This window comes from Eleutherodactylus coqui, chromosome 5 (assembly GCF_035609145.1).
Source record: "Eleutherodactylus coqui strain aEleCoq1 chromosome 5, aEleCoq1.hap1, whole genome shotgun sequence".
In the NCBI taxonomy this organism is placed as follows: Eukaryota; Metazoa; Chordata; class Amphibia; order Anura; family Eleutherodactylidae; genus Eleutherodactylus; species Eleutherodactylus coqui.
The window spans coordinates 163022715-163094569 of NC_089841.1; the positions used below are offsets into that span (position 1 = coordinate 163022715).

A 71855-nucleotide genomic window follows, 5' to 3' on the forward strand; every position below is an offset into this window, starting at 1 on the left:
TACAGTATTAAAAAAAAGGTTTTAAATACATTTCTCAGTGGTGGAACTTTTTTTCTGCATCAACGACATGTGATTATACACAAGTCATCCATTACAGCAGAGTTCAGAGACTGAAAGACAGTCACATGTGGATGGGTGCCTCCCGACTTTCCCCCAACTAAGGGATTTTACAACACTGCGATATCACTGCGCTTTTTTTCAATGGGACTTTCTAATGTTAAAAAAAAACACGCATTAAAAATAAAAAATTAATAAATCACAAAGTATTCATTTTAACATTAGGAATTCCCATTAAAAAAAAAAACAAAACAAAAAAACACAGCAATATTGCAGCGGGGAAAAAAAAACCCGCTAGTGGGTAAAAGCTCTAAAAGAGGTCACACTGAATATTAACGCCCCTCCTTTTGTCCCCACTGATGAACAGCAGTCACCAGGGCTGTCTGGCTGAGAATTTCTCTGACGCCAGTAATGCACATGAATGCTCGGCCAACCCCAGTGAGTTGGGGGAAATAGCAGTTAGCCCCACAACAGGTCATAAAGGCATATGGGCACCTTTATGGTACGTTTTTTGGGTCTGTTTCAAAACCAATTTTTTTTTTGCTCAAAATGGGGTTGCTCTCAGTAGACGTAAAGCTTGTTTGGAGAGTTTTACTTTGATGGAATACATTCCACCTTTTTGGGCAAAAATGGGGTCACAAATGCGGCTGTAAATCTACAGCTCTAAGGCCGCCTGCACACAAACGGGTCAGATTCCACATGCGGGAGCCCACAGCAGAATCAGACCCTGTGCCTGGACGGCGTCCGCATGCACCTGTATTGTGGAAGGATAATCTGTATTATGGAATGACCTGGCGTCTCGCCGTCGGACATGCACAGTAGATTTTTTTTTTTTACTTTTTAAAAATTTTTCCCTGTGCAGTCGCTAAGCGATGACACAGAATCCACAATTGTTTTGCCATGTCAATTGTGGAAGGGCTGCGGGACGGACGGCTTTCATTGACTTCAATGTGTGGAATCTACACGAAAATGGAGCATGTTGCGATTTTGCCACCGCTCACAGAATTTGCAATTCGATTCCGCAAGTGTGCAGGAAGAATCACTTTTACATAGCATGTAATGAATGGCACTTGCTGCAGATCCTCGATGCGGACGGCGTCTGCAGATTTCACAATGCAAATACGTTCGTGTGCAGCCGGCCTAATTTGTACAGATTTTGGTAATTGATTATACAATAATCTGAAACTAAAATGACAGCAGAAAAGGACCAAACGGTCGGTCTATTTAGTTTGCTCACAGAGCTCCTGGAGCGTAACCTCTTTCCACTGCAGCCCTTTGTCTTTTTTTCCCCGTATCCGACTTTCAACAAAAAAAAAAAAAGGGAGGACAGAGCCCTTTATTTTTCCAGTTATGTAGCTACAGGAGGGCTTTTTTTTTCCAATACCACCATTTAGTGTACCATGTAATCTGCTGGAAAGCAAAAAACCTAAATTAAGTTGGAAGATATTGAAAAGAAAAACGCACAAGAAAACCACACAACTTTGCTGTCGCCATCTTTTGCTCCATGAGCATTTTTGCTGAATGGTTTGTGTGAAAGCCCTTTTTTCCCTTTTTCTTGCACAGTGACCGGAAGCTTTTATTAATGCCATTTCAAAGTACATATGGCTTCTTAACAAAATACCGCAATTCTGGCATTGCGTTTTTTCTGATAATTTTTTGTAATGTGCCATTTTAATTATTTGGACTTTTGCGAACACACCGATACCACTTTTTTTTTTTGTTTTTTTTAACGCTGCTTTTTATTTTCTTTAATTAAAACTTACAACATTTTTATACTGTCCCATACGGGCGGTCCATCAAGATGTGCCACAGGCATATCTTGATAGGCAATCATTCAGGGCAGTCCTGGACCCAGGCGCTCACTGACTGAGGCGGTTGAAAGGTTGACAGCTGCAATTGTTGCACACTGGTAGAAGCTGATGTCAGCTTACAAATATGACTGCCACTCACTGTGTATGTAGTTGGCTCACCTCCTGATCCATACAGACACCAGACATATGCCATACATGTACAGCGCACATTGGGAAGCGGTTGCAGCTTTTTAGATGGAACTTACCTTGGGCTTTGAGAATAGCCGCTTTCCCCCTTCCAGCGCCCGAGCCCTGGTTTTTATTCTTCATACTCTTTAACATTGGAGCATTTTTCAACATATCAGGAAGGATGAGAAAACGTATTTTGCTTCCTCTAATGTAGACCTGCTCAAGCTGTGCCACTCTGCCATCTCTGTACGTTACAGTAATGTTTGACATCTGAAATAAACACGAGTAGAGTCAGTTTTAAAGCATTACATACAATCTGAACATGAAAATGTTACACATCAAAACTTATAGGATGCAGGAAAAAAAAAAAAAAAAGGTCAGTTGCTTCCTCTAGCAAAATGAAAAAGTGTTACCCTTCGAATGTAGTAGTCCGAAAGGTATGGTCACATCTAGCAGGTTTTCAATAGCAAGTACGGAACTACATCAAAATCTGCAAGTAGAGCACAGATTGCACCCGCTTATTTAAAGAGGTGAAGTTTACACCATAAATAGATAGGCAGCAGATTTAAGAGCCAAACGGCAGGTCACTTTACGCTGCAGGTTTTTTCAGCTACATTGAACAGGATTTCTACTGCAGTATGCTGTGAGCATTTTGCAGCCGATCCGCAGCCTATCGGCCATGTGTGAACAGACCGCTTTTATCTTTACACTTAGTCTACCCAAAAAAAGTTTATTTATTGACAGGAGAACATGTGAGGCTCATAACGTAAAACTGGAACCAATACCAGCGCTGCAAGTTTTTTCCTTCAGCATTTAAAGGGGTTGTCCCGCGAAACAAAGTGGGTCTATACACTTTATGGCACTGTACTTTGTAATGTACATTGTGCATTAATTATGAGCCATACAGAAGTTATCAAAAGTTTTATACTTACCTGCTCCGTTGCTGGCGTCCTCGTCTCCATGGTGCCGACTAATTTTCGGCCTCTAATGGCCAAATTAGCCGCGCTTGCGCAGTCCGGGTCTTCTGCTGTCTTCAATGGGGCCGCTCGCGCAGAATGCCGGCTCCGTGTAGCTCCGCCCCGTGCTGATTCCAGCCAATCAGGAGGCTGGAATCGGCAATGGACCGCACAGAAGCCCTGCGGTCCACAGAGAGAGAGGATCCCGGCGGCCATCTTCAGCAGGTGAGTATGAAGACGCCGGACCGCCGGGATTCGGGTAAGTACTACCCGGTTTGTTTTTTTAACCCGTGCATCGGGGTTGTCTCGCGCCGAACGGGGGGGTGGTTAAAAAAAAAAAAAAAAAAAATGGTTCGGCGCGGGACAACCCCTTTAAGTAATATCAGCAAGAGAACTTTTTCATGCTAGGTTTTAAAATTGTTTTCTCAGTTAATATTTTCCCCAGAATTGAATTTTCTAATTCTCCCATGTCAGGGCTCTAGACAAAAGAAAGAAAAAAAAATATAAGACTACCTTGGCTAGCAAGATTACCAATAGCTCCTAATCTGAAAAAAATTCAGGAACCAGGTAAAATGTTGCGAAATTTGAAGGCAAAAAAATAAATACAGAAGAAACTGAAAATTATACATACATCTCATAATCAGACCCGGGGTTTATTCATACGGAGCCGATTTGCTGCACATTTTCCAAAGGTGGAAACAATCTACAGCAAATCTGCCCCAGATGGTGCAGGATTCTCAGCGAATTTCACTCCCTCAAAATAAGTTTGGCTGAAGGGGTGAATTCTGCAGAAAGTCTACACCAAAATCTAATCTCACACCCAAATGGTGCAGATTTTACCCAGATTCTGGTCATCTCTGGTGCGGAAAATCCACAGCAACTCAGCTATGCTAATACACACCCTGCTGCTACTGTCTCCTCTCAGAAGCCCCCCATAGTAAGTGCCTCCACTAAATAAGTGCCCCCATTAGTACAAGTGTGCCTTGCCCTCCCCTCCAAACCTCTAGCAAGGCAGCAAGGTTTAACAAGATCTCTCACTCCCAGTAATTGGAACCAGTGAGAAGTTGCTGGGTGGCGCTGTATCCTGACTCCTCCTGCATGTACTACACCCTGGAGAGGGGAGGGGAGCAGTCAGGATTTCCTCTGCTTGCAGCATTGCCCAGCCTCCAGAACCTCAGACTACTAATTACAGGGCAAGCACAAAAACAGTCCTTTACATTTTATATATTTAGGAAATCAAGGACCGTTTTATACTAGGTGTGAGACATCTGTGTATGGGAGGCGGGGCCGCATCAGGGCTAGTCGCAATTGGCAACAAGAGCATAAAGTCTTGTTGCCAGCTGTAAGTTATAGGTCACATTGGCGACCATTTTTAGTTCAGTCTGGAGCCCTTCATGCTTAGCAATAGTACTATAATGCCCGGGAAAACCCCCCACTATTTTAGTCTTTGTTGCATCTCCCTCTCGATAGGCAGGGGCGATTATTAACGAGATACTTCCACTGTGCTACAGCGGAAGTACAGCGTGACGGCCGGCTTCTATTGACTACAATGGAAGCCGGCCGCACGTATTCCTACTGCAAATAAAGCATGCTGTGTTTTCTTTCATGCTGCAGAATTCCATGGTGAACATTGAGCTGTTCAATAGAACCTAATAGCTGCAGATGTCTGCCGCATAAAGCACAACAGAAATCCGGCCATGGGCATTAGCCCTTAAGCGACCTTCCAGGTTTTGAAGAGATACAAATAACTGCACAGTGTGTATTAGAGTTCATCATGAGTCTACGATGCTACATCTGCTTTGACTGACCAGCACTAACCATATGAGCATTGCTGACCAGTCAGATCACCCATTTACACGCAAAGATAATCTTTCAAACAACTAAGACACTGCGATCCATTTGCATAAAGTGTTAATGGACATTAACACTATCTTCATTTGCATGTAAAAGGGCCTCCATGAGCTGTTTGCAGAGCCGAGCATGTGATTAGTCACCAGACCAACTGTGCACACAGCTGCATTGTTCTCTTCTTGGCAGATTATAATGTTATCCACCGCCTCCCGTGGAGAGAACAGTCTTCAGTCAAGTGAGACACTCATTAGCTGAACAATAGATTTTAAGTTCACCTAAAAATCATCATTCAAGCAAAAACTGCATGATGCCCATGTTTACGTGTAATGATCACCACTCATTTTCGGTCATTTGAATCAATTTTGAGAGGTAATCATTATGTGCAAAAGGGGCCTTTAGACTATTGATACCTACTACGCACAGTATGTGTCAGGTAGTCAGAGAAGTGATTCAGCTATCCTGGTTTCTCCAGGAGTGGAGAGTCACTTTAACCCCATAATTACGGGCGCTAGACGAGAGGAGCATCCACCTTCGGCCCAGAGGAGCTCCCCTGACAGCGGCCCGCAGACCCCTGATGCCGGCTGCACATCTGTGGCCAGAGTCCATCACAGGTCCGGCCGCAAATACTGGAATAAAAGGCTCTGCATGCGGTGCTTTTTCTTCCAACCCAAAAATCAAGCAGCTGGGCAGAAAGCGGGGGACCCCATCACCGTCAAAGGGGTCTGTCCAGCACAGTTCGGTTCCATCCGGAGACGTTTGGCCGCAGGGATTCCCCTTTCCCGGCCCCAAATAGAGCAGGAAAGCGGAGCCCCCAGCAGAGGTGTGAAAGCAGCCCAACTCACCGCTCACTGCCTGGAGGTACAGAACATCCCTAAGAGGGGTCTACCCCACACTTCTGCCAGACCCGGTCTACACAGCCCTACTGATGCCTGCAGTATCCCGCAGAGCCGGCTGAGGGCGCAGCAGGCTTTCCTCCTGGCCCTCCTACAGCCGGGCAGCACACATCACCTGGCAGTTCATGTTGTCCTCCGCCTCGATCAGCTTCCCCCGGTACACCTCGCCGGTGTTGGTCTCGCATGTGACGATGTGTCCTTCTGCTTCGTGCAGCACTTTGATGGGCACTCCGATAGACATGGCGCGTTATCTGGGCTCAGACCTGGAATAAAGCGCAGTCAGTAAGCCGCGGCACAACCCTACCATACAGCAATACCCAGCGCCGCCCGACACCGCTCCCGGCCGCTGTACTGCCCTGTCCCGCCCGACACCGCTCCCGGCCGCCGTACTCACTCGTGTAGCTGCTGCTCTGCGATCTAATGGCGTCCCGCCTGCCCCACAATGCACAGCGAACAGGACGCTCAAGGTACGACAGCACGCCTGACGTCCGTGCAAACTGAGGAAGCGCCGGCAGAAACAAAGCTCGGCTGAAAGGTTCCGGCCAATTGTGCTGCGCAAAGACCATTCCCGCCCTTCTGCGCATGCTCGTGACAGACACGTGCGTTCTGCCCCAGCATCTGAGTACGTGCTATGCCACAATCCGCAAGCTGTTTTAATAGTGACATAATATTAGCAGAATAAATTTTTTCCAGTGTAGTGCAAATATGAAGTGGAGCAAGCAGTAATTACATGTGCTGGGAACATGCATTGGTATATTACATGCAAGCTACTGGTACGGTACTGAACTCGTCAGGTATTAGTGTACCTTGACGCCACCAGGAAGCTAGGGGTTTGACAGGGCTTGGATGCAGGAACGCCCCTGTCACACCCCTAGCTCCCCATGGGTTGCTTGTCAAGGTCCCAGCAGCACAGTATGTATTGGTGTTTGCCTTGGCAGGACACGTAGGGATTTTTGTAGCTGTTAGGTTTAGATTATGTTCTCAAAATGATTGCCTGTTGCAGAGTTCATAATCTAAGCCTAACCCCGAAACATCCCTAACCATCCTGGCAAGGCAAGTATCAATACACTGTTACGGCCGGGTACAGGGTGCTTCTGTATGTGGGGGACTCACATTGCTGCAGCCCCGCTGATCACACATGGTTCCACCAGCGGTTTTCAGCTATTCCATGTGCCCACTGCCAGCTCTCCGCTTCTTCCTTGCCGCTCAAAGTGATGGGAAGGGAGGTGGGCGAACAGAGGCGGCACGGAGAGTGAGAGCGTGGCCACAGCACACGGGAGTGACAGCGGCTTGTTAACTAAAGGCCATAGTGAGTGCACCGGTAGTGGGGGCAGGGCGCCGGGGACACCAGCACAGGCGTATGACAGCGGGCCGTGAACTTACTGCACTGTCAGTGCACCAATGCTGGGGGGAGGGCACCGCCGACACTCACAGCATGGTACCGGTATAGTGCAATGAGCTGACTCCACTGCAAAGTGCAAAAACCTGCTGAGAGCCACATAACCAGCTGTCAATCAGGAACAGAGGGCGTGATCCCCCTGTCAAACTGCAAGTATCTTGTCACCACCCACACTTCTGGTGACGTCAAGATACACTAATACCCGTCACGTCTGCGATATCAAGATGGCAACAAATCCAACCGTGTTGGAATTTTTTTATTGAAAATAATTGACCGTCCTTCGCCCCTTATTATATGTCAGGTAGCGTGTTATGTCCCGTGTGATATGTTATGGAGCGACACGCCAGGCTGGATAGTTTCAGACGTGCGTATTGTAATACACATTAGGCTGTGTTCACATCTGCGATAGGTTCCTCCATTCGTTCCATCGCTGATCTGGCATAAAATGTCAGAAGAAAAAGTCCTGCATGGAGATAAAACGCCGGCCAGCCGAACGGATGCCATTATAGTCAACGCCGTTTATTTGTCGCTGTTCGGTTCTGCCATAATTTGGATCCATTCAAGCAGGGGATTCCCCTTTCCTGCTCCTATAATGGAGTAGGAAAACAGAACCCGGACGCAGATGTGAACATCACCCAACATGGCAACTCTTATCAATACTGGCTTTTATTTGCATCTTCGGTTTTATTTTATAAACGCGGTTGTGAAATATACGGCCATGTGAATACATAGGTTTATATCAGCCCAGGATCACAGTCCGTAAAATACCCAAATATGGAGTAAAAATACGCTCGTTTCAAAGTGGCCTTAGGCTAATTCCACACAGGAGGGTCCGATATCGGTCGGTGAATCACGGCCCAATATCGCGCTCGCCAACGTGCGTTGTCCCTGCAGATGTGAGGCGTTTTGTGTCAAAAATGCCTCCCATCACGTCTGGCAAGTAGCGATTCTCCAGCACGGCTGCAATGAGCAGCAAGCATCTGCCAATTTTTTTCAATGGTAAACCTCGCACCGCGCTCACGTGCTCGCTGTGTTTTCTGGCCCCATTGCAAAAAATGGCCAAGACGTTCCAAGCGAACGCCCCAAGATAGGACATGCCGCGATGCAGGAGAAAAATCACTCATGTATACGACCCCATTCAAAAGAATAGAGTTCATATTCTTGCGTCTTGCATTGAACAAGTCTTGCGCGATTTTATGACCGTATGAAAGCGCCTCACGCTGGAATCAGTCATGTAGTTTTTCATGCAGTTTCTTGAGCCAAAGCCAGAAGCGTCTCCAGCAGGAGGACAAGTCCCTCCTTTATAGTTCCCGCATCTTAGGAATCCATTTCTGGTTTTGACACAAAAAAAAGAATGAAAAATTGCCACAAAAACGGAAGCATTAACGCTGCTTTTATTTCTGTGTTTTCACATTTTTTTATTTAAAATCTATTCGCTGTAAGGACATATAGAATACACCGCAAACAGGGGGTCTTCTCTAGCATTTTTCTTCACTCTTTGGGTCCGTGACTGTTTCCTCAGACTGCGGCACGGGCTCGGGACAGCGTGGAGTTTTTCCATCCATCGTTGTTTCATTAGGAAATAAAAATATACATGTCAAAAATATGTGAATTAGGCCGGGCTCACACAGCCGAAAGCAACCCCCCCCCGCCTCCTCCGCACCGTTTAACAGCTCTGGAGCCGGCCGCGACCCTGCGTACTGCCGCCAAGTTGTATCGCGCAGACAGCGTACTCACGCTCGCGGTCATGCGCAGTACACCTGGGTTTGTTTATATTTATAATTGCGTATGGGCGCGCGGATATACGTGACCATAAAGAACAATAGGCTACATGTCTCGTATATAAAGAAGAGCTTGCTGCGTTTTATTTTCCGCTCTTGGATTACACAATTCCAACGCATTAATGTGATTGAAACTACATAAGGGCTCCTGCACACAGGCGGATTGGATTAGCAGAATCTGGAGCCGGCAGCTGCCCCCAGATTCCGCAGCAAATACCGCCCATAGCCTCCTGTAGAGACCCGCTGCTTCCTGCATTCCGCTCGTGGCAGAAAAATCGCAACATGCTCCATTCTGTGCGATTTTCCGCACTAATGACTTCCATTGAAGTCAATGGAAACCGTCTAGCCCGCGGCCATTCCGCAGTGAGCATTGCAGAAGGGTCATGGGATCCGCATTATTGCCTAGCAACAGAGCGGCTTTATCTGTACTACGCACGCGAGTCGTCCGGCGCTACCGCAGTACAGAGAAGGAAGAATCTGGAAAGGTGAGCGGGGTCACCGGCCAGGCACGGGGTCGCATGCCGGATCTGACCCCATCGTGTGCAGGCGGCCTAAGTGAATGCATTTAATTACCCGATTACTGAATCCGCTATTCAAATTTGGTGGTGTGAGACCGGCCCTAATCATACTAGAATCACACTCCATTGTAGTACAGAACCCTACAAAAGCTACAGAACCCTTTCACATTATGGGCAAGGTAGGCAGGAGGAGACCACCTGACCTCAAAGGCAGTATGTCCCCTACAGGAGCGGAAAAAATGTTAAGAAAAGTAAAAAAAAAAACGCCTAAAAGAAAAACTTTATTAAACAATTGTGCACTTTTCCCTCTGTAAAAAATTTAAAAAAAATTAAAATGTGTTTGGCATCATAGTATCCGTCACAGCCTGTACAATACTGTACATTTATCCTGCACGGCATCAAATGCTTACTTTGGTCATTTTGCATCCCCCCAAAAATGCAATAAAAATGATCAAAAAAGCCGTATCTATCCCAAAATGGTACCCATAAAACTATGACTCATCACGCAAAAAATATGCCTTCACAGAGTCCGTCCATGGGAAGAAAAAACATTATGGGACTTTGAATGCAATGATGGAAAAAAATCATTTAAAAAAAAATTTTTTTAGTGTGCAAGAGGAAAATCCTAAAAGTAAATATAATTTTGGTATCGTCATAATCGTACCGACCCGCATAAAAACCGTATTATGTAACTTATGATGCATGATGAATGCTGTAAAAAACAATGGCAGAATTCATGGATTTTCTCTCCTCCAAAAAAACAATAAAAGCTTTTACAATATATTATATGTGCCCAAAAATGGCACCAATAAAAACTACCGTTTGCCCCGCAAAAAAACAAGCCCTTGGTACGCCATGGCGACGGAAAAATAAAAAACTAAGGCTTTTGTAAGGTGGAGATAAAAATCCCCCCCCAAATCACTGCGTCTTTATGGCCAAAATGGACCATGTCCTTAAGGGGTTAATCACGTCGAAGACTCTACGAGGCGGCCGCCATCTACTGTATATTATCGCCTCTGATTCTATTAACTGCCCGCAAGTCGCGATAACCGCCGACATCACCGCCCTGATGACACACGATGCTTCAGTCAGGCCCCGCCCGCGGTCTCTGACGCATGCGGCAGGGGGCGCTGTGACACATCCGGCCGGGGATTCCTCTCTGCTGTGCAGCTCCGCCCCGGATACTTGGGGGAGACGCCGCTGTTAGTCCGGTATGAGGGACTCCGAGGCTCCCGGATAACCGCATACCGTCATGAAGAGTCCAGGAACCAACGATACGGAAGCCGACAAGGCCGCCCTGCAGTCCCCGGGCTCCAGGCACGCCGACAACCGTCAGTACTGCTTCCTGCACAGCCCCTTATGGCCTCCTGTAACTATGGTGACTGTAGTCCTAAAGTAGGACAACGACCAGTGCTGTACCGCCACATCTGTACCCCCTCACCGGGTCACCACGCCGTTACGTCTGTACCCCCCTCCTCCGCTCACTGCACCGTCACGCCGGAATCCCCCCTCCGTTGTGGCGCCAGTATCCCCCTCCACCGGGTCGCGGCGGTGCCGCCTCGTCCGTACCGGCAGTGCCACCTTGTCCGTACCGCCGCCCACCGCGCCGCCTCGTCCGTACCGCCGCTCACTGCCCCAGTCACCTCACCAATCGTGTCTGTAGCCCCAATCATTGCGCCGTCGCGTCTGTAGTCCCCTCTCTCCTCAGGTCACCGCGCCGTCGCGTCTGTAGTCCCCTATGTCCCCCACTGACTACACCGTTATATCCGTACCCCCATTTCTGCTGACTGTACTGTCACATCCGTAACGTCCCCTCCTTCCCGCACGACATTGTCTCATCTGTAACACTCCTCCCCGTGTCTCTTGCTGCCTGCATTTCCACATCTGCACCCCCATATTCAAGTGACAGCGCCGTCATGGCTGTGACCCGCGCGCCGCAGTGACCGCGCCGTCATGGCTGTGACCCGCGCGCCGCAGTGACCGCGCCGTCATGGCTGTGACCCGCGCGCCGCAGTGACCGCGCCGTCATGGCTGTGACCCGCGCGCCGCAGTGACCGCGCCGTCATGGCTGTGACCCGCGCGCCGCAGTGACCGCGCCGTCATGGCTGTGACCCGCGCGCCGCAGTGACCGCGCCGTCATGGCTGTACCCGCGGTCATGGCTGGATTTGCTACAGAATACAGGGTTGGACACCATCTCCGGGTTCTGCAATGCAAATCCGCCCGTGTGCAGGCGGCCTACGTTGTGCCACAAGCAGGGCATAATGGGCAGAAATACGTGGCAGCACAAGGCTGCCATGACACCTGACTGGCATCCTGCAATCTCGTCGCAGGCAAGCTGTTCCGATGACAGGAAGCTGCGCCTTCTTTCAGAATTGATAGTGGCATCTAAATGGCTAACGGGGGCGATCAGTTATCTTCAATTGCGGCTGCTGTAGTCGGCTGTCAGACGGCCAACACCCACCATGTGTGGAGGTTGCCTGCAGCATACACCCCCTGCCACTGGAAGACAGGTGCGTACTCCCTCTTGTGCTAAGGGGTGACAGTGTCAGTGAGCGGCAGTACGACCGCAGTACACAGTGTATTATTGCAGATCGCTTCCTTTAGTGTTGGCGGAGTATTTAACGTATCCTTTTGTATTTTAGGAGATCACGTCCAGCTGAAGGTGCCCCTCATCCAGCAGTCCTACCACTGGGATTGTGGCTTGGCGTGTGCCCGCATGGTATTGCAGTAAGTAAACTGCCACAAAAACTACATGTGTGATTCCTGCCACATTTACTTTAACTCCTTCCCTTATGGGTGAAGCCGTACATCGCTGCATGCCCACATGGCTGTCCTGTTTAACCCATGTAGCACAATGTTGGGTAGTAGCTGGCGTCTTCTAAAGGGAGGAGGCTCCTTTTGCCTCCAGCAAAATGCCAACAGCAATCTGTGTTTGAATGTACAGCTAGACACAGATGTAGCAAGCGGGACAATCTGCTGGGCAACAGATGCTTTTAGACAGGAAGGCGTATCACTGACTTAAAGGGGTTGTCCCGCGCCGAAACGTTTTTTTTGTTTTATTTTCAACCCCCCCCCCGTTCGGCGCGAGACAAACCCGATGCAGGGACTTAAAAAAAAAAAACGCACAGCGCTTACCTGAATCCCCGCGCTCCAGTGACTTCTTACCTACCGGTTGAAGATGGCCGCCGGATTCTTCTCCCTCGGTGGACCGCAGGGCTTCTGTGCAGTCCATTGCCGATTCCAGCCTCCTGATTGGCTGGAATCGGCACGTGACAGGGCGGAGCTACACGGAGCCGGCATCCTGCACGAGCGGCCCATTGAGAAAAGAAGAAGACCCGGACTGCGCAAGCGCGGCTAATTTGGCCATTAGACGCCGAAAATTAGTCGGCTCCATGGAAACGAGGATGCCAGCAACGGAGCAGGTAAGTATAAAACTTCTTATAACTTCTGTATGGCTCATAATTAATGCACAATGTACATTACAAAGTGCATTAATATGGCCATACAGAAGTGTATAGACCCACTTGCTGCCGCGGGACAACCCCTTTAATGGCGGCGCGGTAGTGAATGGAGGCGGAGCGGGCCGGGGATTGTTCATGAATGACTGCCTGTTTACACAGAACGATACGTCATTCAGTCTTTTACATGCAAAAACTGAACAGTGAATGAGGAGTGAATGACTCATAGATTGTCGTTCGGTTGCTGCGTGCATTCACACTAAATGATGGTCGTTCAGATTCTCGCTGGATCGCAGGAATCCAAATGATAATTGTACCGTATAAAAGCCGCTTAGCATAGTATGTAAGGCTGGAAAAAAACACATGTCCATCCAGTTCAACCCCTTACCACCAATGTTGTGCAGAGGAAGGCAAAAAAAAAAAAACCAGTAAGGTGGAAGCTAATTTTTAGGGGGAAAAAACTCCTTCCTGACTCCAATCAGAATAGTCCCTGCATCAACAACCGTTCTGGAGCAATCAGGGGTTTGGCCAGGGAATGTAATATATCTTAAATTAAGCTATACTAACCTCCCTAAATGGAGCCCCTATTCCCACTGCTGATCCTGGTATGTGCCATTCAGTCTGCGATTGGCTGAGTGGTCACGTGCGCAATGCCTGCTGCAGCTTCTTTCAGGGTTGGCGTGCTGGGCATCGGGCCTCCTGCACTGGGCTTGGGGGAACAGTTTAAGGAGGTGAGTAAGGCTTATTCTATTTTTTCAGTCCTGGCAAACCTGTTTAAACGCCATTACTAATTAGGATGTACGGTATTTGTTCAAAAAAAAAAAAAGGATATTACAGTTCTTAACTAAAAAAAAAAAAACTCTAACAACCTCTTTAAGGCTAAAATTAATTGTCACTAAGAGGTTAAAATATACCTTTAGTGACAGTTATGTACCAAATATATCTAAATAAGACAAATGCAAAATCTCCAATTTAAATAGTCAGACCCCTAACAATCACAGTAAAATAAAGAGTCAATGTTCCTGGAGGTTCTCCCAGAGTTTGCAGCATCTGTGTAGTAACGTTTCCTACATCGGCATGAGTCTTTGGCTGCTGGAGCGCAGTGCCTATAAAATGTTCTCCTGCCACCCAACGTATTAGTGGATTTCCACTGACGAGTTCTTATTACCAACGGACAAAATAATTAATACTAAATGGTAAATAAGCTTTAAAAATGTCTTCATGTTATAACCTCTACAGAGCTGCTAGATGTAGCAAAATGGGATTAGTTTGGTGTAAATCCTTCTCTACTTCCAGCCTTCGCTATTCCTTACTTTGTAGGTACCTCAATCTCCTGAATGAAGACGAGTTCCAGAATGCAATGCAGGAGCTCCAGCTGACTAAAAGTATTTGGACTATTGACCTGGCTTATCTAATGCACCACTTCAGGGTACAGCACCAGTTCTGCACTCAGACCTTGGGGGTAGACAAAGGATACAAGAACCAAGTATGACACTTATGTTTCGCCTATTATTATGAAATGATTTACATTTTGGGGGTTATGAAGTCCTCCGTAAGGACAGTTTCTCATGAGCGTCATATGGGCACATTTATGTGCCTGTGATATGGATGAGTGTCCTGACTCGACCGCAGGTCTACAGAGCTGAACTGTAAACCAATGGATATACCCAACACTGCAGATCAGTCAGTAAACCTACAAAGTAGGAAGTGTCCTTCCTGTCGTGTACTGGGTTATTACAAATGAGCTTGCAGATTTGAAACGCTCATAATTCTCATTTAATGACACTCAGATACATGAATTTGACATTGATGGAAGCAGAAACTCACTGTTTTGTTGTACAACATCAAAAATGGTTTCCACATCAGAGGTGATCAACCTGAGCCCCCTCTGTCACTTAGCACACATGGAGCCTGTAGACAAGTTCCTATTATATACGTTGTAGCGCCTCACATTTAATGCAATGGCTTCTGTGATGTGTACTCACAGATCATGTATGGTGGTAAGGGGGGCATGTAGTCCTGCTGTAAGATGAAACCAGATACTTCCTGTTCCAGCAGTATCCATATCTGTGGCGCTTCTCTGGTCCTGTTCGCCTGGCTCCATACAGCGCTTTTTGGGATTCCCCTTAATATTTGGGACCTTTTACATGCTTGGTTCTCCAACTGTCTGTATATTTAAACCAGCTAAACTGATGAAGCGGTGTGACCCTGAAACGCGTTTTCCCATTCTGCCTACGCACGCCATTTAATTTTTTTCTCCAGCTTTGCATTTCATACCTGTAGCGTCCATGTACAAAAGCCCTGTGATTGTTTTTTCATGGCAAAAGAAGGGGCCGTACACTGTCCTACAGGTTATAGCGCAAAACACACTCACTTTGGGGCAGTTGCACATACGCTCCATGTAGACATGTGAGTTTCCCTCCCTAGATTCTGCTGTTACGTGCCTGAAAGGAAGAAGGCGGCTTCATCATTAAAGACTCCATGACACCATCGGTTTCCATTACAGTTGGCATACTCTCGCAGAAAGACCGTCGCTTCGCTTTGTCGTCCGGTTTCAGGGCAGGTAACAATTACAATCGGTAGGAATAACATCACAAACGTTTACGCCGAATCTTCCACACAGTCGTCTGCAGGACGTCCAAATCTCTGCTTGCTCTGCTGGTGGTTTTCTGAGGACTTCAGGTGAAACTTGCACGGACGCGCTTCACTGTTTCCACGCTTACTGGAGGACGGCCGGATGATTTTTACTTACAGATGCAACCTTTATTCTTAAGATCAGAGTCCCACTTACGAATTGTGTGCCCATTGGGGGATCTTCATCAACTTTGCTCAAAAATGATGTTGCACACTATTTACAGACTGGTGAATCTGAAATTCATGGGCGTAAAACTCTCTCCTGCCTTCATTGGCATCCATTGTGTCTCATATTCCCTTACCGATGGCTACAGTAGAATAAAACTCTTTGGTCCTGATTTGGCAAAACTATCTAAAAGTAAGACTATTCTTGTTTCCCATAGCAACCAATCACAGCGCAGCTTTCATTTCTCAAGCTGCTGAGGTAAAACGCACTGTGATTGGTTGCCGTGGACAGGGACTTTTTACTGGTAGACAGTTTTGCTAAACGAAAATTCTTGAGTTAGGTTCCATTGATAACAAATATCGGAGTGTCACTAAATGTGAGTTCTTAGTGTTTCAAATCGGGAAGATTATTTGCAGTAATGCCGTATATTTGTAAGCCGCAGACGGGATTCCTTGTCCAAAAATGTATCCCCATTTAGGCTCTTTATTTCGATTTGTGAATCTAAAGACAATAGTGATAAAAGTAAGAAATAAATGCTTCTGAAACTTCTCAGAGCCGTGTTTGGGAATTTACTTGATTAGTGATGAAAAGTTTCAGTCCTGGTACTTGGCAAAGTCATTCCCGTGACATTGCCTTGATGCCCTGCAGCCTGGCACCGCTGCACTGATGCGCACAGCACATAGACTGTTTGTCATCTCTAGTTTTGTTGGAGTGTTCAGCTTCCATATATACATTTCTAAGGCCTCCCTCACACGTGTTGTGGTGAGCGCCGCAATTTAAATCACAGCGATTTGCTGCGTCTTACATTAGTTTTCATCTACAGCGACGCTGCGGTCGACGATGGTTTGTACAACTCCTCATCAAAAATAGAACAGACAGCGCTTGAAAATGACGGTGCTGAAAAGCACTGCGATCGAGTGGCTGTCTGAGCGGCTCCCATTGAAAACAGTGGGAGTGTTATAACGCAATTAGCGCGATGCTTAAAAAGCACCTGTTTGAGGCCTTAGTTTTAGATAACTTACTGTTAAATAAATGATCTTGTGATGGTCTGTGTAGCATAAAGTTTGATGCGGAGTAATGGGTGGATGTTTGTTTCTGCATAGTCTTTCTACAGGAAACATTTTGATGCAGAGGAGAACAGGGTAAACCAATTATTTGCCCAAGCCAAAGCTCACGGTGTTAATGTAGAGAAAAGGTATGGGACTTTTTTTTCTTACTTTTCCATGATTATATACACATGTCATGATTCCAGGAAATGCAAGCATATTGTAAGCCTAAAAATGAAAACTTGAATATACTCTAGAATCCTTGTGTGCATTAAATGGGTTTTCAAGCATACTGCAACTCGCTGCTCATCAGCCTTCCCCGCACCAGACTCTCCCCTCTCCAATCCACACTAAATGCGGCAGCCAGACTCCTCTTCCTATCCAGCTGCTTCTCATACGCCTCTGCACTATGCCAGTCCCTGCACTGGCTGCCCATCTACTACAGAACTCAATTCAAACTTCTCACCCCCAACCACGATGGTCTCCACGGCGCCGCGCCACCGTACATCGCTTCCCTTCTGTTCAAAGAAGCATACCTCCTGATGTAGACTCCCACAATACGCCTCCTGCCCCTCCCTATGGCTTCCCACTTTTGCCTATGATGTACCCTTCCTGCCCCATACCTCCTGTACTACCCTCACCCTGTTTGTGTCCTAAAAACTGTATATCACGTTATCGCATTGCTGGTTCCCCCTTGTTCTGCCGCCTGCCCCTCTCCCTTCTGTATCACCCCACCCCCTTTGTTTCCAAATATTTGAATACCACATCTAACTTTTGTACTTTGTGTAATTTTCGTATTGTTTTTGTTCCCCATGTGCCTCAAAACCGCTACGGTATAAGTTGGCACTATATGAATAAAGATTATTATATACAGAAAAGGCAAACTGTGTTACGGTAACAAAACATGATTTACTTACCTGCCAAATCCGCTACTCGTCCCACCCCAAAACGTGACTGCATCAACCAATCTGTGGCTGCCACAGTGACGTCAGTAAGGATAACGTTTCCGCAGGAGCAGCAGGGAATTTGAAAGGCGAATGTCGTGTTTGTTATTTTAACACACATGCAAACTATTTGACATATTTTCACAAACCTGGAAAACCCCTTTGAACCGAGCAAGTCAGGTGATTCCTGCTTCCCGCTCTGATGGAGGGAACTGAGCCCTGTAATATATAGTATTGGTGATTGGAAGCAGGATTTGTGAGTAAAAGGCAACGTTAACCCCTGAGACTCCTGATTCCTCACCCACACAGAATGATTGCCAACATTTCCTGCAGGTACATCGTTACACAGTATGACAGTCAGACACATAGCTGCTGGTAGAGCTGTCGGGCACTTACCTCCCTTGCGCTTTACACAGGAGCAGTAGTCATTCAAGTGAATGGAGGCGGAGCGGGATCATTCCAGCCCACCACCATTCGTTACAAACGGGCTATTTCTCAAAAACTCAGTGACTCCTGTTTACATTCAGAAGCTGCTCAGCAGTCTTTCCTTTTTCAGTGAGCTGAAACTGAGTTCTTGCTCAGTGCCCTATCGGGGGACCGTGTGGTCACTGGCTGACAGTCGCCCGAAATCACTCAAGGAACACGTGGAATAGTAGTCCATAGTAAAAGAGCCTCTAAAAATGGGGGCTGGTTGCTGGAGGCAAAAACACTTTACTTTTGTTCCATGGTGTATTTAACAATCATCCTATACCCTCTACAGAAGGTACAGAAATCTCAATGCTAAAATGTAGAATTTATTACAAAATTCTGATATGTGTTCTATGTTTGCAGAAGCGTAACAATACAAGAACTACAAGACCACCTTTCCCAGGGACACGTGGCCATTGTACTGGTAAATGCTGTTCTGCTCCTATGTGACCTCTGTCCTAGCCGCGTTAAATACTGCTGTTTTCTTCCGATTGGGCAAAAGTGTTTCTGCAAGAGCAGCGAATATCAGGGCCACTTTATTGTGCTTTGCGGCTACAACAAATCCTCTGGAAGCCTTTTCTACAATAATCCTGGATATGCAGATAGTGAGTACCTTTACTTTTAACTCTCGTTAAATGATTAACATTCAGCTCGTTACCATAACAGTATCTTTTAATCTAGGATTGTGTCGGACAAGCATCACCAACTTTGAAGAAGCCCGTAGTAGTTATGGTACAGATGAGGATATCCTCTTTATCTATGTGGACAGCTGACCTGTAGCTTGTCAAGAAACAGATAGATTCTTCCTGAAGCTCCTTCTATGCAGAGCAACCTCTGCAGCCTGTGCACTACAGAGACACTTCTATATATAAAGTTTACAGTCAAAAGAAAGTGGATGATGGGTGGATTCACTGGCCACCTAGAGACGAGTCAGTCGATCCACTAACAGAGGGAGTTTATAGTCTATTAAGTTACGCAGTGAATATGGTAAGTGAGATGTTGGCCTCATTACAATCAGGGGAGGACATGGTTGGAAAGGTACACTACATGGTCAAAGGAATGTGCAGAACACGGGTGGTCATGGTTTTTGTCCCAGAACGACTACAACAAGATGGGAGACTGGGTTCAGTGCAGGCAGAACAAGTGCTTCCACATCAGATTTGGCACATAGTTTTATAAGGGTCTTGCTTTAATATTGAAACAAAAAAGAACTTAAAGGGAACCTGTCTGCTTCCAACAGCATCATAAACTAAGTTGTGGTGCTGCTCGGGGAGGCCGGGAGACTTTTTTTTTTTTCTCACGGAATCCCATTTTTGTGGTGTTCCCTGGAGAAGTCTGCGCATAGTGTGAAACTACAGTGCACAGGCTCTCCCACAGACTTGTAATGGGACAGTGCACCCATGTCAGTGAGAAGACAGATTTTTGTGCTGTGCATGGATTTTATCGGGAAACTCCACGGAGCGGGTGCGTTTAAAAAAAATACATCACCTGGTTCCCTATTACCTCCCTGAACAGCACCATAACTTAGTTTAAGGTTATGACAGGTTCTCTTTAACTCAGTTGATGCTACTTATCTGCTGAATCTAGATTAATCCATTAGACTGCCAATGATTGAGCAGGTTTCCATCATTTCTCATCACTAGCCTACAGATGGGGGGGTCTCAGGTTTTTGTGTAATTGATTTCCCAAGGTTATGCGATCTGTGACACTCCTAACAGCGAATATCACTTGAATTGGTAAGGGGATAGGGATTTTTATGCACATTGCACTATAGTCTTCTGCGCTCCCATGATGTGAGCTTGCTTGTTCTATAACGGTAAGGCTCGCCTGTTATTGTCGCTACACCTTTCCCCTTCCAGAGCAGATGGACATTCTGCACTATATGTATCCCCTTGATAAGCCTACCGTGTTTCTGACGAGCGCATGGGCGCCACTAATGTCTTAATCTGCCATACAGATGTTCAGTGAATGGCATGACTTCAGCTAGGTTGTATAAATAGGAGTAATGTGTACATTTCTAGATGACCATTGAGGTACGGTATGGAGTGAAAGACATTTACTTTCCACTCTTTATTTTAAATGCAGTGACTATAAGGGCATCATACATGTAAATAAAAGCTTTTCTACATAGTTGTGTGGTTTCTCATATACTTCGCTGGTCTAATGTTATCTGCCATGTACTTGAAAGGCTGCCTGTCCACGGGCGTTGCGGTAGCTTGCGGCGGATCTTTGCCTCGGGAGCCGGCAGACGGATCTCCACTGTCAGCCTATCTGACAGGCTGACCGTGGAGAATCATGGTAATTCGCAGCATGCTGCGAATAGGTGCCTGCGAGTGAATTATCGCTATGATTCTCTGCTCGTGGACGGGGGGGGGGGGAGGGGGAAGCGCTTTCCATAGCAACACTATGGAAAGCTTTCAGTGCATTCTGATACACAATGAAAATATGCCCGTGCACATGCAGCCTAAATCCATAAATGTGATCTGGCTGTGTCACATATATACCATTACCATCGCTTCATGTTATTTTGTGACTGCAGCAGTCCATGACACCTCTGCATCCTTTATGAACCTGGAGTTAATCTCCGGTGCCATTTTAGTGTTTGTACCCTAAAATGCGGTGTCTGATGTCTATTTGAGTTTTTCATACAATCAGCTGGAAATAAATCTAGTTTTAAAAATTTCTGGTAATCATCTTAATATGTAAGCGAACATCATTGGGATCACGTAGGTCCAAAAGTTATGATTTTCTCCATTGTGATGTTTTGTAAGTGCGGTTTCTCTTTTTTCTGCATAACCTCATTCTGTTTTATAAAGCTTCCATCTTCTCCTTCAAGCTGATCTGTTGTTAACATTGATGGCCTGTCCTTAGGATTCACTTGTATGGGAATGAGCTGTAGTAGCAGATACGACTGCAGCAGTATGGACACAACTTTGGTAGTTTACAGTAAGCTTTAATTGAACTTCAGCAAAAAATGGTGCGTATTTTTTTTTTTTTTTGTAACAATTCATGCTCCACTGAAGTATTTAATTGATTATGTAGGATTATTAACCAAAGAGGTTCACAGGGAAATGTCCTTAACAAGCACAAATGAAGTTTAAATACCCTCACTTAGACCTCATGTCCACGGGCATAATTGAACTGTCACTGGGCATCTGCAGGTATTTAAATACCTGCGGATGTCAGGGGGAAAAAAAGCAGCATATTCCATTTTCCTGCCGTTCCCGCATGGACAGCTTCCATTGAAGGCAATGGAAGCCGGCCGATCCGTGGCACGCCTGCAGCTGACACTGAAAGCAGGATTTAAAAAGGTAAATAAGGCACGGTGTCGGCAGGCCGAGCGCATCCGCAGTACAGAAGAAAGATGATCGGCCCACGACGGAGGAGACCCGCGCTGCGTCCAGACAGGTGAGTAATGTATTTTTGTCCTCATGGATTCCGGCCATACCCGCAGACGCTGTGGGATATACACTCAGAATCCATGAGTGCCCGTGGACATAAAGCCTTAAAGAGGTTTTTCCCTCTTAAAATTTTTTAGCAGCTGTGCAAGGCATAAAACAGAAGCCCCTTGGGAGACAGCAGCCCTCCTCCTATGTACATCTGGCTAAAGTCAGGTGCCAGTTACTGGTCACACAGAGGGTGCAACATCATTACCCATTTTCCTGGCATCAGCACTCACATCCTGGGTACCATGATACCAGGAGTTCAGCATGCTGTGGCCTCTGATTGGCTGCAGTGGTCACCTGACTTCTGCTGGGCATGCATACAGGGAAGGCTGCTTGGCTGTTTCCAAGGTGCTGAAGAAAGGTTGTGTTGCCTCTGATGATTTATGTCATGCCCATCTGGTAAAAATTAGTTTTAAAGTGGGAAAAAACTTAACACGTTAAAAGGGCGTTGATAACCCATAAAACTGACCATGTAATGATATGTTCTGGACATATTGTGTACCAGAAGGTCCCCCTTTTAAAGAACAGCTAAGCTCTAAGGGTAGCTTCACATGGGGCAGATTTGTTGAAAAACCTCATGTAAATTCGTTACATACCATAGACTGAAGAGCTTTCTGATTAATTCAGAGGAGTTGGGCCGCAGCAGGAGTCTCTGTAGCATATATTGTCTATACTCTAAAGCTAGCCAAAGACTAGAGACTAACAGCTGAAAAGGCAGATTTCAATAATTTTATGCTGATCGTTTTTGTGACATGATGGCAGCTATCTACTGAAAGGTTAAACTGCAGTGAAGTTTTTTTAGGGCAGGTGCCGTAGTTGAAAAGTGGGTCATGCCAAGTGACAGATCTGCATCTCATCAATGGAAGCCAAGATTAGATCACAGCAGGAATCATCTGAGGCGTTATCCGTGTATATATGTGTATCAGTGAGAGAAAACCTAAAAAAAAAAACACATCTTCATTTTTCAGATTCTGCTGCAGAATATGGTCATGGTGGAGTAGGGCCCCATTCCAAATTTTGACTTGGGGCCCCATGATTAGTTGTTATCCCCCTGATTCAACTGATAACCTGCTACAATGTGTGCACTATGGAAGTAGTTTTCGGTAAAGTTATAGGGGACTCAAATGCTTCAGGGACGTTTTACACAAGGCGGAGTTGGCAGCAGGACGCAGCACAGATGCAAGTTTTGTTGCGGTTTTAACAACGCAATTTCTTGCATTCTTTTCCACAAACTTTAGATGCAGAATGACATCTCTTGTGTTAGAAATACACAAGAACAATCCTGCAAGATGTTCTAATAACACAGCGGAAGGCTTTTCCACTGTGAAATTGACTATTGTGATTTTGAAGTAAAGACACATGGATTTTAACAGATACGGGATAACATAGTGATGTAGAACTGTCCACGCCATCAAATTCGGTTCCGAGTGCCAGGTCCCTGAGATAGATAACTTCATTATGCTAATTATTGAATGAAAATCTTACAAGGTGAGGGTGGATTCAGACGACCGTATTTCGGCTCAGTTTTCATGCTGAGCCAATATACGATGTCCTCATCTGCAGGGAGGGGGGAGGATGGAAGAGCCAGGAGCAGGAACTGAGCTCCCGCCCCCTCTCTGCCTCCTCTCCACCCCCTCTCTGCCCCTCTGCACTATTTGCAATGAAAGGGGATGGGGCGGGGCTAAGTTCTGAGAATTAGCCCCACCCTGTCCCGCCTCTCCTCATTGTAAATAGTGCAGAGGGGCGGAGAGGAGGCGGGAGCTTAGTTCCTGCTCCTGGCTCTTCCAGCCTCCCCCCCCCCCCCCCCCCCCCCCCCTGCAGAGAAAGACAATGTATATTGGCTGGGCGTGAAAACCCAGCCGATATACGTTCGTCTGAATCCAGCCTGAAGCTGCTTATTCACCACCAGCAATAGTCTTGCGCAAGCCAAGCGTATGAATTCCATTTTGCACACCTAATAGTACAGCAACATCCTTTTGTGTTTGACTGCAGCGCATTATATATTTACTCCCGTATGATATTCGGCTGGAAATCTGGTCTCACAGCCTGGGCTAATTCATCGGCATACATTTCATGGCGTCCAGTCATCTGCAGAAAAGAAGAAGTAAATAAGCAATCTCCAATTTCACTTGTTGATGTTACTGAGAAATCTTATATCTAATTGTAATGACCATGGTTGGTTTTTGCATATATCATTTGCTGCAGATACTAACCTTGAAGTTCCATTTATCACTAGTCTGTCGACAGAGGTTAAGATCCAACTCCGCAATTAGAAGACCATCATGTACCCTACTTAATCCAGGGGTACGGCTGCCATCAGGAGCTGCTATGTAGCTAGATCCATAAAAGTAGCCAAAGTCATGATGTGCTAAACAAACAAAAAAAAAAGTCCATTAACATGGTTGTCATAGTAAATGGCACACTGATAATTCGAGAGATTAGTCATGTTGGATTGCTGTTTTGGGTCCATTTAATCATCTGTAGAACAGTTAGACTACCTTCACATGGGCAAGCGATTTTCACAGCGAAGCATTTTTGTTAAAAAATTGCATCGCTTTTGCAAAATTGCGACCCTCATGTGCGTGTTGCATGCATGTGACAGGATCGCAATGGGAAACATCCCACTGCATGGCCTACAAGTGTTATGCAATGGTTAAGGTCTAGAGATGAGCGAGCGTACTCGGAAAAGCACTACTCGCTCGAGTAATTTGCTTTATCCGAGTATCGCTGTGCTCGTCCCTGAAGATTCGGGTGCCGCTGCGGCTGACAGGTAAGTCGCAGCGGGGAGCAGGGGAGAGCGGGCGGGAGAGAGGGAGAGAAAGATCTCCCCTCTGTTCCTCCCCGCTCTCCCCTGCAGCTCCCCGCTCCGTGCCGGCACCCGAATCTTCAGACCCGAGCACAGCGATACTCGGATAAAGCAAATTACTCGAGCGAGTAGTGCTTTTCTGAGTACGCTCGCTCATCCCTATTAAGGTCACATTGAAAACAGTGGGCATGGCATTCCAAGAGAACGCCCAAAGATTGCTCTAGGGAATGAATCCTTTCAAAAGAATGGATTTCATATTCGTGCGCATCACACAAAACTCGTTTGAGAATATCGCTCACGTGAATAAGCCCTTACAGGCCTTTCTCTTTCATTATATCTAAAAAGATATGTACAGTTGCTGAATACTAGATACTGTAGCCTGTGTCAACAGGACACTTGCCTACTAACTCTAGATTGCGGTGTAATCCATCCATATTCTTTGGCATATCTATTTTTTGGGTTTATACAGAGGACAAGTAGTTCATGAAACCACTAAAGCTGGCCCCAAGGTGGGGTAAAATGGCTTCTGCCTCATTGGGTTTTTTTTTTTTTTTTGCCTTCCTCGGGGTGAAAACAGGCTGAACTGGATGGATATTTGTCTTTTTTCAGCCTAGCATACTATGTTACTATATGCATTAGATAACCGTCAGCTATATAAACCAATTTAATCAGGATCAGTCAGCAATCTAAAGCAGAAGGCACCTGCCAGCTATCTCCTAGCATTTTGAGGGGAAGGATGGGGCATGCTGGACTTCAACATACCCAGTATCAAAACTTTTAGGGGGTACATAAAAGATCTTCAGATGCACCCAATTTCTGCTTGTTCATCCCAATAAAATCTGCCTAGGGCTAGTTTCATACGGCTGAGCGAGATATCGGGCCCTGCGTTGTCTCCGTCCCCATCATTTCTTCCAGCATGGCTTTCAACTGTGTCAGAGGATTGGCAAGTGTTTCCCATTGTTTTCAGTGGGAAGCCTCACATTACTCGCGTTCCCCTCACACACTGTGCAATGTGCTTTCCAGATCCATTGAAAACCATGGCTGATGCGTTCTGAGCATCAGACAAAAGACAGGACATACCACGATTTATTCGCGCACTGCGATTTGGGGGTGGGGAGAGAAGTCACTCATGTATATGACCAGGAGGGCAGTGGAGCAGTGAATAAATATTAAGGAGGCAAACCGAACTCCACTGCAGCTCACTGTGATCTTGCAAAAGTAAGGTTTTCAAAATGGCTGACCGAATTAGTATAAGTGGCAGACAGCAGAAATCAGCATGCCTGTCACCATACCATGCTGTCTGAAGATAGGAATGCATAACCTCTAGGGATGAGCGAGTATACTCGCTAAAGCACTACTCGCTCGAGTAATGTGCTTTAGCCGAGTATCTCTCTGCTCGTCCCGAAAGATTCGGGGGCCGGCGCGGGGAGGAACGGAGGGGAGATCTCTCCTGCCCGCTCCCCCCTGCTCCCCGTCGCAACTCACCTGTCAGCCGCAGCGGCTCCCGAATCTTCAGGGACGAGCAGGGAGATACTCTGCTAAAGCACATTACTCAAGTGAGTAGTGCCTTAGCGAGTATATTCGCTCATCCCTAATAACCTCCCTTTAAGCATGTCTTCATTTCAGCAGGAAGATGGTAAATGCTTTTCAGTCCACATTTATTTATACACACAAATGTTAGCAGTTTGATTTCATCACCTTTCTTGCCATCTCCGGAAGTGAACTCATTTTCAAAGTGTTCCTGGCAAGAAATATCCCAAAACAACTCATTAAGAATATTGATGATCACATTAATTAAAAAAAAAAAGTTACTACATGATGGAATGAAAGGACAGGCTCAGGAGGACAAGTACATGTTTTATACTCACAGTTCCCACACGGTTTATAGCACAGGTAAAACAGTGATTGGCGATGGCAGCATTTCGTGCCTCTATGGGCCACAGAGACTCGCTGTGAACAAACAGGGACCACATTACATTAAATCAGAATTGCTGCAGAATTGATAGGCTAATCTACGGATATTAATATTAGATCAAAGGGGGTCTGGTTCCGCACAGTTTGCTAATTCGCTGACTGAAGGGAATGCAGTTTACCAGACACAGCTCCGTATTTCTGGTAGTGGCTATACTTGGTACTGCAGTTTAGTCCCATCAACTCAGTCCCAGAAATCCCCTTTAATTTTGCAGTGGAAAGTCTCAATAAGTTATTGTCCAGAAAGATTTTTAATCTTCTACCAAAAACTACTTGTGTCAAAAATTTTACAACAGAAAATACTTATTTACTGCTACCGTATTTGCTAGTGGGAAAACAAAAACTTGTGTTCAAAGCATTTCAACCAGCAAGCAAGAAAAATGCAGCTTTAACCCAAGGAGAATCACATCCTAACAAAAATATGACTTGTTATTCTCCATACATAAAGTAATCTAGGTATATCGCTGACTGAGCTCTATAGGGTTCTAACTCAATTTGCAAACTTCTCCTGGCAGCACCTTGAATGTTTGAGTGTTTGTACAGTAAGCTTACATTGTTAAGAGTGATTTCAAATGTTAAATGGATTCTGTCATCAGGCTCATACTGCCTGAACCCGATACAAAGATGCCCATTACCCCTGGGAGGGTATAATAAATACACATCGAAGTTTGACTCAGAGTTGAGCTCCAAGTCACGGAGCTGGTGCTACCAGCCTCGCCCGGCCTGTTGCACAAAGACTATACAGAAGTAGGGAGCGTAGTTATCACTCTGCATACAGCAGCTCCCAGTTACATTTCAAAGTACATTTCTTCTGAAACGCTGCAGCATTTCAGAATAAAAACCTCACTGGGTAATGGGCATCTGTGTATCAAGTTCATGCTGCCCCTGGTTCCCTCAGTATGAATCTGATGACAGAATCCCTTTAATATAGTAGTTCCTTTGGAGATAGAACACTATTCTAACTGCATGAATTGTTACAGAACAAAATGTGTTCTAGCTCCCGGACGTAGCGTACTATTTAATGTGATAACTTCAATAAAGACATTGTCTTCAGTTCTGAAGGAGATCTAAATCTGAATAGGATAGGATTCACATACAATGACACTGTTTATACAGTAACAACTACAACCAATCACTGGCTATAGGAGGTAACTACTGTGTCCAATGATTAACTGCAGCAATCACAAGTCGTGGTCAGCAGCAAACAGGAACAAAACGTCGAAGCAATTGTAGATAGTGGGAAAATGCATGTAATAACAATTTGACAGTTTTATATCACATGCAGTTCTATTCTCCATTTTCACCAGCACCATTACATTTCTGCCCGTCAGCTAACAAAACACAAGGCAACTATTAGTTGGAGGACTTAGAACAGCATGGCTCAGACGATTATCATCCCACAGAGTCAGATCAAAATGGAATGATCGGTATCCCTTTTAGACATATGGTTGGAGCTTACACAATAAGTTTCCTCGTAAACAGGAGTTAGAACACATCCATTCAACAGAAAAATCGACCAAAAGTGGAGTTAGAAGAGTATGGAACTAAGGCCCCATGTCAACAGCATAAATTGGTTTATAAAATCCGGCGGGTCCCCCGCACGTGCGATCCGCACCCCATAGAAAAACATTGGGCACCCGCTGGTAAATAAATACGGATCACACGCACAGGAAAGCAACTGCAGCATGCACTATTTTTATGTGGTTTTCCCACACGGACGGCTCCCATTGAACTAATGGAAGCAGTCTGGATCCGCGGCACGTCCGCAGCGGTCACTGCGTCTGTGCCACGGACTGCGGGAAAGCAAGAGTTTGCAAAAAAAAAAAGAAAAGGCATTGCGCATGCGTGCGGCACATCGCCGGCGTCCCAAGGGCATCTGCTATGCAGAAGGAAGAAGATCTAGCCCCGAGGGAGGAGAGCCCCCGCAGCGTCCGGACAGGTGAGTAAAATGTATTTTTTGGCCTCATGTCTGTGGACATGAGGCCTAGGGCGACGATATACAATACTACATAAATTAGTCTATCTACAAGCACCTTTACATGTCTATCTATTAGTCTATCTAAAAGCATCCAACAGTTGTTATAGATACACGGGACCACAGTCACTCGGTTATTAGATGAGCTAAAAACCAAGTGACTGATGAGTGATTTCTCGCTTAGTGTCCTGTTGGTGGCCATGTGTACATGGGCAGACTATCGCAGAAAATCACTTTCCAGCAATTATTTGGGCACTATACCCCGTATAAAGGTACCTTAATACACTATAGCGCTGTACTATTTACAGTCACTGTGTTTTTGTATACATTTTTGGCACAACTATTGCTAAAAAATAACGATTGTTAAAAAAAAAAAAAAAAAAAAGACGACCCTAGTCTTATTTGTGTGCTGGGTGGTTTGAAGGATGCACTGGCTTTTTCGATGTATGATGATGTGTGACCATTTATTCTCTGTTAAAACAAATGAGTATTATAATAGTACAGCAGCTTTTCTACCAGTGTTGGGTATCTGAACATGGAAGGAATTGTTTCTATTTGCAAAGCTAATGCAAAACAAATTGAATCATTTCTAGACATGAGCGAGCGCACTCGCTAAGGCAAATTACTCGAGCGAGTATTGCCATTTTCGAGTACATGCCCGTTCGTGCCAAAAGATTCGGGGGCCGGCGGGGGTGAGCAGTGAGTTGTGGGAGTGAGCATGGGGGAGGAGAGAGAGAGATCTGTTCCTCCCCGCTCTCTCCCGCCAGCCCCCGAATCTTTTGGCACGAGCTGGCAAGTACTCGAAAATGGCAATACTTGCTCATCTATAATCATTTCATGAACTGCAACATGATCCAGCTATACAGTATGAACAAGCACTACTAACCTATTACTCTGCCCCAACATACATGACATATTTCATAGTCTCATTCTACTGTCATTGGTCTACAATGATTTATTACCTGAGCTCTCCAACAGTGGCTGAAGGGTTAAAAATAATTTCTGCTCCATTCATGCTGTACATTAACCAGTTAAGGGGATGGTGTCGTCCATAGCAAATGTTCACAGCAATCTTCCCATATGCAGTTTGAAATACTTTATGTCCTGTGTTACCCTCCATGTAATAAGTGGACTAAAATAGAAAGATTTAAAAACATGAAATACACTTAACGGGAATGTATCACTTATTTTTTAGTAATTAAAATTAGACAGTGGCACATACTCAATTTTTCTATTTTTTTTTTTACTTTTTTGATTGTGGAATTTCTATTCTGTTTTGTATACATGACTATGGGGGCTGCTATGTTTCCAGAGCTGCATTTAACAGCCTTCAGAGAGATGCCTTACAGCAGACTTAATGGGCCATTCACAATAGACAGGAGCTGACCCATTGACTTCAATGGGGGAGTGTTCTAGGCATGTTCTGTAACCAGTGCAGATATAATTGTGCAGGGAGGGGGTGTAGATCACCACTTTATGATCAGAAGTTTCCCCTCCCTTCATTAAAAGGCATGGACCACCAGGGGGTTTATATTCTATGGGCAGTCAGGAACTGAATAAGCTGTGACAATCGCCTTAGTCTTCTTTCACATGGCCGTAGGTGTTTTTACATGTGCCCGCCAGCACCGTAGAACCGTGTGAACAGGCACGCAAATCTAATGTTTGCCCACTGCCCAGGCCCAGCGCAATCAGAGTTCCATCTGATAGTGATATGGACGGAACTCGCATGTGTTAATAACATAATGATTTAATGCGTTTATTTGCAAGAGCAGTTTTTCTTTTTCAGCGACGCTGCAAAATTGAAAAATTGTTGCATGTTCTATCACTTCCTATGGGATCTTTATAAAAAATAAATAAATAAAAAAATAATAAAAAAAAAATATATATATATATATCGCACTTGTATGCCATGCAATTTTCATGTGAGTGTGATGCCTGGCGATGTTTTTGTTTTGTTTTTTTTTAAGCAAAAAGGCATTGTGCTCGCATCCAGAATCGCAATATCTGAGTATTTTGGACCGATATACTCGCCCATGTGAATGCACCCATAGCCAGCGAAAGAAAATCATTGGCCACCACCCTGTCTTTCTCCCTGTCATAGCCAGACAGACTCACAGCTCCAGCGGCTCTCCAGTCACACCTACATTTACTTTAAATAATATTGCCATGCCCTATGGATACAGGCGACTGCATATAATAACTTAGCCAGTATTACACATTCCTCTGTCCATTACATAATATTACAAATTGCATATACAAATATTACTAACCGGTGTTGTAGCCTCACCTCATTGAAATCTCCTATCCTTGGGATGTGATTTTTGCGGCTCTTGCCCAGGACAGCTCCGGTATTTGATATGATCACAGCGGTGTTCCAAAGGGTTTCTCCATGAGATTCATCCCTCTCCAAAATTGGAGAGACAATTACTATGTTGTACTTCTTTGCAAGCTGAAAGGGTCAAAGGGAAAAAGGACTTTCATAAAAATTACCAAAGTATTCTAGTACGAGGTCTCCCTTTATGATCACCTTTATCATTTCAACTGGTTGACTTATGTTATGGCTTGTCTAGCTAGTCTATGAGCCAGACTGATATCTACACAAGCTACAAGCTAGCATAGTTTCCAGCTATAATTATGACCATTTTTAGTATAAATTATAGTAAATCTAAGCTGGCCAACAAGGCCATGCCCCTTTTACTAAGCCCCACCTACTTTTTGAAAATGTTGCAAGCTCACTGCAAAAAAGGCCCAAAAGTTGCAAATTGTTATGCTAGTGAGACTTTTGCAAAAATGTGCGACTTTTTTATACCAACACACTGGTGTACGACAGTTGTTAAATTTCCCTCACAGAATCTGACGAAGCCTGTACTGAGAAGTACCGACTCTATACACTGCTGTTCAGACTACATGTACATGGTTTGGCCCTGTGCATCAGCCCTACATGTCCGTTTCATTTTCTCTTGCATATAGGGGTTTTCCAAGATTAGGACTGTTTTTTTCACACATTTAAATGCGGGAAACACATTCGCAAAACGCATGTATAAAATCCGCGTGACCGAAGCGGCAGACAAATTTTTAAATTTGCACTTGTGTGGTCACATGATAGCAAATTTCACACATAAAAGTGCAGTCCCATCGCTATCACCTGCTGCGGCTGTGACAGCTTGTGGTTTATGGGGCCAGCGGCAGCAGAATGGCTGTGAGTGGTCAGAATGGCTGTGATTGGTCAAAACACTCAGCCAATCAGAGGCAGTGCTTTCAAGAGATGGAGATTTTTACATCCCTGGCCAGAGGAAAATGATCAAGAACAGTGCTGTTGACCCAGGGAGAAGATGCGCCAGAGCCACTTCGAGGTGATGTATTAATTTTTTTTTTCATTTCCCAGCCTCTAGGGCTTATTTAAGGGCTTTGACAGTAGGATTTCCTACTGTCAAAGTTGCATCGATTCGCACAAACCTAGTTTTATATGAATTGCAAAACCCTGTCCTATTTTTTATGTTATTCGCTTGTAAAAAACGGACATGTAACTGCTTCAGTTGGAAATCTTTGGTTTTAATAGATTCAAATCGCAAATGCTCCTAACATGCGTAAAAAAAAAGCTCATCTGACATAGCCCTTAGGAGGTTTTAACAGCACGATTGCTAGTTATAATCCAAAAAAAATTGTTGTATCAACCCACTGGCCAATACGGCGAAAGATGGATATACCCAAGTTACAATAATCTATTAGACAATTCATACACAGCAATACCATAATATACTTTCATTTGCAGAACCTTATGAGCCGAAGTGATCTGATAATACAGCAGAGGATTGCCTGTGCTTCCAGCCCTGTAGTGCTATCCTGCCATATGGTCAGATTCCTCCACAGCAAGCATGAAGTGGTTTGAATAATGAAAGTATATTAGGAAATTGTTGTATATACAATTTCTGAATATTTAAGTGGATGCTGAACTTAAGTTCAGTCATCACAATTAATAGAAGCACTCAGGTTAACCAATTTACTTGTATCCGACACTGAGAAGTGGTGTCACATGTATTTTAAAGTGCCCAGTGCTACACTTCACTGAAATAAAAGGTATATAAATATACTTGAAATATTACATTTGAGCATTATCACTTTGAGAAAAGAAATAGAATAAAATCCTAAAATATATAAAACAATCAAAGTATGTATCTGGTTAGTAATATTCGTACCTCCTGGCAGAACTTCGTAGTGACTCCATTTTCAGCCGACTCTGCAAACTCTGTCCATGGCAGTCGTTCTCTTGTACAGAAAGCAAAAGGCATAGCTGGGAAGACATCATGGGAAGTTTAGGACAGGCCAAAGAAGTAAAGGTGACCATGCTTACTAAATAATAAACCTCTACTTCCAGAATTTACCTACGGAGTTAGACCGATTTCACACAAACGGATTTGAATTGCAGATTCTGCAATCGCTGACCGTGTGGGTGGACGTAGTGTGATTCGAGGTTTCCCAATTGAAAACAATAGAGACACTCCACAATCCTCCCTCACAGCTATCAGCTGTGTCAGAGGATCGCTACTTCCTGAAGTGATGCGAGGCGGTTTTGATACACTAATACCCCAGACGTTTTTGTATCTTGACGCCACCAGAAAGTACTGGTGGAGTCAAGATAGACAGGGGGGTGAGGCCCCCTGATGCTGATTGGCTGAAGAGTTAGATGGGCTGCAGGTCCTGGCAGGCCACTAACGATGTATGGGGAAAGAATACACCATCCCGTGATGCAGCCAGCCTCGGCCAAAATACCTGTATGGGAAAAGCAAACACCGTCGACCGATGAAGCCAGCCCCATGTGCAAGGCGGTTCCCCGGCAGTCAGCCAAAATACCTGCTTTCACAAACATACAGTGAAACTAGCTTCGGCCAGAGGTAAAAAATTGTTCCCCGAAGCGCACAGCGGTGTCGGCCTCAGGAACAGCACTGGCACTTGAATCTCCTACCCTGGCGGAGCGAGCCATTACCTGTAGAGGGTCCGCGTCAGCAGGCACAGCAGAGCGACGTGAAGCGCCTTCTCTGGTGCCACAGCAGCATGGAGCACACTGCACCCTGGGCAATACACTGACCGCCGCCGGCCATTGTAGGAGCAGGAGACCTGGGAGGCCATAGAGCGCGGGGAAAAAGTGACAGAGTTGCACTGCCAAAAGACTACCAGTGGCGAAAGACTAGTGGCAGAGGACAGCAGTGAGGAAAAAGCACTCTGACGCGGCAACGGCACAGTAGCGCTGCAAGAGTAGACCAGGGACTCCATAGAGCGCATCGGGGGACAGTAACTCACTGCTGCAGGAAGCCCACAGTGGCAAGGGACGGTGAGTGACAGCTGCTGCACACACAGCCATGGGGAGGACAGTCACAGGGCACTTAAATAATGCATAATATCAGCTTCCAGGACCTTACATTCTTGCACCAATCGGGAGCTAGGGGTATGACACGGGTGTTCCTCCTGTCACACCCCTAGCTTCTGGTGGCGTCAAGATACACTAATACCAATGCCTTGCATCTGCAGGGAAATCGCACTCGCCTGGGTGAAATTAGCCTGTTTATTTAAAAGGGGGGGGGGGGAACACTTGTTGCATGTTCTCTCATTTTTTAATTTATTCTGTAGACTTCCCTCAAAAATCAAGTGGTTCATGACGAACTACAATGCATTCGGAAAGTCTTTAGACACTATCAATGTTTTTACATTTTGTTGTGTTGTGGACTTGTGCAAATAAAATTTTTTTTTTAAAGAGAATCAAGTTTTCCCCATCATTCTGCACTCAATACCCCATAATAACAAAGTAAAAACAGAATATTAGAAATCTTTGTATATTCTTTAAATGAAAACTTGCATTGACATAAGTATTCACACCCCGCACTCAGTACTTAGTTGAAGCCGTTTTGCCAGCTATTACAGCCTCCAGTCTGCTTGAATATTAAGCCACAAGGTTTGCATACCTGAATTTGGGGATTTTCTGCCATTCTTCTCTGCAGATTTGCCCTAACTGAAATGCTGTGACTGAACTCTGATCTCTACAGGGTGTTATGGTGATATACGCTTGATTCAATAGAACTAAGAGGGGTCTATGGCCATAATACAGTCACTAAAATGTGGCTGCATGACATCTGTGTGAAATTGGTATTAAAGGCTGTTGATTCAAGCAGCCATTGCTATGGACAAGGTTATGGAAATAAATCAGTGTTAGGGTGGGTTCACACAGGGCGGATTCCAGTCGGAAATCTCGCAGTTTGGCCGCAGCAAAAACCACGAGATTTCCGCCGGGAGAACCGCCGCGGTTTAAGCCGCGGCGGCTTTGAAGCGGCTCGGCCGCATGCTTTTCCGTTGCGTCTGGCTCTCCCATAGAGGAGAGCGCGGCCGCGATGTAAATAAACAAAAAAGGAAAGGTAAACAGACATGCTCAATCTTTGGAAACCGCGGTTTCAACCGGATTTACCGCAGCGGATTAGCCGTCCCGTGTGGACAAGGTTTCTGAGAAATCTCATCCACATGGCTGGCTAATCCCGAGATTAGCGGCCGCAGGCGGTTTTGCCGCGGGCGGATCTGCTGCGGCAAAACCGCAGCAAATCCGCCCTGTGTGAACCCAGCCTTACTGTTCACAATGTTACAATTTATGTGAAATGGCAACAGACTCAATAAAGGGAATTACAAAATAACAACAAATAAATATAATTGTCACACAGCCAGATCTCAGCCAGTTGATGCTGATAAATGCTTATGCAACCAGGTCAGGTCTGAAGACAAAAACATTTGAGACTAGTCAAATTTGGGGGTTCCATTTATTTCTCTTTTAACCCTTTCACGACCAATGCCATGGACATAAGCTCCTCAGCTAACTTGTGCCTCAATAACCAAGCCCTTATACGGTTTTGTTGACAGAAAAAAATAAGTCATAGCTCTTGGAAGGTAGGGATGAAAATCTGACAACGAAAAACCAAAAAATGGCTCTGGAGTGAATGGGTTGAGCAGCTCTTAATACGTTCCCCAGACATTTTATTCAGCAATAGTCTCTGGAGATAAGTCCAGATCTAAGTGCCTTTCCTTGACCCCTTACATAGCTCACAGTAAGTTACAGAATAACCACAGGTTACTCATTCACTTGTCACACTGTAGAAATATCTCTAAACTGCATGGTGCTCACTAGGAAAGTTATCTCTCACTGGGGAGTTTTCATAATCCAAAAATGAAGTTTCTGCAATGTGAATTAATGATTTCAGTGTCCTGCAATGTGCTTCAGTTATTAGTTTACTAATTTACATCACTCACAAAAAGGTATTCAGATGTATGCCAGCCTCATGGATGCTAAAAGGACATTTTTTGGCGTCTGTCAGGTGAATGGAGGCCTATGGGTACACATACAGCAAACGTGTACTATAAACCTAACCTGTGCACTGCAAGCTTAACACATGACATAACACTAGCCCCACACAGGCATCTAGTTATAAGCATTCTGTGTACTGGTAGGATGAGCCTCTGGGAACTTTCTTGACAGTCGTGGCTGCTTCTTGAAGATCTGGTTTTCTTTTCCTCCTGCCTCTAATACAGGGAGCATGGAGCTCGGATATGAGGGTTCACAGAGGTGCGGCTACATTGTGGGGAGAGTTTCAACAAACAGTCAGAGCAGCCCCACAGATGGGTCAATGATTACTTGGTGCAACTGTATGCAGCTGGCCTAATTTGTTGAGCAGATGCTCCACCAATCAGTACACATTTCTTGCTGGTGAGTAGAGAGAGAACTCTCTCTCTCCCTCTCCCCCCCTGTCTCTGCCCCTGCCCCTCTCTCTCCATCTCTCATGTGGCTTGTCACATAGACAACCCACCACACACACACACCTTCTTGATTGTGAAAAGATAAAAGGTTTCAATATTATGACTGACGGTCAGGCTAATTTTTATTTACAAACAGCTAGCGCTGCCCCTCGCAGTGAGCCACCTTAGGCACTGGACCACAATAATCTAGTAGTAAATATTGTATTGAACTGCAGCAGAACACAGATATACAGTACATTATATCATTAGTTTTAATGAATATATATCGTATCACTAGTTTTAATATAACAAGTTGCTTGAAGTTTGGTACTTACTCCATGCCTCTTGAAAACATACAATATTCACATCACACATAGCTGCTACTTCCACAATCTCTGCAATGCGCCTGTGAATGGCATTCACCTGGTGAAGCAAGTAAACATAATCTGTCAGTGCACCTACTGTACATGGCAGAGTCAAGTAATGGCACCAGTCTTAGCACCACATATGAGATAATAAATATCTAGTGAAAGTTGCCCCACATATAATGTCTGTGGAAAAACAACCTGATTGTTCTCAGTAGGGGAAACCAAGTAATCTGGTAGATATGATACCTTTTAATGGCTAACAAAGGGATATCGGGATATCGCCCCCTTTGTCAGGCTAATGAATGAAATGCCATCCAAACTAGTTTCATTCATTACCGACAAGGGACCGAAAAGCTTGCTATAACATCTTGTTTTTTTGTTAGCCATTAACCCCTTCAGTGGCAGGTTTAGGTAGTCTTCAGCACATTTCAACACTGATTTTTAGGAGATTTTCTGGGCGTGCCACTAAAGGGGTTAAAAGGTATCATATCTACAAGATTACTTTGTTTCTCTTACTGAGAACAATCACATTTTACTCTACTGGCTAACACCATACCAAACCTTTATTTCATGTGGAAAAAAGTGAAACAAACATATTGCATTGGTTTTTTTTTCTGATTCTGTTGTTCCCCTTAGACATTGGCACCAACTGTCTGCCAACCTTTTATCTCTCACTGCTGCTCCCAGCTGAAGCATATGTTATTCAGCTCACTTTATATATAGATACATTGTCACGAATTACGGGGGTTTACAGGCCTGTGGCGTACAGCACCCAGGGGATAGACTGCAGGGTCGACTTACTTCCATTTCCCAATATCCTGCACTCCTGCAAGATAAAGTCTAAATCGCACCCTGCATGGCCTAGCACGCCCCAACATACTTTTCTGACAGGGTGGTCAGCCGCCTCGGTTTCCACTAGCTGACACACAATCAACACACTTCAGGGTTATGGATCGCTTAAAGCAGCGAGAAAACGGACTAAGGAAAGTTTAAAGCTTTATTCTAAAAAGGGTTTAGCTGAAAATATAAAAATGGGATAACGCACCCACAGGAAAGAATGAGATTTTCGTGGTCTTCAAGATCTTCACTGGGTGACAGCGCTGGATCGCTGTGGTGGGTGAGTATAAAAACTAGATCACCTGGTTCCCTGTCAGGTCCCCTAACAGCACCAAAACTTAGTTTAGGGTGCTATGGGGTTGTGAAAGGGACCCTTTAATATTGTAGCGATGAGACCTCATCCTTGCTCTAAGTTTTGAAACAGAACAAAAGCTTAAAGCAAGGATGAGCTCTCATATTTTGGAGACAAAAGTAAGAGTAGAATATATTTGGGAATGCTTATCCTGCAGATATGCCATAATTGCCTGAAAGGTGTAGGTCCCGCAACTATGTACAGTATCAATTACATTGCATACATTTGTTAAGAGACGCAAATGGCTACCACACCTGTTCTGCCACTGGACTTGTAGTTGGCAACTGGATTTTATTCTGAATTAATCCTATTCGGATTGCCCGGGGCTTTCGGAGTTGCTCACTAGCAGCATCGAACATGTATCCTTTTAACTCAAATCCATGTTGTGAGGCGGAATCCACAGCGCAACCAGGGAGCTCTAAACATCTGGAAATAACAGATTATTCACCGAGCCTTGCACATCATTCATCCATTACTCTATTAATATAGTGCTGATTAGGGAGAGAGAGCGATAGATATGAGAGAGATAGATAGATCCTCACATGCAGTTCTCCCCTCACCTCAGCTTCCTCCCATACAGCACACTCCATACTTCCTGTAGCTCCTCGGCAGGGATATATTTCTCCAGTACATGCTCCACAGATACCAGCTGTTCTGCCATGGTGACAGTATGCTCGTACTGAGGCCCAAAGAAGTTTGAGCTGGGGCAGAGTTAATGAGACAAGCCCCTTATGTGCTCCCTCCCAAACTGTAGGGCCATTGCCCGCAGTGTGGGAGGTGGTGGTGGGCGTGCAGGGTGAATGCAGGACACATTTTCCAAGGCATCTGGCATTCTGTATTGTGCTGAATGCTAACCAGCTGTCCCTATGAGCCTGTTCATTCAGGTGAAGGAGGCAGCTCCTGTAGCCCTTTCACTCCTGGAGGTGACCTGCTCCTGTACTTGTAGGTTATCGGTCACCACTTTTTAAATTCATTTCACAAATGTCTTACCTATACATATACATTTAGGCAGGGTTCACACAGGGCGGATTTCCGTCGGAAATCTGGCGGTTTGGCCGCAGCAAAAACCGTGAGATTTCCGCCGGGATCACTGCCGCGGTTTAAGCCACGGCGGCTTTGAAGCGGCTTGGCCGCATGCTTTTCCGTTGCTGTCGGCGCTCCCATAGAGGAGAGCTCGGCCGCGACGTAAATTAACAAAAAAGGAAAGGTAAATAGACATGCTCAATCTTTTGAAACCGCGGCTGCAGCGGCCACAGCCGCGGTTTCAAACGGATTTACCGCAGCGGATTAGCCGTCCCGTGTGGACGAGATTTCTGAGAAATCTCATCCACATGGCTGGCTAATCCCGAGATTAGCGTCCGCGGGCGGATTTGCCCCGGGCGGATCTGCTGCGGCAAAACCGTGGCAAATCCGCCCTGTGTGAACCCAGCCTAAAAACACTATTTATTTCTTAAACTCTATTTATTTCTCCAAAACATAAATTTTTATAATATTATTCAGGTGGTATAAACATGGCAATAGCCTGCAAGATAGCATCGATAATAGAACCTTGAAGTGGTAACAGATAATCCACAAGTACCCCTGCACCTCACACAGCAGCGAGGACAATGTAATGGTTACTGAGTATACACCCCATGGCCCCGAGTCTTGTGTATATAGCACTATAACAGGGCTGTGAGGGTGAGCATATTACACACTGAGACCAAGGAGGGATTCCAGGGACCCTCTGCAGTGACTGGAAGAAGTCAGTATGGTATCTGGCACTTGTAGATTCCTGGGAGGCTTCCACGCAGGAAAGTGCAATCAGTGTATTGTATATCACTCCATGTCATAAGTAGGAAAAGAGTGATAAAATACCTGTGTTATGTCTGGAACAAGAAATTCTGGGGAAAGAAACATTAAAGGAGTTTTTAGTGAGAGGCTTTCTTAATTAAATACAATGTACAGCAAAAATAATATAGTACTGTGTTAACCAGAGAAGTCAATGCATGTTAAATACACTTATATAGAAAAAGCTAAATTATTATAGTGGTGATGCCTTTATTGGCGAACCAGAAAAATGATATATGCAAGCTTTCCTGAGCTCAGAGTCTACTTCATCAGGTAACTTAGGAAAAGTAAGTTTAAGGGTATTTTAGACAGGGCGATTATCACCCAAATTCTTGCTGGAAACAGCGAATTCAGGTGATAATCACCTCGTGTACACGTGGCCGCAGACATGGCACTGAGTGAGAAATCACATATGTGTCGGAGTCGCTTGATTTTTGGCAGAACTAAAAAAAAACAAGCGACTATTGGGACTTGTTAACAGGAGCCACTCCATTTTTGAGTAACTCCTGTTTACTGTGAATGGAGGCAGGTGGGCCAGAATGATCCTGGCCTACTCCAACTCCATTCACTTGAATGACTATCGCAACTGTGTAAGCACAGGAGCAATATTCGGGTGTCAGTCATGCGCACAACAGTCGTCCCATGTAAAGCCACCTTTAGTCATTGCAGGACGACTCTGGTGGCAGCTTATTTTCTTTAAGAACAAAAGTTTCAGGCATGTTGAAATCCAAAAATCATGAAGTTCAGACAATATTTCCAGTATCAATTGTGTATGGCCACCCTAAATCTGGTCATTACATTTAATATCTGGAATTAGCCAATAATAAAATGTGTTTAGGCAGCCCAGTAGTATTCATCATCTGTATTCAGTTAAAATAGGCGGATTTTTAAAAAAGCAATCCTGTGTTCTCCAGGGAAATAAGCTGTTGTCCAAAGTGTCTGGCAATAGCTAGCTCCACTCTCCTCATTCAATAAAACATGCCGAATCAGCTGAGGATGTCGGAAGAGACACACTACATGACCAACGGTATATGAACACCCCTCTTAATTTTTGAGTTCAAGTGTTCCAGTCACACCCATTGCAAATCTCCATAGACAAAATCAAGCACACAGCCATGCAATCTCCATAGACAAACATTGATAGTAGTAGTTTAGTAGCTTTCAACTTGGCAAGGTCATAGAAAGCCACCCTTGTCACAAGTCAGCTCATGAAATTTCTGATCTAGTAGATTTGTCTTGGTCAACTGTCATACTATTATGAAGTGGAAGCGTCTAGGAGTAACAGCAGCTCTAGACGCTTCCACTTAAACTCAAAGCGGGGACAATCAAATGTTGAAGCACATCTAAAAAGTGCTCCTGGAAAGGACATTAGCACAAGAAGTGTGCGACTGGAACTTCTTGTAATGGGTCTTGAAATGATCCGGCAACTGTACACAAGTCTAAGATAACCAGGAGCAATGCCAAGTGTCAGCTGGAGTGGTGTGAAGCACACCATTGCCGGACTCTAGAACACAGGAGATGTGTTCTTTCAAGTGATGAATCACACATCACTATATGGCAGTCCAATGGATAAATCTCTGTTTAGGAGATGAACGGAGAACAAACTACCAGAATGCATACTGCCTGCTGTATAATTTGGAGAAGCAGATATAGGTCTACCCAGGCATAAAGATAGTGATGTCACAGAACATGGGCAATAACTAAAGTGAAGCAAGACTAGAGGAATAATAGTCATAGTGATGTCACAGAGCAAGGAGGAAACATGCTGATGTCACTGTACATGGGAAATAAACACTGTGAAGTAATTTGAAAAAGGTTAAACAGTGATGTCACAGCTGAAGGGCAGCAATAACAAACATAGCTTTGTAAAGCAATTAAAATACACGATGATGTCACAAAACAGAGGCATTTCACAGTACAAGGCTAATAAATAGTGATGTCACTACACAGAATAAACACTGTTATTCCCTTATGTGGCTCGAGCACTAGGGCTCAGATACAACAGCAACCTCAGTACCCTTATAATAGATCTCTGCCAACTACTCATTAATACAGCGTACCAAACTGAAGCTGTGAGAAAGGACAGGAATGCATCTGTGAAATAATAATGATCTTTATTTCTATAGTGCCTTTATACTGCACAGTATTTTACATTTATGGGAAGCGATAAACATATAATATGACAAGTAATGCAAAGAAATATAACATTAAACAACAAGGCAAGAGAGGATTTAGTCTCAAGAGCTTGCAATTTAAAGACCATTTTAGACACATATTGAATGGCTGCACTTTAGACTTAGAGCTACAAAGATTCTTGCAGTCACATGCCGGAGTTGGTCAAGTTACCGGTCTAGCTTACAGTATGTCACATTCAAGCTTGAGTCTGACATAACAGTGTTGGGAGCTGCACTTACCTGCCTACTCACTTTGAACTTGTGAGTGATGTGACAACGTGTGGGAGGGTCACCTTATTTTAAGTGATTGTTTCACACTGACCCTAATTTGTGTGTTGATTTGAATAAATTAATTCTTTCTAATGTTGAATTACATCTGCCATAGCTTTTCTTTCCTTGTATCCAGTGCATTGGCTTACATTGATAGCGGGAGCAGGAACAGTCCCGAAGATACAAGCTGCATGATTTAAGGTAGATTCTCTTTTAGTAGATTCTTCTTCAACATTACATTAGTATTATCAGCAACATAAAAAAGCAAATGATTTGTAGCAAGGCGAGTTGTATTGGATGAACTTGTAGTAGTATCCCCTATTGTAGTACAGAGGCTTTACACAAGTAAATATAGTCAATGACCTTTCTAGAGATTTCATGTGTCAATGATCAGAATCTGTGCACATAACTGAGAGTACCAATAAGGACCTCTAGATGGAAATAGAACACCACCAATGGGAAATTGAAGTGTACTAGTACCAGCCTCTGATCAAAAGCCAAGTGCAGCCAACAAAATATGAGGTAGCATTGCCCACTTAGTTTTCCTGACTCTGAGACTTTGTCCTAGTGAATGTCTTGTCTGAGTCCTAGCTATATGCTACCAATAAGTCCTCTATGAGAGAACCCCTTAGCAACTAATAACTTACATGTGCATAATAGGCTGCAGAGGTGTATATGGCTGAATCTGTTGCAACCGTCGGCAGGGGGGGGGGGGGGGGTTGAAATCGAAGATAACTCCAACTCCAGTCTTTAACCCCCTAGAAGCCGCAGTCAATAGCGACTACTGCATCTAAGCAGTTAGATGGCGAGGCTCCCTCCATCACCGCATCTCTTCACTCGGCTCCCTACAATGGATCACAGTTTGACAATGAGTTGTCACAGCAGCCTAGGGCCTAACAATGAACCCAAGGCCTGCCATGTAGGGAAGCCTATTAGACCCTGCCAAGGCTTAAAAGGCTAATGCTGACATACAATATACTGAAATACAGATGTATTGCAGTGTGTTGCACAAGATATTAAAGGGGTGGTCTCGCGAAACCAAGTGGGGGTATACACTTCCGTATGGCCATATTAATGCACTTTGTAATATACATCGTGCATTAAATATGAGCCATACAGAAGTTATTCCACTTACCTGCTCCGTTACTAGCGTCCTCATCTCCATGGTTCCGTCTAAATTCGCTGGCAGCTTGCTTTTTTAGACGCGCTTGCGCAGTCCGGTCTTCTCCTTTCAGCACGAGCCGCTTCAGTGTGCTCCCCGCTACAGCTCTTCTGCGCATGCGCAGATGAGCTGTCACTGCTCGGGAGCGCGCTGGAGGGCCATTCTGTACCTTCCTCTGTTAGAGGAAGGTGCAGAGCCGCCCAGCTGTCCGGAGAAGCCGCCCAGCTGTCCTGCCGTCCAGCTGTCCTGCCGTCCAGGTAAGTGATGGGCCGGGGGGGGGCTGCCGCTGCGCCGGGGGGGGGGGGGCTGTCGTCGCTGTCGCTGCGATGGGGGGGGCTGCCGCTGCGATGGGGGGGCTGTCGCTAGGCCGGGGGGGCTGTCGCTAGGCCGGGGGGGGGCTGTCGCTAGGCCGGGGGGGGCTGTCGCTAGGCCGGGGGGGGCTGTCGCTAGGCCGGGGGAACTAGCGCTGGGCCAGGGGGGTAAGTGATGGGTCGGGGGTGATGTTCACTGACAGGTGAAGGCCCCGGAGCCCAGCGCTGGGCTCCGGGGCCTTCACCTGGGCTCCGGAACCTAGCGCTGGGCTTCGGGGCCTTCACCTGGGCTGAGGGTCTAGCGCTGGGGAGCCGGGAGCGTAGCGCTGGGGAGCCGGGGGCTAGCGCCGGTTACCTGCTGCCTGGCGGTGGGTGACTGGTCGGCGGCTGCGGGGCGTCTGGTCGGCGGCTGCGGGGCATCTGGTCGGCGGCTGCGGGGCATCTGGTCGGCGGCTGCGGGGCGTCCGGTCGCCATGGAGACACAGCTGGCAGCGTCTCGGGAGCGCGCACGTCGGGCTGCAGCGAGCGACGGGGAAAGAGCCGGCGGCCATCTTGGGGAAACTTTTATAAGTTGCTGAAACGCTGGAACGGTAAGTAGAAACCAGCTAGGAAAGTCATTTACAGGGGTAATTAGTAATGTATGGTTAATTAGGGGGACTGGGCAAAAAAAAAAATCACTGCTTCCTCGAGACATCTCCTTTAAGTCCACTAGTACAACAGTAAAAAAAAAAGGGCTTAATAAAATTTTTAAAAATATTAAGAAAAAATGAAACTGCTCAAAAAAACTTGCTATTACTTATCACAAAAAATTGAACAATTGAAAAAAATTGCTATCCCCATATCAGTATGTGTAAACTATCAAAATAAGACATTATCTTTCGCAAATGGTGAACACCATATTAAAAAAATAATATCATTGCTGTTTTCTGGTCACCTCACCTTCCCTCAAAAAATTAAATAAAAAGTGGTAAAGAAGTTCTATATACTTTAAAATGAATCCAATTAAAACTACAGCTTGGCTGACAAAAAAAATAAAGACTCAAGCAGCTTCATTGATGGAGAAATAAAATGGCTATGGGTCTCAGAATGCAGTGACACAAAGTGAATTTTCAGGTTTTTATTACTTTCATTTCTTTACATTTAAAAAGATTTTTTAGGCCGCCTGCACACGGGCGGATATTTGCTATGGAATCTGCAGTGGGTGCGTGCACCGCAGATACGCAGCGAATACCATCCATCGCATGCTATGGGAAATCGATTCTTCCTGCACACAAGTGGAAATCAAATTTTGATATCTGCTTGCGGAGGGAAAAAAAAAATCGCAGCATGCTTCATTTTTGCATGAATTGAAGTCAAAGGAAGCTGTCCGACCCACGCCCCTTCCGCAATGACATTGGAAAAAGTCGCAGGCACCCATGTCATCGCCTAGTGACAACACAGGAAAAATAGACATTTAAAAAAAAAAATCTGTACTGCACATGTCCGACGGCGAGCTGTCCAGACTAGAGATGAGCGAGTATACTCGCTAAGGCTAACCACTCAAGCGAGTAGTGCCTTAGCCGAGTGTCCTCCCGCTCGACTCTAAAGATTCGGGGGCCGGCGGGGGCGGGGAGCGGCGGGGAGGAACGGAGGGGAGATCTCTCTCTCCCTCCCGCTCCCCCCCGCTCACCGCCGCAACTCACCTGTCACCTGCGCTGGCAGCCGAATCTTTAGAGACGAGCGGGGAGGTACTCGGCTAAGGCACTACTCGCTTGAGTAATGTACCTTAGCGAGTATACTCGCTCATCTCTAGTCCAGACCATCCGCAATATAAATGAAAACAAAGGAACACAGGTACGGAGGGTTGGCGGCCATGGTCAAAGCCGGAATCCGCTGTAGGATCCCACATGCAGAAAATGTAATATGTGATAAAATAGAACATGCTGCGTTCTTTTTTTTCACGTGTGTGTGTATTACATGCAATGTAAATCCACTAATGTGAATGGATCAATGACATTCAATATACTTTCATTGACTCCATTCATTGCGTTTTACGTAAAAAGAAATTCCATGCAAGGAAAGAGTGTAATCCACGCTTGCCTGAAGAGTAAAATTTGTAATCTCCCTTTATTTAGTAATATTAAAATTGACAGGTATACACATCTCCAGGGGCGTACCTAAAGGCTAAGGGGCCCGGGTGCAAAAGTTAAGCTGCCCCCCCACTCCATCTGTACCCGTACCTATACCTAAACCGTGCTAATTTGCATACATGATCGAGCCCCTTGGCGTAAGCCTTCTCATCAGGACTCCTTTCCTTGACTATATAAAAATCTGTTGGTAATGTCTTAGGCTGCTTTCACACAGCTGAAAAAATTGTGCGAGATTTGCGCGTTGCAAGGCGTACAAATTGCACATGAATATGAACCCCATTGTTTTGAATGCAATCATACACAGGAGCGATTTTTTTGGTTTTCCTCTGCATCGCACGAGAATATGATGATGTGATGCGAGCTGGTTGTAACACAACAACCCCTCACATCCATGGGGACAGCACATGTTGGCGAGTGTGACATGGGGCAGAGTTTCACGGCCCAATATCAGACTCACTCGTGTGAAATTAGCCTAAGGCCGGCTGTACATGGCTGGATTTGCATTCCGGAATATGGAGCGGGCATCCGCCTACGGAGTTCGCAGCATGTACTGCCCATGGCATGCTATGGAAAAGTGTTTTTTCCTCTACACGAGCGGAAAGCAATTGCAGTTTTCCGCTCACGGAAGACAAATCACGGCATGCTCTATTTTAGTGCAGATTCTGCACGGACAGCTTCCATTGAACTCAATGCAAGCCGTCTGACCCACCGCCCTGACATTGCAGAAAAGTTGCGGGCACCCACGTCATCTCCTAGCGACAGCGCTGGAAAGTCAGTGATTAAAAGAAAGAAAAAAAAAAACCTGTACTGCACGGGTCCGACAGCTCGCCTTGTGGACCATTCGCAGTACAGAAAAAGGAAAGAAATTACAGCTACGCGCAGATGCCAGGGGGCACAGGGTTGGATTCCGCTGTGGGCTCATGCATGCAGAATCCGGCCTAAGACTGTGTTCATGGATTTTGTTGCATTTTTGAACCACAATTAAAAATCACATCCAAAAACTGTATGCAATATTATAAAACGCACGTAGATTCAACCAGTACATGCGATTTTTAAACTGCATGCAGGTTTCTGATGTGTTTTTCAGTTGTGTGTAAAGTGTTCAAATATACAGTATATACCCAGGTTATACCAGCTGTACATATATAATTATATAACAGGAGAGGTATAAATTATACCAGCTGTAGATATAGCCTGGATATATACTCTATATAATTATATATCAGCTATACATATATAATTATATACCAGAGATCTCCAGGTTACACCAGCATGGTACATACAGGAGATGTATAAGTATATACATCTCCTGTATACAGTGATATCAGTCATGCTGATGTAAGGCCGGTCTCACGTCTGCGTCGGGACTTCTGGCCAGAGATTCCATCTCAGATACGGCACCAAATACTGGGAAAAAAGTGCTGTGTGCCATGTTTTTCGTCCGTCAAAAGCTGGGCTGAAATCGGACGCACCCCATTATAGTCAATGGAGTCCTTCCAGCACTATTCGGTTCTGTCCACAGATGGATCGTTCGTCCGCTGGGATTCCCTTTTCCTGCTCCCCAAATGGAACAGGAAAGCAGAATTCCCCAGTGCAGGTGTGAAACCTCCCAAAATTGGATATCTTCTGTATATAACTATACATGTACAGCTGATATAGGTTATACATTATGTATATAGTAATATAGAGCATGCTGATATAAACTGGGCCAGGTTACACCAGCATGGTCTATATCACTATATACAGGCTGTAGAGCTTCTACCAGCTGTACATACCTAATTATATACAGAAGATACACAGGTTATACCAGCATGCTACATATCACTATATACAGGATGTATATCCCCCTGTATCCCTGTATATAGTGGTATGTCCCATGCTGGTATGACCTGTGTATCTCCTGTATATAAAAATATATGTAGAGATGGTATAACATATACCAGCTATACATACTTAATTACACTGACTTCTCTACTAACCTCCACAGCGATGTCTGGGCAGCCTGTAAATGAAAGTCCCGTTCTTTGATCACATGACTGGAGCCGGCTCATGTGATCTGCAACCACAGGTCCTCCTGCACTTTCATGTACCTGCTGTGCATTCAGCGCTCCCGAGGTGAGTAGAGCCGCACTAGCCCCTCCCCCTGGTAATCGCTGGCCGGCAGTGACTGATAGACTGCAGCTGTGACCACTCACAGCTGCAGCCTATCAGTGGGAGGGCCGCACGCCATGGGAGTCTGCAGCACTGTACATTTTGAATATGGCAGGGCCTCTGGGCCCCCTCAGCGCAGGGGCCGGGTCGCCATTGCGACTCCTGCTACCCCTCATGGTACACCAGTGCACATCTCTAACCAGACGCGTATCGGCTGCACAGAGCCTTTGTCAGTGGTATGATCTGAATAGAGTGTGGGACCAGCTTAAATAGATGTAACAGAACAACTAATTACAGTGACTGTCAGCTGTACAGGCTGTAGGGCAAAAGAAAAATACACAGAAACATCAAAGTATAACTGGTAAGATAATGCTTGTGACAATACAAATATCAACATAACACGAAATGGATATCATCGGGCGCTCTACCAAAAGTCCATAAATTCTCTTTGTTGCAAGAATAAACCCTAGTTGCACTTTATTTATATCTATTGGGGTTGAGCCTCACATTTGTATTGGTAAGAATAAATATACAAGAAACCATACAAAATTCCCAATTCACCTTTACAGAGCAGTTAACCTGCATATTCGATTAGATCTATATCTTACTAGCAAAAACAATTTCCTTCCTTTTTTCTCCCTTGGAAAAATATGCTCGTTTGATTCCTATATATGTAATGCAGGTCTGACTTGTAGTATAGCCCCCGAGGAAATCTGGTCCCAAAGGAGAAAAATAAATAAATACATTTTGGGGAAAAATATGCTCATGTTTGATGCCTGTATATGTAATGTTCCTATATATGTAATGCAGGTCTGACTTGTAGTATAGCCCTCGAGGGGGTCTGGTTCCAAAAAAGAAGAAGAAAAAAAAAAAAGCAGTGGCTCGTGAAACATACATGAAGTAAGCAAGCTAACAGCACAGCACACCATATTCAAGTGTTTGTATTTTTTTCCATTCGACCCCACTTTTTTTTTTTAAGTTTGTTTATTTGATCGTTAAAAGGAGTTGTAAGACCTTAAAAAATTAAAAAGTTGGCTATTCCCTAAAATAACGAAGAAAACACTACTCACCTCTCTTCTCCTCCCAGTAAATGGTGCAGAGGCTCCCATGGCAATCCCGGGCTGTGCTGACAACAGAACACATGTGAATACTGTAGTCATTCAAAGGCCGCAGCATTACCACTTGTTCTCCTGATGTCAGTGCTTACCTCCTGGGCACCATGATGGCAGGAGTAGAGAATGAGGATATGGTGGCCTCTGATTGGCCGCAGCAGTCACCTGAGTTCTGCTGTCAGCACAGACTAGGATTGCCGTGGAAGTCTCTGTGCCATTTACCAGAGGGAGAAGAAAAATGAGTAGTGTTTCTCTTGTTCTTTTAATGCATGGCCAGCTAGTTAAAAAAATATGTACGTTTTACAACACCTTTAAATAGTATAATTAAATGTACAACTCTGCCTGCAAAAAACAGACCTTCATATGGCTATATTGATGGAGGGGGGTGGGGGGTGAAGGGTGGGAGTATAATTTTTTCCTTAAATTATGAAAGCTGACTGCTTCTTAAGCGGTTAATTAGGCACTATTGTTTTATGAAGCTTTGCATAAAATAATAGTAACTCCTGCACTGATCATACATTCTCAATTCACTGTTAAATTCCATCTTGGTAGGCTAGATGGATTATCAGTTGATTGAGAATCAAGTTAGATGCTGCCCATGAAATTCTATGGAGTAGAGAGGAGGAGGCAGAAGCAGCTGAAGAGAGAAGCACAAACATAGACAAGCTGCTGAAGAGTTTAGTAAGCTTTTTGTCTCACCCCACTGCTGGATTCACATGAAATTCTATGGAGAAGAGAGGAGGCGGAAGCAGCCGAAAAGAGAGGCACAAACGCATAGACATGCTGTTGAAGAATTTAGTAAGCTTTTTATTTCACCCCGCTGCTGGATTCATAGCTACGCTGCTCAGTGCTGCTGTACGATGTCCTCCATGCTGCTGATTGTAAAAGTGTGCTATAGAGAGGCAGGGGAGCAGGACCTCCTCTTCTCTATTTGTGCTGCGTATGAGAGATGGGTTCACATGGCAGCTCAGAGCCTAGTCTAGGTTCCCAGTTTTGATTTGTATTGCAGTCTGCCTATGGCAGGGCTCAATAGACTAATATTGAAGTGCACATATACTGCTGTACAGAAGTATTGCAGTATATTGTAGAAGCGATTAAGGGATAGCAACTTGAAGTGCCCTCTGGGGACTACAAAATAACATTAAAATAAGTTTAAACAAATTTTTTGGCTATGTTGACAGAGAAGTTAAAAAAAAGTTATAGCTCTGGAAAAGCAGGAATAAAAAAAACATTGCGAGAAATTGCTAGTATTTGAAGACTTAATAGAAATATTAATATTTCCATCCAGAGACTGAAAAATATAAGATATTATGTACAGCTCATAGCTAAAGATTTGCCACAACATTTCAAGTGTAAGCATTTCTTTGTGACCTAACCAGTCTGGACTTTTTTTTATATACACCAATGCATTGTATCAAAACCATATAAGAATGTGAAGCATTTACATTACCTACACTGATATATTGTATCAAAACCTCAGCTTTTAGAAATATAAGATCTGAATAGGTAATTAACCCCTGGATGTAAACAAAAATGTATAAACTAATAGCATGCAAACATCTTGAAATGGTGAGGGGCTAATACAAAGTGTATATAACAAAGCTCCATTATGGATCAATTAACCCTTTCCAATCCACTGTCTGACGTCTGAAGACATTCTGATTGAAGGCTGTACAGTTCCGGTGTCGGAAGACGTCCAGCAGGGTATTCTTACTGTATATTAGTGGCCGTTCTGTTGTTGGGGGCCTCTTCAGAATGTCCCATACTGCAGTACTGGCTCTAGCCAGCAGATGGCACCATTGTAAAATGGCAGAAAGAGAAAGCCCCTAGGAAACCCTGAATGCAAAATTGGACTGCAAAGAGTTAAAATGTATCTAAACTATAAACCATACATTCAGTAAGGGAAAATTACAAAATTCTGAAAGTATGAGAATGATACATTTCACCCGATAAGACCTGCAGAGTGGACAGTAGGTAATGTTACCAGACATCCTCTGTGATGAGCATGGCTGCTCAAGGGATTTTGATTTGTATTTTCATATCCTGGAAGATGTTCTGGTTTGTTCTGCCAGGTTTACCAGGCATATCTTATTTAGATAAACTGAAAATGTTATTTCCTTATCTATTCTTCATGTTCAGAGAAATGTACTCTCTTATGCACACCTCTGTCTCCTGCCTTGGATACTGAGCCATTGTTTGTCCATTGGTCATTTAAATCTAATAGTATAATTATTCTATCCTTCATCTGTGTGTTCCTTCCTACCAAGTCCTATTCCAGCATTCCCAATTTCGTGGGCTTAGTTGCATATCTACATATTTACTATAAAACACCATAGAATCAACTTGTTTTACAAATTTGACCACGTGTTGAAATATCAATGTAGGGAAATTTGCGCAACTGTAAATCCCTCTGACGCACATTGTATGTTATTTACAAACCAGTAGCAGGAACAGCAAGTATTATCATAATCATAATCCCTTCTCAAAATTATATTTAGACCAAAAGCTTGCAGATTTGCTTAGTTAATGTGGGCTTCCTCTCCAAGCGTGTACAAGACAACCTCCAGAAGACAAATAGAGTTCAATGTAAAATCGACATGTAAGCAGTCACTAAGACATGACATTGCATAAAATTGAAATAGTAACAGAGAGGGTTTATAGTCTTTCCATAATCCTCTTGGAATATTAGATCTTAGCCTCGGATTTGTTATACATTTCTTTTCATACAGACTACCTGTCTAAGCGTTCACACATTACGGTACATACTGCTATTCTATGTTCATATACATTATGCTGTTGTGCCCTCCAAAGAACACGAAATGAACAGCAATCAGGTCAAATGCAGTCCAATATTTGCACCTTTGGATTTAGATTGCCCCATTAAAGTGAATGGATCTGCTGTGGGCTCCGTGTGAATTCTATTTTCTCGTACTCAATCTTAACCTCCTGCCAGAAAGCTGAACATAGAGCTGTGTTATATCAAGGGAGCATAGAAGTTTGTCCTGAATGTTAAATATTTGTTTTCATTTGGGGGGGTAGGGAGCAAAATACTTGTTGTCTGTGGTTTTAAAGTCTGAAATCTATTACAGCTGCAGTCTTCTCACTCCAAATAAGCTCAAACAATAGATCTCAGGGATCTTTCACATGGGATGGAATAGGCCCCACGATGCACTGCAAGTCGCGGTAAATTCCGCACAGAAATCCGCAGGGATTGTTTTACAGTGATACTCATTAGTACATTCTTTTTCTTAAAGAGCATTCCCAGCTACAATCAAAAAAGTAACTATAAACCCCTGAGTTATTTTTGCCTCCTCTTCATCAGATTCTTAAGGTGGCCATACATAAAATAGAAGTAAGTTGATAGTTGGACAACTGTTAAACCAATGATTATTTCACAGAAGCAGCTATACACAATTAAGTGCATATAAGTTGAAAGATCTTTCTGGCAACATACTTTTAAGTAAGATAGCTTGTGGACAAAATATATTTCATCCCACTATTCGACAAAAATTCCAAACGTGCCCAACTTCACAGACGATAACTGTTTTTAATCAGTCAGCGGAAACTTTTGTTAAAATTCAACCAATGATCCGTTTGGTTGAAATCATCCATTGTCATCAACTGCGCTATTGCTAAAGAAATACCTGGTAGTCACAGTTCTCATACAAGACACAGTACTTTAGTGGCTACATTACATACTGTAACTTTCTGAACACATTGTTTTGTACTTTAAACAGAAAGATTCTCACTATTACACCAGCCCTATTCCATTAAGCCCTTCTCTTGTCAACCACTCTCCTACAACTTATGTTCAGTCCACTTCTCCACAGTACTGAATCAACCAGGTAACACTAACACAGCCCTCCCTGTACCAGCTACAGCCTTTCCCAGAGCGGACAATTTACAGAACCCCACTAACTTTGGCTCATATGTTCTATTTGTGTTCTTGGCTACATAAATATTCAGCCAAAGGTAATTGAGTGTCATCTTTCATTGTAATCCTGCCTGTGATTATACTGAAACGATTACTGAAAATCTTTCTACGGAACATAAAGTGCCAACCTATTATTAGGCTTAGTGATTGGTGTAAAAATTCTAAATTTTGCAATTTTTACAATATAGATTGTGATGTCGAAAAATAAGGCTGTCAATGAGTATTTTGTAGAACATCCCTTTAACTGTCTGATATAAAGTAGTCAGTGTGAAACTTTGATAAAGGATTTTTTGCCCCTAAATGTATTAATCCCTTATCCACAGGATAGAAGATAAAGGTCTGATCACTGGAAGTCAAACTGCTGGGACCCCTACCAATCTCAGGATCATCACACTCCGAATGCCCCATGTGACTGAACTGGTGGTGTGCAGGTTTGATCACTGCTCCATTCATTTCTATGAGCCGGACAGAGACTGCTGAGTGTATTGACTATAAGGGGGTTCACCCACTTTCCACCCACTTGCCCGGTTTTGGGACCAAAGAAAAAGTGCTGCATGTAGCACTTTTTCTAATGGTATTTCCATCCGACTCAGATGTGAAACTACCTTCAAAAGTAAAAACTTCTCAATCTTTAGAATCATTCCTGATATAATGACTTGTTTAACTTTTTCCCTATAAACACAAAATCAATGGATCCAGATTTATATCTTAAATAAATAATGTGTGATAATGGAGCTCAGCTGTATTGCATTTTGTGTGGTTTGTGTACCTGTCCACAAAAATTGATCAGGAAAGTCTAAAGTACAGCCCATTAAATATATAAGATGACTCTTGGTATTCTTTAGTACAAATACAATATGCAAGTGTTTTGCTGTATGTTACTAATTGTATTGTAAGCTCTAAGGTTTCCTTTCCTTATACATCTGTTTTGCTTTACAAAAAAACATAAACAATATTAAGAATAATACACAGAGCCTGGGACCGACCGTAGGTAAAAGAGATGAGCAACACCATGTGTCTCGGTGATGGGGCCACAGTCACCAACCAGTAAGGTATGGCACCTAATGGCAGACTGCAAGGTCAACTTATTTCCAGCTCCCTAGATCCTGCGCTCGTGTAAGATGGAGCTTAAATCGCACCTAACACGATCTTGTATGCCACAAAACACTATGCTGCCACCACTGACCATTTGTGACAGGTGGGTCAGCCACCTCGATTCTGCTCACTGTGGGGATATAGACCTTCTCAATTTCCACCAGCGGAAACACAGTTATTTACACTTCATGGTTATAGATTGTTTTTAGGGCCACCCAGAATGACCAATGAAGTTTAAAGTTTTATTCTAAAAAAGTTAGCTGTGCTTAGATATACAAAAAAACATAATGTACAAAAGGGTAAGGAGCATGAAAAATTCACGCAAAACAGTTATTAAAATAAAAAGGGTAAAATAATAGAAAATACCAGTCTATGAGGTTGATTCAAATAACCTGGTTGCAAGGAGCATGCAGAAATATGAACAATCTTGCAACAGATACAACTGCTTGTTTGGACAATTGGGGAGTGAACCCCCTTACAGTTTTAAAGGCTCTTTGGCACCTCTGACCTTGCCTCTGTGACATCAGGCAGAGGCTGGCTAAGTAGATGCGCAAATCTTCCAGATGAAAGCTCAATTTAATATTTCAGCCATATTGCCCCAGGAGTTGCTCTAGGAGGGAAACTATGGCCGCTATATTTGATAGCATAACTATACTAACTATTAGACATCAAACACCATAGGTAAAGGATTATGAGTTCTGCGGGTATGCAACTCCACGTGTTCTGGAGATCATAGAACAAACAGATTGGATATATTATGTTCATGGTACACTCCCGGTTTCAAAAACACAACTGGTGTCTGACTGGACCTCTTACATGACTTACACAGCCAGTCTAGGGAATGTGTATTGGAAGGGGAGGAGGAACAATGGTATCTCCTATAGCTTGCTAACTTCATTATCATAGAACAAAAGACATCCTGGTGGTGCCACAAAAGAAGCAGATGAAATCAAAAGCCTCCTGTTCAGGTGTGAGATGAAGTTTAATGAATATTGATGAGGTTTTTGCTGGTGGCAGGATGCACACCAGCATTTAAAGGGGTTCTGCCATTAGAAAACTAAAAATCAACACTTACCTATTCCTCCCCTGTCAGTCTGCTTACTGCATCATCTCCCCGCCAATCTTCTCCTGGCTCTTGCAGTCCCCCAGGTCATGTCACCTCAGCCAGCCAATTCTTCTTCTTTCGGTGACAAAGCATCCATTTTCTGCAGGCTCCTTCCTGCAGGGCAATGTATGCTATGTCACTATTGATGTAGAGCTCGTAGCCTAGCAGGGAATGCTGAGCTAATGCCGAGACTGCACATGCATTAGTATATGAACTCTCGCGGCAAGACAGCATGTATGTGCAGTATTAGCAATAGATCATCATTCCTTCCTAGGCAGTGAAGCATGTGAACCTTCAGTCTCGAGCGAGCATTGCCTTTAGCGAGTACCTGCCCGCTCGAGACTGAAGGTTCGGGTGCCGGCGCGGGGGAGCGGTGAGTAGCGGCTGTCAGCAGGGGGGAGAGGGAGAGAGAGATCTCCCCTCCATTCCTCCCCGCTCTCCCCCGCAACTCCCTGCCTGCCACCGGCACCCGAACCTTCAGTCTCCAGTGGGCAGGTACTCGCTAAAGGCAATGCTCGCTCGAGCAATTGCCTTTAGCGAGTATACTCGCTCATCTCTAGTAAATATCCCATTATCACTTCATTACACCACAAATTTCCAAATTTCCTTTTAGCTTTTAGATCAGCTTTAAGATTTTAGATTAGATCTAAAAATTGTGCTCTATAGGCAGCTAAGCATGCCTTAGCATAAATTATAGCGTTAGGCCTCTATCACACGGGCAGAATTATTTAGATTGTCTATTGTATGATTTCTTCTTAAATGATGTTAATAGTGTGGTGCCCCCAACAGCATCCAAGACACCAGGCCCACACTGAGGAGCTGGCGGGATACAGCTGGCACTTGTCACGGTGGCTCTACCAAACTCCTCCGCAGAGCGATGCACAGAACCTCAGCCAAGGCACCGCTAGGCCTCTTCCAGGCAACGGTGGGACAGCGGTTACCTGTATAAGTGTTGTGGACGTGAAGTTGTCACGTGTGACGCCAACGTTCCTTTCTCACCGTAGATTATCCGTCGGATGAATAAAGAGAGTTCACATACTGATCAACTTGAATACCTCAATCACTGGGAACGGGCAGTGACTGGAAACTTTGCTATAGAAGATGCAGCAAAATACAATTAACTCACACGTGCAGGAAAGACAAGTTGCTAGTGCTAGGTCAGGGAGGATAACTCAGGATGATATCGGGCCTGTAGTCTCAGTTATCTACAGTGCTCCCCTCCTGGGCAGGGAACACTCCGGAGGAGGACGGGCGGAATGGAACACTCCACTGACACTCACTCTGTGCTCTTGTAGACAGCTCTGCATGGCGGACTTCTCACTCCTTTCTCTCTTCAGAGGTGACTCCTGGCATGGAAGGCCTCAGGATACCTTTCCTCCTCTTCCATCACTTCACCACATGAGGGTTGAAGGTACCCCCATGTGTCCGGCACTCTCACTCGTTTCTCAACCGTTGAAGAGGACAGACCCTCTCCTGGCTCTCAAGCATTCATACTTATAGGGTACAAACATCACATGACTAGATAGATATTGATACATTTCCAGACATATCCTAGATACTTTCAGACATCAACCTCTTGCATGCTGCAGCTGTGCAATACACATAGCAGCAGACAAGACACTTTGCACAGTGCATTGACATAAAAGACATGACATATATGACAATTATGGAGGGGCCAGAAATAGGTGTTTTGGGCCACTACAATAGGAAAAATTTTGTAGAACTAATCTACATTGGTGTTATTAGGTAACCTATTTTGGTAACATCTGCCATTAATAAAATGTATATGATGGCTGTGTGACAGCTTTGAAGGAAAAATAGATAAGCCAAGTTAAACCTTCCCAGCTGATCTCTGCTGCATTCCATTGAGATGTGTGGCAGATATCGGCACAAGAAAAGTACAAGAGATGAGTTTTTTTTCATGTGCACCATGTGTCTGCTTTAAAAAACAACAGTGTGCATAGCCCCACAGGCTATAATGGGTCTGTGTGATGTCCGTTGTCACAGTTATAGACTAAAATGTGTATACTTTAATGAAAATTATCTTTAAAAACATAAATGGGCTGACACACATGCGTTACGCATAGTCAAACAGAACATCCACACAAAAACACGAAGGTCGCCTCTTCCTTGTCCAAGGAAGTTACTAGAGGCTAGAAAAATCGGTATTAACCAAGAACACCTAGCGTTGTGTCCTCTGTTCTTTCAATCACGTAGGAGGTAGGAGGATGACTTTATCTGCTGAAGGACACCTAGGAGTATAATGTCCACAGCAGAGTGTTTTAGATAGAAGACCTCTTCCTAGCAGAAAATAGCCCTTATGTGATTGAGATATAGCGCATAGCGCATAACAAGATGGTTTAAATATGAGAAGCTCCAAGAGAAAAAAAACCCTTATGCGCAAAAATTGCAGCGCAGAGCAGGGTTATTCAATTGCAGTAAACTCGGCTCGACGCGTTTCCCCACACGAATGTGGTTCATCAGGAGCACTTGGATTTTTGAAAAAGGAACATTAAATCAGGGCATTAAATCAGGGCAACAACCAGGAGTAATGCTGGATTGAATGAGAGTGTGCCCATATAGTGCTTTACTGGAACGCCCCAGGGGAGGGGATTGTAATATGGCCCAATCGCTGATGTCCAGAGAAGATAGGGGCCGGACTACAGCAATTATACACTATAACTCAATCGTTATGTACTTGAAAGATTGCTTGCTATTCTATCGGGGGAGAAGACAGGCTCAGAGGGACCAGAATAGTGTCTGATCGCTTACCTGAAGTCCCAATTGTTAAACAGACATGATAGTAGCTCCTGACGGCAGAATAAGCTGCCGCGCATGCAAGTGCTAAGTTGATCACATGTATGAGAACAAAGTCCCATTACTGGTGAGGGCAAAGGAGCAGTTCTGGCAACTGTGGATACAGTTGACAGTAACAGGAAAAGATATAAAGCAGCAATCAACTTTACTTATTGATTGTCTAGTTTAGAATAGATATTAGTGTTTTATATTATCAAATTAATGAGCATAGAACAAGATATGAAGCAGCGATCAACTGCTTTCTATCAAATTGATGAACATAATCCAGTAGAGCATACTAATATTGCTTAGTTTAATATATGATAATCAGACAAAATGAATGATTCCCACAATAGAGTATTAAAGGAGATGTCCCGAGGCAGCAAGTGGGTCTATACACTTCTGTATGGCCATAATAATGCACTTTGTAATGTACATTGTGCATTAATTATGAGCCATACAGAAGTTATAAGAAGTTTTATACTTACCTGCTCCGTTGCTGGCGTCCTCGTCTCCATGGTGCCGACTAATTTTCGCCCTCCGATGGCCAAATTAGCCGCGCTTGCGCAGTCCGGGTCTTCTCCTCTTCTCTATGGGGCTCCGTGTAGCTCCGTGTAGCTCCGCCCCGTCACGTGCCGATTCCAGCCAATCAGGAGGCTGGAATCGGCAATGGACCGCACAGAAGCCCTGCGGTCCATGAAGATAGAGGATCCCGGCGGCCATCTTCAGCAGGTGAGTATGAAGACGCCGGACCGCCGGGATTCAGGTAAGCGCTGTGCTGTTTGTTTTTTTAACCCCTGCATCGGGGTTGTCTCGCGCCGAACGGGGGGGGGGTTTAAAAAAAAAAAAACCCGTTTCGGCGCGGGACATCTCCTTTAAGAGGCTGTGAGAAGAACAGGGGCGGTTAGTAAGGATCTCAGATATATGAATATCATCAAGGAGAGTATATTAGAGGGTTTTTTCATTACAAGAAACAGTTAAAGCATAGGCTTTCGTTCAGGCCAGATGGACTAAGGCTATTCATACGAAAGATCCAAGATGCTTCTTTCTGCAAAAGGCGTTGATCTACATTCCCTCGTCTACCGTGTGTGCGTAAAAGTTCGATGCCTTGGAATTTTACGGAATGCGCATCTCCATTGTGTGCCAACCAAATGTGATCCGCAAGAGGTGTGGATTCGTGTCTTTGGATGTTACCAACATGGCCAAGAATCCTACGGCGAAATTCCTGAATTGTCTTTCCAATGTAGTTTTTCGGGCACGGACAAGTGGCCATGTATATAATATTTCTGGTCTTGCAATTAATAAAATCATGGCAATTGTACGTGCAATGGGAGACAGCACAGGTAAAGGAACTTGACTTGTAGATAAATGGACAGGCAGCACAGGAGTGACATGGAAAAGTACCTCGTGGTCGATTTGACCCTAGCCAGGTCACTTTGGAATCATCAGGTGATAAATGGCTTTTGACGAGGTGGTCTTTTAAATTGTGACCACGTCTATATGTTATGCACGGTTTAGGGGAAATATAGTCTCTAATGTCGTGGTCATTCTTCAGAATATCCCAATAGTGAGATAAAATCTCACGTATCTGGGAGCAGGCGGTATCATAAGTACCTATCACTCTTGAAGAGTGATCGGTAGAGCGTACTCGTGGTGTTAATAATTTAGTACGTTGTTGTTGAGACGCATATTGGTAAGCCTGGAGAATGATTTCCTCGGGGTACCCTCTTGAGCTAAAGCGTTTCATAAGTTTTTCACTCTCTTGGAGGAATGAAGTTTCGTCGGAACAATTCCGTCGTAGACGAAGGAATTGTCCCTTCGGAATGCCACGTTTTAAAGGGGGAGGATGATGACTCTGCCACCCCAATAGACTATTGGTAGCATTCTTTTTTCGATACAAGGTAGATGAGATGGTACCATCCTCGTTTTTGAAGATCTGAATGTCCAGGAAGGGTAATGTAGTAGAGTTGATCTCGCTAGTTACGCGTAGATTAAGGGTGTTGGTATTTAATACATCAACAAAGGACTCGAAGGAAGTGGATGTACCCTTCCATAGAATGAGGATGTCATCTATGTATCGTAACCAGAGTACAATGTTGTCTGACCACTGCGGGTTATTGTAGATGACCTTTTCCTCCCACCAGCCCAGGTACAGGTTAGCATAAGATGGGGCACATGGCGTCCCCATCGCTGTACCCCTGAGCTGGTGGAAGTACTCGGAGTCAAACACAAAATAATTGTGTTTAAGGATGAATTCCAGTAGGTCAACGACACACTGATTGTGACTCTCAAAATGTACACCTCTTTGCTGGAGAAAAAAAGATACTGCCGTCAGACTACCCTCGTGGGGGATAGAGCTGTATAATGCTTCAATGTCCAATGATGCTAATAGGACGTCTGATTCAATAGTGATACCTTCAAGGATCCTAAGAACGTCCATTGTGTCTCTGACATATGATCTTAACGATAAGACATAAGGACGTAAAATCTTATCAACATATATACTGATATTTTGGGTAAGATTATTTACCCCAGAGACAATAGGACGTCCCTTAATAGGGTTAGTACCCTTGTGTACCTTCGGTAATGCGTAAAACGTGGCAATAGTAGGAGACGAGGAGTACATAAAGCGATATTCATTGGCATCAATATTGCCATTAGACAATTTTTGTTGTAAGAGGTTACGTAATTGTGTCAGAAACAGATTGGTCGGGTCACTAGAGAGGGTACTATATGTAGCAGAGTCATTCAGGAGTCGACGACACATATCCACGTATTGCGGTCTATTAAGTACTACTATATTACCCCCTTTATCCGCTTGCTTTATAATGATCTTAGGGTTGTTTTCCAAAGTTTTTAACGCTAAGGCAGTTTAGTACTCAAAAGATCCTGACACAAATCATCTGCTGGGATCCAGATTATATATGCTTGAGTACTTAAATTGCGTTTTCCTGAATCACCCTTCTCTACCATCTTAAAATATCTACTGATCACGAATTTATCACGAAAAAACAACAAAAAGCAAAATCGGTTATTGCCCTGATTTAATGTTCCTTTTTCAAAAATCCAAGTGCTCCTGATGAACCACATTCGTGTGGGGAAACGCGTCGAGCCGAGTTTACTGCAATTGAATAACCCTGCTCTGCGCTGCAATTTTTGCGCATAAGGGTTTTTTTCTCTTGGAGCTTCTCATATTTAAACCATCTTGTTATGCGCTATATCTCAATCACATAAGGGCTATTTTCTGCTAGGAAGAGGTCTTCTATCTAAAACACTCTGCTGTGGACATTATACTCCTAGGTGTCCTTCAGCAGATAAAGTCATCCTCCTACCTCCTACGTGATTGAAAGAACAGAGGACACAACGCTAGGTGTCCTTTGTTAATACCGATTTTTCTAGCCTCTAGTAACTTCCTTGGACAAGGAAGAGGCGACCTTCGTGTTTTTGTGTGGATGTTCTGTTTGTCTATGCGTAACGCATGTGTGTCAGCCCATTTATGTTTTTAAAGATAATTTTCATTAAAGTATACACATTTTAGTCTATAACTGTGACAAGGGCCAATTAATTTAGTCTATAGACTTTTTTCGTCTCTGTGACAAATGTGTGATGTCCGTGAATTAACACGCACAGACCTAAATATGCTAGTGTGCCGGAGGCCGTAGAGCACCATTCAACCTGAAGCAGCTCTGTAAATCAACACAATTTTTACATACTGAGCCTGTCATCATGGAGGAAATATAGCCTTTTTTTTGTTGTTAAAATCTGAGACATTTGTCTCGCTTTCTTGTTTTTTTTTTCATAATATCCCTTTAAAAGACTCATTTAGTTTATGAACTAATTCTAATTAGTTAGGTACCAACAGGGGGCGACCAACTCCTTATTGTGAACATTGCCACTGTCTGAATCATACGTTTGTCATTTTGAGGTCTGTTGCCGAGTGTCACCAAGCTCTGGCACCAGTATGCTGCACTGTAGATTTGGGACAGTTCCTGTTTCACTTGTCTTTTCTACTTAAAGTGTACATTGAACAATATTTTAGGCAGCTGCACAAATAGCAGCTTCCCATTTCGCTGCTGAATTGCTCTTTTTAACAAGTGCTGTCACAAGGAAATTAGATTTTCAACAGCTGCCCTAAAATCATGTTCTCAAGCTGTTTACACCAGTCCATACTATGCCAGTGGGGCACAGACTATAGATTGTTTTAAGGGGTATTTCAGTCTGCAGCAATTACTAAGTAGTGGCCCGTAAATGGGTCCCACAAAAGTGCCTTGGTCATTATTTGTTGGCGTTTAATTTCTGAAAGGCAAGCAGGAGTTAACCACTAATCCCTGCAACTGGGATATTAATGATCTGCCTGGCGACCAGCTAATTCTCATCGGTTGACGGCAGATTCCGCCCTGATAGGACAGCAGCACAGATGACCCGAGCAATCTGACTGTCAAGCCGTGCGGTGACAGGAGCGTGGGAGCCTGTGATTGGAGCGCCTGGTTATACCAGAGCAGCGCACAGGAGGATAGAAAATAAAAAACGTGCGTACGCTGTGAGGTGACAGTTGGTCCAGGTAGTTGGTCATAGAAGGACACAGGAGGAAGAGGCTAGTTCAGTCAGTCGAGTCAGAGAAAAACAAAGAAAGGAGTCAGGTCAGTCGTCCCTGTGACAAGATAGAAATTAATGTAAGTCAGTCAGCGAGTCGTCTGCTAGACAGAGAAGAAGACAGTTACTGTACTAGAGAGTGTAGTGAATGCAATGTATAGGAGCCGGCATAAGGACAGAGAGTTAGGCCCAATATCCACGGGGAAAATAGGTTTATTAAACCCGCGTGGGTCTCCCACATGTGTGATCCGCGCCCATAGGGAATCATTGGGCACCCGCAGGTAATTAAATACCCGCGGATGTCATTTTTTGCTGGTGTGTGGATTGCAACCGCGGGAAAACAACCGCAGCATGCTCCATTTTTGTGCGGTTTTTCCACACGGACGGCTCCCGCAGCTTCAGTGGAAACCAATGGAAGCCGTCCGGATGCGCAGCATGTCCACAGCTGTCACTGCATCCGTGCCGCTGACCGCGGGAAAGCAGGAGTTTAAGAAAAAAAAGAAAAAGTGGTACGGCGCATGCGCGCAGCACGCCGCTGGTGTCCCGAGTGCATCCGCCGTGCAGAAGAAAGAAGATCTGGCCTGCATGGAGGAGAACCTCACAGCGTCCGGACAGGTGAGTATAGTGAGTATTTTTGGGCCTCATGTATGCGAGCATGGTGAAAGACGATATGCGACGGCATAACGAAAACTGCATGATGTCAGTGCAGTTACACACAACAATATTCGCTCAAAAGATGGCTTTTGAGCGAATATTGTTGTGTGTAAATAGGTCTTTAGTCTGTTTTAGTGAAAGAGAGCAGTATAGTGGAGTGTACCCGTAGGAGTTGTCATAGGGACGCAGTCGTCGGATAGTGAGGAGTCCGGAGCCCTGCCCAGTATATGTAATATACTGCCATGTAATATACTACCCCAATAATAGACTACAGTCATGTAATATACTATAATGCACAATGATATTAGAGCACACTACACTATGTTGCAAGACAGCTCGGTAGAGTGCGGGTTTGTGGGATGTTCGGCAGTAAGGACTCATGTGCACTGGACAATTATAATTAAAAAATCCGCACGGGTGTCCCGCACGCATTTTCCGTGGCCACAGGGATGCATTCGACACCCACAGGTAAGTAAATACCTGCAGATCGCACATGCGGGAAATCACCCACAGCATGCTCCATTTTCTGCGGGTCTCCCGCGGGCTTCCATGGAAGCCTATGGAAGCCGTCCATATCCGCGGCACACCCGCAGCTGAACTTCTGCTCTCCGGTGCGGGAGCACAGAACAGCAGGAGTTCAAAAAAAGAAGGAGGGCACGGCGCATGCGCGCTGCACACTTCCAGCATGCCGAGCACATCCGCCGGGCCGAAGAGAGAAGATCCAGAGGGAAGATCCGCAGCGTCCGGACAGGTAGGAGAAATCAATTTTCAGGCCTCGTGTCCCTGGAAAGGAGTGACACGCTGCGGGATTCTGCATGTAGAATCCGCGCGGGCCCGAATTTCCTAGTGGACATGAGGCGTAAGAGACAGAGACACATTTTAAAGTCCAAGTACAGGCGTGACCTGTGTTTATTTTTCAGTCCAATAAATCAAAAGAAAATACAGCCTTGGCTTTTGGCATTAAAACAACAGTCCAGCTTCTCCAGCATTAACTTCACAGAGTCAATCCCTGCCCTGTGCAGGTCACTTGCTGCAGATGCACAAAACAACAAGACTTTTACCTTCTGTAGGTATAACAGGCTGCCTGCGTCCAGCAGCCATCCAGTCTCCCTTGTCTCTGTGAAAACTGCCCACCCTCAGCACCTGTGCTGATTAACCTTGCCCGTAAACCCGGAGTGGAGGAAGTGGAATGGATCGCCCCACTACCAACCTGCCATCCATTCAAAAAATCCAGGCCCAAAGACTTTTAGGCCCCCTGTTCATGGTTGTTGCGGTATACCGTGGCGGAGCTCCGCTGCGGGAGCTGCCGCCCGGGAGCAGGAGCCACAGATGAATCTCCGCCGGTCAGCCTAATCTCATAGATAAGCTGACCGTGGAGAATCGGAGCAATTCGCAGCATGCGAAAATTGCATCTTTGAAAATTCATGGAGAACAGGAGAAGTCCCAAAAGATTGGAAAAGGGCAAATGTTATCTTCAAAGAAAGTGAGAAGATGGACCCAGGAAACTACAGACCTGTGAGCCTGACTTCTATACCACTAAAGTTCTTTGAACAAATTATTAAACAGCATGTATGCAAGTACTTAGATGAGAATGTAGTAATTAACCAAAGCAGCATGGGTTTATCACAAAGAAGTCATGCCAGACTAATCTAATTTTCTTCTATGATAGAATCGCACTGGGTTGATAAAGGAAATGCGGTGGATATAGTATAGCTTGACTTAAGTAAAGCATTTAACAAAGTATCTCATATCATGATTATTGAAAAAAATAGCCAAATATGGGATGTACAAACCAACTGTTAAGCCTCTTTCATACGGGCGACAGCTGGGTTCCTATGATTTTGTTTTGAAAGCGTTTCATTTTTCTTGTGAAAAAATGTACATCACTTTGCTGCTGCCAGCGATAAAATCATGCGATTTTACCGTGAGAAGGTTCAGCCCTACCACTAAAATAGGACCTACCGAGTTTCCCCAAAAGTAGGTCTTAGCCTGATAGTAAGACCTATCGGGTTTTCGAGGAAGGCTTGAAATATAAGACCTCCCCCGAAAATAGGACCTACCTAACATGCTCCCCCCTAAAAAAAAACTATGCTCACCTGGTCCGTGGTGTCCCGACACTGCCTCTTTTGGGGCAAAAAATAATATAAGACAGTGTCTTATTTTCAGGGAAATGCGGTAGCTGCATTCACATGGGAAAAAAAGGGAATAATTACCTAGCAGGTCCAGTCAAGAACCTCCTGCTTCTGTCCGGAGCGCCGCCGTGTCTCATGCAGAAGATCACTTCCTGGTTGCGGGATTCAAAAATCCCACCTCCAAGAAGTGATGACTGATTGGCTGAGTAGCGCTGGATGAACCAATCAATGCAGCACTCGATGAACCAATGTGAGGGCTGTGATTGATTCATCCAGCTCTGCATTGATTGGTTCCTCAAACTCTGCTCAGCCAATCACATTTTGGAGGTGGGATTTATGAATTAGCTGAGCCGTGGAATTGATTGGCTACTTCATAAATCCCGCCCCCAGAACGTGATTGGTTCTTCAAATTCTGCTCAGTTTGTAAAAACAGTGGATCCTTTCCTGTATTAACCCCTTAACGACTGCCCCATCGGGAAACTACGTCCTCAGAAAGTGGGCTTTAATCCTAGAGGACGTAGTTTTATGCATCCTCTTTGGATTAATGCCCACTTGCCTGAGGACATGACAGCTCCATGCTGTCGGTGCCCGCAGGTAGCCGACAGCATGGAGCTGTCATCCCAGGATGCGGGCAGTCCCCCCCGGCATTGCGATCGGCGCTAGCCAATGGATAGCGCCGATCGCAAAAAAGTAAAGAAAACTGTCAAAAAAGTTAGTTATTCAGCTGCCCTGCTGGATCGGCTCCACCAGGGCAGCTGAAATTACTTACCCGGCTTGTCGGCGGTGTCCCACGGAGATCTCGTCCTCCCGGACCTGCCGGCGGCCTTCTGCGCATGCGCGCCAGACGATGACGTCACGCGCATGCGCAGAAGCCCGGGAGCCCCCGGCAAATTTAAAATCTCCTGGCTCCCGGCTCCTGAAGGTAGCCGGGAGCCAGGAGGTGTTACCGATTAGATAGCGGCGATCGCGAAAAAGTTGAAAAAGTAAAAAAAAAGTAAAGTTTCACCTCCCCTCATCCATGAGGGGAGGTGAAAATACTCACCCCCGGTCCTCTGCGATGTCCCGATGTCCCGGGACCCGAAATCCCCGTCTGCGCATGCACGCCCGATGATTGACATCGGGCGCGTGCACAGAGGGGCTCGAGCCCCGGGAAATTCAAAATCCCTCTGCTCTTGGCTGCCATGTGTAGCCAAGAGCAGAGGGATGTCACCAGGGACATGATCACTGTCATCCAATGGATGACAGTGATCATGTAAAGTAAAAAAAAAGTGCAAAAAGTTAAAAAATAAAAATAAAAAAAGGGGTAAAAAGTAAAAAAAAAAAGTGCAAAAAGTAAAAAAAAAAGTTTAAAAAACTTGCGTTTCATCTCCCCCCACGGATCATATCCGTGAGGGAGGATGAAATGACGTACCTAAGGCCCGCGGATTTATCCGCGGACCTTACCCCAGCTTCTGCGCACGTGCCCGTCGCCAATATGGCAGGCGCATGCGCAAAAGCTGTGGTAATTTAAAATCTCCCTGCTCCTGGCTACAAAACTTAGCCGAGAGCCTGGAGATTTCCGAGGGGGCCGCGGTGAGTGGTTCCTGGTCACGTGTTCGCCGTCATCCAATGGATAATGGCGATCACGTAAAAGTAAAAAAAAGGTGAAGGTTAGAGATGAGCGAACACCAAAATGTTCGGGTGTTCGTTATTCGGAACGAACTTCCCGCGATGTTCGAGGGTTCGTTTCGAACAACGAACCCCATTGAAGTCAATGGGCGACCAGAGCATTTTTGTATTTCGCCGATGCTCGCTAAGGTTTTCATGTGTGAAAATCTGGGCAATTCAAGAAAGTGATGGGAACGACACAGCAACGGATAGGGCAGGCGAGGGGCTACATGTTGGGCTGCATCTCAAGTTCACAGGTCCCACTATTAAGCCACAATACCGGCAAGAGTGGGCCCCCCCCCCTCCCAACAACTTTTACTTCTGAAAAGCCCTCATTAGCATGGCATACCTTTGCTAAGCACCACACTACCTCCAACAAAGCACAATCACTGCCTGCATGACACTCCACTGACACTTCTCCTGGGTTACATGCTGCCCAACCGCCCCCCCCCCCTCCCCACAGCGCACACCAAAGTGTCCCTGGGCAGCCTTCAGCTGTCCTCATGCCACACCACGCTCATGTCTATTTAGAATTGCGTCTGCCATGACGAGGGACCGCAGGCACACACTGCAGAGGTTGGCATGGCTAGGCAGCGACCCTCTTTAAAAGTGGCGGAGCGATAGCCCACAATGCTGTACAGAAGCAATGAGAAATAGAATCCTGTGCCACCGCCATCAGGAGCTGCACACGTGGGCATAGCAATGGGGAACCTATGTGCCACACACTATTCATTCTGTCAAGGTGTCTGCATGCCCCAGTCAGACCGGGCTTTTTAATTCATAGACACAGGCAGGTACAACTCCCTATTGTGAAGTCCCTGTCGACCCACAGCATGGGTGGCTCCCTGGAACCCACCGGCGATACATAAAAATATCCCATTGCATTGCCCAACACAGCTGAGGTAGTAATGTTGTGCTTAACCCTTTCCAATCCAATTTGTATATGGTTTTCCTAGGGGGCTTACTCTTTTTCTGCCGTTATACAACGGCGCTATATGCTGGCTAAAGCCAGTACTGCATGAGCTGACACGTAGGATAGGCTCCGACAGCAGAGAGGCTGGCAATATACAGTAAGAGAGCCCCGACGGACGTCTACCAACAACGGAGCTGTACAGCCTTAAACCCTAATGTCTTCACAGGTCACACAGTGGACTGGAAAGGGTTAATGCAGGTGGGTTTCGGCCCACACTGCATGCCCCAGTCAGACTGGGTTTCTTTATAAGTGGAAACAGATGCATTTATAATTCCCTGTGGACCCACAGCATGGGTGGGTGCCAGGAAGCCACCGGTGGTACATAGAAATATCCCATTGCATTGCCCAACACAGCTGAGGTAGTAATGTCGTGCGTAATACAGGTGGGCTTCGGCCCACACTGCATGCCCCAGTCTGACCGGGGTTCTTTACAAGTGGACACATGTAGGTTAAACTCCCTGTGGACCCACTGCCTGGGTGGGTGCCAGGAAGCCACCGGCGGTACATAGAAATATCCCATTGCATTGCCCAACACAGCTGAGGTAGTAATGTCGTGCGTAATACAGGTGGGCTTCGGCCCACACTGCATGCCCCAGTCTGACTGGGGTTCTTTAGAAGTGGACACATGTATTAAAAACTCCGTGTGCACCTACAGCATGGGTGGCTCCCTGGAACCCACCGGCGGTACATAAAAATATCCCATTGCATTGCCCAACACAGCTGAGGTAACGTCAGCTGTAATGCAGGTGGGCTAAAAATTCATTTGATTACACTGTAGGCGAGGGCCCACAAAAATTGCTGTATCAACATTACTAATGTACATCCCAAAAATTGGCCCTGGCCTGCCAAGAGGGCAGGTGAAACCCATTAATCGCTTTGGTTAATGTGGCTTAAGTGGTAACTAGGCCTGGAGGCAGCCCAGTGTAACGAAAAATTGGTTCAAGTTAAAGTTCCAACGCTTTTAAGCGCATTGAAACTTATAAAAATTGTTCAGAAAAATTATTTGAGTGAGCCTTGTGGCCCTAAGAAAAATTGCCCGTTCAGCGTGATTACGTGAGGTTTCAGGAGGAGGAGCAGGAGGAGGAGGAGGAATATTAGACACAGATTGATGAAGTAGAAATGTCCCCGTTTTGGATGGTGAGAGAGAACGTAGCTTCCATCCGCGGGTGCAGCCTACGTATTGCTTACGTATCGCTGCTGTCCGCTGGTGGAGAACAGAAGTCTGGCGAAATCCAGCCTTTGTTCATCTTTATGAGTGTAAGCCTGTCGGCACTGTCGGTTGACAAGCGGCTACGCTTATCTGTGATGATTCCCCCAGCCGCACTAAACACCCTCTCCGACAAGACGCTAGCCGCAGGACAAGCAAGCACCTCCAGGGCATACAGCGCTAGTTCAGGCCACGTGTCCAGCTTCGACACCCAGTAGTTGTAGGGGGCAGAGGCGTCACCAAGGATGGTCGTGCGATCCGCTACGTACTCCCTCACCATCCTTTTACAGTGCTCCCGCCGACTCAGCCGTGACTGGGGAGCGGTGACACAGTCTTGGTGGGGAGCCATAAAGCTGGCCAGGCCCTTAAAGACTGTTGCACTGCCTGGGATGTACATGCTGCTCGATCTACGCACATCTCCTGCTACCTTGCCCTCGGTACTGCGCCTTCTGCCACTAGCGCTGTCGGCTGGGAATTTTACCATCAGCTTGTCCGCAAGGGTCCTGTGGTATAGCAACACTCTCGAACCCCTTTCCTCTTCGGGAATCAGAGTGGGCAGGTTCTCCTTATACCGTGGATCGAGCAGTGTGTACACCCAGTAATCCGTCGTGGCCAGAATGCGTGCAACGCGAGGGTCACGAGAAAGGCATCCTAACATGAAGTCAGCCATGTGTGCCAGGGTACCTGTACGCAACACATGGCTGTCTTCACTAGGAAGATCACTTTCAGGATCCTCCTCCTCCTCCTCCTCCTCCTCCTCAGGCCATACACGCTGAAAGGATGACAGGCAATCAGCCGGTGTACCGTCAGCAGCGGCCCAAGCTGTCTCTTCCCCCTCCTCCTCATCCTCCTCATGCTCCTCCTCCTCCTCCTGTACGCGCTGAGAAATAGACAGGAGGGTGCCCTGACTATCCAGCGGCATACTGTCTTCCCCCGCCCCCGTTTCCGAGCGCAAAGCAGCTGCCTTTATGGTTTGCAGGGAATTTGTCAAGATGCATAGCAGAGGAATGGTGACGCTAATGATTGTAGCATCGCCGCTCACCACCTGGGTAGACTCCTCAAAATTACCAAGGACATGGCAGATGTCTGCCAACCAGGCCCACTCTTCTGAAAGGAATTGAGGAGGCTGACTCCCACTGCGCCGCCCATGTTGGAGTTGGTATTCGACTATAGCTCTACGTTGTTCATAGAGCCTGGCCAACATGTGGAGCGTAGAGTTCCACCGTGTGGGCACGTCGCACAGCAGTCGGTGCACTGGCAGCTTAAAGTGATGTTGCAGGGTGCGCAGGGTGGCAGCGTCCGTGTGGGACTTGCGGAAATATGCGCAGAGCCGGCACGCCTTTACGAGCAGGTCTGACAAGCGTGGGTAGCTTTTCAGAAAGCGCTTAACCACCAAATTAAAGACGTGGGCCAGGCATGGCACGTGCGTGAGGCTGCCGAGCTGCAGAGCCGCCACCAGGTTACGGCCGTTGTCACACACGACCATGCCCGGTTGGAGGCTCAGCGGCGCAAGCCAGCGGTCGGTCTGCTGTGTCAGACCCTGCAGCAGTTCGTGGGCCGTGTGCCTCTTATCGCCTAAGCTGAGTAGTTTCAGCACGGCCTGCTGACGCTTGCCCACCGCTGTGCTGCCACACCGCGCGACACCGACTGCTGGCGACATGCTGCTGCTAACACATCTTGATTGCGAGACAGAGGAGGAGGAGGAGGAGGGTGCTTTAGTGGAGGAAGCATACACCTCCGCAGATACCACCACCGAGCTGGGGCCCGCAATTCTGGGGGTGGGTAGGACATGAGCGGTCCCAGGCTCTGACTCTGTCCCAGCCTCCACTAAATTCACCCAATGTGCCGTCAGGGAGATGTAGTGGCCCTGCCCGCCTGTGCTTGTCCACGTGTCCGTAGTTAAGTGGACCGTGGCAGTAACCGCGTTGGTGAGGGCGCGTACAATGTTGCGGGAGACGTGGTCGTGCAGGGCTGGGACGGCACATCGGGAAAAGTAGTGGCGACTGGGAACTGAGTAGCGCGGGGCCGCCGCCTCCATGATACTTTTGAAGGACTCCGTTTCCACAACCCTATACGGCAGCATCTCAAGGCTGATGAATTTTGCTATGCGGACGGTTAACGTTTGAGCGTGCGGGTGCGTGGCGGCGTACTTGCGCTTGCGCTCCAACAGTTGCGCAAGCGACGGCTGGACGGTGCGCTGAACTACACTGCTGGATGGGGCCGAGGACAGAGGAGGTGAGGGTGTGGGTGCAGGCCAGGAGACGGTAGTGCCTGTGTCCTGAGAGGGGGGTTGCATCTCAGTGGCAGGTTGGGGCACAGGGGGAGAGGCAGGGGTGCAAACCGGAGGCGCTGAACGGCCTTCGTCCCACCTTGCGGGGTGCTTGGCCATCATATGTCTGCGCATGGTGGTGGTGGTGAGGCTGTTGGTGTTGGCTCCCCGGCTGAGCTTTGCGCGACAAAGGTTGCACACCACTGTTCGTCGGTCGTCAGGCGTCTCTGTGAAAAACTGCCAGACCTTAGAGCACCTCGGCCTCTGCAGGGTGGCATGGCGCGAGGGGGCGCTTTGGGAAACACTTGGTGGATTATTCGGTCTGGCCCTGCCTCTACCCCTGGCCACCGCACTGCCTCTTGCAACCTGCCCTGCTGATGCCCTTGACTCCCCCTCTGAAGACCTGTCCTCCTGAGTAAGCGTTGCACACCAGGTGGGGTCAGTCACCTCATCGTCCTGCTGCTCTTCCTCCGAATCCTCTGTGCGCTGCTCCCTCGGACTTACTGCCCTTACTACTACCTCACTGCAAGACAACTGTGTCTGATCGTCATCGTCCTCCTCACCCACAGAAAGTTGTTGAGACAGTTGGCGGAAGTCCCCAGCCTCTTCCCCCGGACCCCGGGAACTTTCGAATGGTT

At 45.5% G+C, this 71855-nt stretch overlaps 3 protein-coding genes across 4 annotated transcripts in view; 1 reads left to right on the forward strand and 2 right to left on the reverse strand.

Moving 5' to 3' along the window:
• SNRPD3 (small nuclear ribonucleoprotein D3 polypeptide) overlaps window positions 1-6246 on the reverse strand; it is a 6697-nt gene extending 451 nt beyond the window's left edge. The window contains exons 1-3 of the mRNA XM_066603572.1: window positions 6131-6246; window positions 5852-5999; window positions 2114-2306 (exon numbers count right to left, since the gene is read on the reverse strand). Coding sequence (XP_066459669.1) covers window positions 2114-2306; window positions 5852-5977 — 319 coding nt within the window. The 5' untranslated portion in view covers window positions 5978-5999; window positions 6131-6246. The remainder of the gene's footprint in view (window positions 1-2113; window positions 2307-5851; window positions 6000-6130) is intronic.
• A 4323-nt stretch (window positions 6247-10569) lies between these two features.
• GUCD1 (guanylyl cyclase domain containing 1) lies at window positions 10570-20281 on the forward strand. Its single transcript, XM_066603574.1, has 6 exons — window positions 10570-10765; window positions 12078-12162; window positions 14214-14379; window positions 16797-16888; window positions 18515-18756; window positions 18833-20281. Exons 1-6 carry the CDS (start codon window positions 10687-10689, stop codon window positions 18922-18924), a joined length of 756 nt encoding a protein of 251 aa, XP_066459671.1. The 5' UTR covers window positions 10570-10686; the 3' UTR covers window positions 18925-20281.
• A 247-nt stretch (window positions 20282-20528) lies between these two features.
• UPB1 (beta-ureidopropionase 1) lies at window positions 20529-38422 on the reverse strand. Of its 2 annotated transcripts, XR_010792837.1 has the most exons (11): window positions 38234-38422; window positions 37928-38099; window positions 36452-36539; window positions 32546-32640; window positions 30637-30798; window positions 29312-29481; window positions 26272-26353; window positions 26102-26144; window positions 23811-23965; window positions 23552-23685; window positions 20529-22534 (listed from the first exon to the last, which is right to left on the reverse strand). XR_010792837.1 is itself a non-coding variant. In XM_066603573.1 (10 exons), the coding sequence occupies exons 1-10, from the start codon at window positions 38332-38334 to the stop codon at window positions 23602-23604; spliced, it is 1152 nt and encodes a 383-aa protein (XP_066459670.1). In that variant the 5' UTR covers window positions 38335-38422; the 3' UTR covers window positions 23416-23601. The 2 variants fall into 2 exon arrangements, 1 of the variants encoding a protein (XP_066459670.1); XM_066603573.1 differs by lacking the exon at window positions 20529-22534 and having other exon boundaries at window positions 23416-23685.
• Window positions 38423-71855: the final 33433 nt, after the last annotated feature.

Bases quoted from the DNA above. Each gene is read 5' to 3' on its own strand.
- GUCD1 (XM_066603574.1), top strand. From the start codon at position 10,687: ATGAAGAGTCCAGGAACCAACGATACGGAAGCCGACAAGGCCGCCCTG. The intron at 10,766-12,077 runs GTCAGTACTGCT...TTTGTATTTTAG, and splicing joins CTCCAGGCACGCCGACAACC to GAGATCACGTCCAGCTGAAG. The intron at 16,889-18,514 runs GTATGGGACTTT...CTATGTTTGCAG, and splicing joins GGTGTTAATGTAGAGAAAAG to AAGCGTAACAATACAAGAAC.
- UPB1 (XM_066603573.1), bottom strand. From the start codon at position 38,334: ATGGCAGAACAGCTGGTATCTGTGGAGCATGTACTGGAGAAATATATC. The intron at 36,540-37,927 runs GTGTGGTAGCCA...TTGCTTCACCAG, and splicing joins CAAGTCCAGTGGCAGAACAG to GTGAATGCCATTCACAGGCG. The intron at 32,641-36,451 runs GTAAGTACCAAA...ATGTCTTCCCAG, and splicing joins ATGTTTTCAAGAGGCATGGA to CTATGCCTTTTGCTTTCTGT.